The sequence below is a fragment of the Akebia trifoliata genome, chromosome 11, assembly GCF_017979445.1.
Source record: "Akebia trifoliata isolate Shusen 1 chromosome 11, ASM1797944v1, whole genome shotgun sequence".
NCBI lineage: Eukaryota > Viridiplantae > Streptophyta > Magnoliopsida > Ranunculales > Lardizabalaceae > Akebia > Akebia trifoliata.
This window is the reverse complement of record NC_141385.1, coordinates 4,465,254-4,529,701: the sequence shown is the minus strand read 5'-3', so window position 1 is coordinate 4,529,701 and position 64,448 is coordinate 4,465,254. Positions and strand designations below refer to the sequence as shown.

At 33.9% G+C, this 64,448-nt stretch overlaps 4 protein-coding genes across 14 annotated transcripts; 1 reads left to right on the top strand and 3 right to left on the bottom strand.

The window, feature by feature from the left end:
- Positions 1–21,363: 21,363 nt before the first annotated feature.
- Positions 21,364–24,149, bottom strand: LOC147390474 (basic leucine zipper 34-like). Its single transcript, XM_086417142.1, has 4 exons — positions 23,154–24,149; positions 22,901–22,991; positions 22,669–22,795; positions 21,364–21,891 (listed from the first exon to the last, which is right to left on the bottom strand). The coding sequence occupies exons 1-4, from the start codon at positions 23,624–23,626 to the stop codon at positions 21,761–21,763; spliced, it is 822 nt and encodes a 273-aa protein (XP_086273268.1). The 5' UTR covers positions 23,627–24,149; the 3' UTR covers positions 21,364–21,760.
- A 3,214-nt stretch (positions 24,150–27,363) lies between these two features.
- LOC147390473 (GDSL-like Lipase/Acylhydrolase superfamily protein) lies at positions 27,364–34,158 on the bottom strand. The gene is made up of 5 exons (XM_086460028.1): positions 33,925–34,158; positions 33,681–33,811; positions 31,745–31,978; positions 28,074–28,344; positions 27,364–27,598 (listed from the first exon to the last, which is right to left on the bottom strand). Exons 1-5 carry the CDS (start codon positions 34,115–34,117, stop codon positions 27,405–27,407), a joined length of 1,023 nt encoding a protein of 340 aa, XP_086316154.1. The 5' UTR covers positions 34,118–34,158; the 3' UTR covers positions 27,364–27,404.
- A 12,568-nt stretch (positions 34,159–46,726) lies between these two features.
- LOC147390472 (uncharacterized) lies at positions 46,727–51,836 on the top strand. 11 transcript variants are annotated; one of them, XM_086458473.1, is made up of 5 exons: positions 47,132–47,565; positions 47,856–47,891; positions 48,017–48,118; positions 51,271–51,367; positions 51,468–51,836. In XM_086458473.1, the coding sequence occupies exons 1-5, from the start codon at positions 47,549–47,551 to the stop codon at positions 51,624–51,626; spliced, it is 411 nt and encodes a 136-aa protein (XP_086314599.1). In that variant the 5' UTR covers positions 47,132–47,548; the 3' UTR covers positions 51,627–51,836. The 11 variants fall into 11 exon arrangements, 2 of the variants coding, with proteins under 2 accessions (XP_086314600.1, XP_086314599.1); XR_015182800.1 differs by lacking the exon at positions 51,271–51,367 and adding an exon at positions 51,035–51,125 and having other exon boundaries at positions 46,748–47,891; positions 51,368–51,836; XR_015182797.1 differs by adding an exon at positions 51,035–51,125 and having other exon boundaries at positions 46,748–47,891; positions 51,271–51,836.
- Positions 51,837–59,697: 7,861 nt separating this feature from the next.
- Positions 59,698–62,573, bottom strand: LOC147390471 (uncharacterized). The gene is made up of 2 exons (XM_086457260.1): positions 61,501–62,573; positions 59,698–61,406 (listed from the first exon to the last, which is right to left on the bottom strand). Exons 1-2 carry the CDS (start codon positions 62,552–62,554, stop codon positions 59,854–59,856), a joined length of 2,607 nt encoding a protein of 868 aa, XP_086313386.1. The 5' UTR covers positions 62,555–62,573; the 3' UTR covers positions 59,698–59,853.
- Positions 62,574–64,448: the final 1,875 nt, after the last annotated feature.

Genomic DNA, 64,448 nt, shown 5'->3' with positions numbered 1-64,448 from the left:
ATCAAAGATAAGACTGTTTTAATCCGATGGAGCCATGTTCCTAGTTTCTAAGGAACCGAACCTCTGTTAAGAGCGTTCACCAAAAGTATAGAATCAGGTTCAATTTGAACCGTTATCGCATTAAGGTTCCTCATTAGGCTTCTAATCCTAAGAATCCAATGGTCCGGCCACCATGGATAGCTCATTCCTCTCTGACTGTTGGTCACTATCATTGAATCCATTTCAATTTCCATCTTCTTACCCAGCAAATCAAAGCATTCTAAGGCACTGATCAAAGCTTTCTAATGCTGCTGCAATTACACTAATTTATATGAAGATTTCTAGCATAGTAAATATTCATCGGAAACAAATACCAAAGAGAAGAAGAACAATCAAAAGTATATTCAGATATTCTACATTCAATTTAATTAAAAATTCCATTACAAGCATAATATTTTCCTACAAATGTCTTATTTTCAATATAACAAAGTGACCTAGGTACCCCGATAACTAAGGGTGGAGCCGGGATTTTTGGTCAATAGGGGCTAAGTTGCAACGATGGTTAACTGAAAATCTTGATTTCTTTTTATACTAACATTAGATTTGTCACTACCCAAAAAAAAATGGGAAGGGAGATTGGATGCAAAGAAATTAAGAGCTCAAAACTATTCTTTTTGACAGTTAAAATACAACCATGCTAACATATGATAATTTATCATGCCAATAACACATGAAACTGCACACAAAAAAAAAATTTCCTCTCAAAAGTTTATTTTATTCGACATTAAAACCTCAAGAGTAAGAAAGGATTTTTAGAGAGTTGAAGATGATGGATTTCGACAAGAAATTCAAAAACATAATTTTTATATTTTTCGATTTCATGTTACCAAACTTCAAATTGAATAATACAAGGGGTGTCGCTAAATCAAACACCTATGATATCAGACTTGTAAATAAGGGTTAGTCGCTTTGTATCTTTTACAAATCTAATATAATTTTCGTTGTTTGCTTAGAAAAATAACCACCCACATACTTCCATTTTTTCTCCACCGTTGAAACCAACACAGAGACTCACGGTTTAGCCTTCCATTAACCCTGTTCACCTAATGGTTTTAGTCTCCCGTTAACGTCTCATACAGCCTCTCTGTTCTCCTCTCTATCACATTGTTTGCCTTCTTCTCCAATTTGCCCCAACAGCAACGGCTCTCTGCCTCCTTCTCCAACTCACCTCAACAGCAACATGTGTCTCTTTTCCTTTGTTTCACTCACAGCCAACACCAACAGCAGCCACATGGCAACTGCTCACAAATTTTCGATTTGTATCTGAACGAACAAACCAACTTTAATTTCATTCGAGAGGTAGGTTTAATTTCACTTTTTTTTTTTTTTTTACTTTCTCTCTTTGGTCTGAATGGCACATTTTTTTATTAGTAGGGTGAGGAAAATTTCTTTTTTTTTTTTTTGATAACTTCATGATCATCATGCTCAAGTTGACTTCATATGACTTATGACAATGATGGGAGAAATATAGTTTTTGTATTCCCTTTTGTTAATAGGCTTAGAAAAATATTTCTATTTTTTTGTGATAGATTCATGACCGCCATGCCTAAATTGATCTATGTTGAATTTATGATGATTTGAAAACCATTCCATGTGATAAGGCATTTTTTTCGACTTGATAAATATGCATGAATGATGATTGTTTAGAAAATCAAATGTTGAGCATACATGCCCATTTGGTTAATTTGAAAATCGGAGACACAAAATGTTTTTCGATGCATTCCTATTCCGCTAATTTCCAATTTGGTGATTTGTCATACATTTGTAGTTTTCTGATTTGAAAACTTCCGTTCATAAATTTTCTAATTTGGAAACTCTCATTCGTAAAGTTTTGTTTTGGAAAATTTGTATTTGAAACTTTCTAATATGGGAATTTCATAATCTTCTATTTTGGGAAAACACATACTCATAAATTTATAATTTAGAATTTTCATATTTTCGTAACTTCCCAATTTAGAAGTTTTGCATTTCCTTATTTGGAAATTTCGTGTTCATGGAAATTAGTGATTTTCCAATCTGAAAATTTTCTATTTTTGAAATTTTTTATCTCTGAAAATTCATGATCTGCAAATTCCTAATATGGAGCTCACCCTCTACTTGTAATTTACTATTTTGGAAGATGTATTTTTATAAATTCCTAATTTGGGAATTCATCATATTTAAAAATAAAAAAAAATTAATTTAGAAAATTTTTAATTTCTAATTTAGAAACTTCACAAGTTCCCATTTTAGGAATTTCACATTCCTAATTTTCTAATTTGGAAAATTTTCACAAATTCCCATTGTTATTAATTTAGAAAATATTTGTACATGTGGATTGTTAACTGACTCTAGATCATGGACTAATTTGGAATTTTTCACAAAATTTTCCTTTTTTATACAAAATTCGAGAAAATCATGTAATGATTGGAGAATCTTAGTCTTAAGATTCGTTTAACAAATCTGATATAGATTGATGATGATTGGACCCTAGTTTGACTTTAGTCTTTTTTGTTAACCATATGATAGTTTTGAATCGTAGTAGAGACTGATTATCTTAATCAGGCAGGTTCGGTATCTAACAGCTAACCCCTTACCCATTTCTCTTATTAATGGACAGATCCAAATTTATTTGGAGTTATTTTTGGTTCCTAGACCTAAATTAGGTGGCCTCTCCCATTTCTCAAAATTTCTCAATTTAATGATCGGACTTCTTTAAACTATTTAGTGAAAAATGGTCAAGGTAATTTCACATGATCTTTGAGAGAGAGTGAGAGAACAGCTTAAACTTGACGTTCTCTTCGTCTAGGTGATCATTTTTGAAAATGCTTGACATAAGGTCAGGAATTTATTTAGATGATTGTAGGGTTGTACCCTGATTTCAAACTGTGCCATATTCATGACTGGTAAGATGATGCAAGTCTCTATATGCCCTAATAAAGTGGTATATTTAACTGATGTTCAAAGAGCGATTGGGCGGTGTTTGCTCGCCATATTACACCTTCGAGTCTCTATATGCCTCTCCACATAAAGTGCTCTATTTAACTGTTGTACGCGTGCAAGTAGATGGTATGTGTGGCCTGTCAAAGCAAAAAAAAAAAAAAAATGAAATGTTCAAATCTCATAAATAAACGTTTTCCAAAGTTCAATATAACATAAGAGCCCGGTGGCATGTTAATCAATTTCTACTACAAATCATCTAAGTTTTTGGGATCACCATCACATCTGAAATGGAATTCGACAATGTCGGTGAATCAAAGCTCGTAGAAAAAATAACTCTACAATAACAATTAATTTTTTCACATATAAATTAAAGATAAATAAATAATAGTATAGGAATTTTCATATATTTAAATTCATGCAATGGTGGCCGAATTTCACATCGGCTCAACTATGACCATCATCACCAATTTTCACAACAGCTAAGACGAACTCTTTATCCCACTCGGGGACCTTCCTCGAAGGCTTTGGGGTTTTGCACCCCAAGGCCCTACACTCTACAAGAGCGACACTGTGATCATGTGATGCAATTTTTTAAAACTATTTACATATAACGTTTCCTTATATTTTCTTCAAAATTATCGTATTTAATATTTTAAGTTAGAAGAAGCCCTTAAAATATATTACTTTTCATCTAGAACATTTGGTTAGCAAGAAATCAAGTAGTCTTTTAAGGAAGTTGTAAGTCTACTAAAATTGTTATCTCTAAGATTCTAACTTCCTTTATGTAAATTTCAAGCTTTCATTCTCAAGAGCAAAAACATTCATCATGTTTGTTGGATTATCTAATGCTCCAAGCCCACAAAAATAATATTGTCTATTTTGGGCCAAAGCCCACATGGTTTTAAAACATTTGTCAGAGTTACGTAGGGAATTGGGCCTTACCAATGATATTGTTCTTTTTAGCAGTTACACTTGTCATACAAGCAACCTTTTCTCAAGGTTTCGTTTCTCATTGGCGGGCTCCATCCCCCACATAAAACGCATCATATCATATAGGGTCTAATTTTCCCTTATAACCTAAGATTTGAAAATTTTCCCTTAAAACGCATCATATATACCATATAGGGTCAAATATGGGACTAATCACACTTCTCCCAGCCATTCAACCCCACAACGTGACTACTCCACTTTGACCCATTAGTCCCGCACCTTTTTCCTCATCCAACCAGTGCCACACCAGCGAGGTCGTGACACATTCAATGTATTATGCCTTAATGGGTCTTGTCTCCCATCACAAGACTTGCCATGCCTACCTTTAAGAATGCCTTCAACCCACCTTGATTCCACAATGTCTTAAGCATTGTCAATCTTAGATGAAACCTTCTACGACCTCTGTCTCTGATGCCACTTGTCATTGGGACTTCTAGCTTCAGCACGCTTTTCACCCAACTTAGACAAAATAACGCAAAAACCCATTGATGTGTAAGAACCATAGATTTTTTCACTTGGGATACACAGCTGCAGAACCCCGTAAACATGTGCGGTTGTGTATCCCAAGGGAAATAATTTGTAGTTCTTGCACAAGCCATGTTAGTGAGTTTTTGAGTTGACCTCTCTGACTAAGTTAGAAAATCAACACTCTAAAAAGAGTGTTGAAGTTCTAAGAAAGTCCTCACTTGGTTATTACTCATATAACATGGCACAAACACGGAACCATAAAAGATGTGTAGTTGTGTATCTCGAGGAAAAGATATATGGTTCTATGTCAGCGCCACATCAACCGAGCATTGACCGAATGAAGATTTTCTAGTTAGAAAATCATTACTCATCTATAAAATATTACCCTAAATATTCCCAACAGAGCAAAACAACCCATGCACCTAAAAAACAGTTCACCGCAATCAGGTTATTATTACATTATTATGATGACTCGATGAACTCATGCGTTATGGACAAGTACAAAACTGTGTACAACTAATGATCCTCTCAAAATGCACAAACCCTCATAGGTTAAAGGGTTTTGTTAATATGTGCACCAAGGGCAGATGTTAAGGGGTATTAAATACACCTCGGGCCTTTTTGGAAGGAAATTCAATTTCCAAGGTGTATTTAATGCACTTAAACGAGTGTCCTTAGGGCCCATGTTAACAAAACTCTAGTTTTAATTATGCACATAGTCAAGGAGAGAGAGTAATACACCTTGGAAATTGAATTTCCTTCCAATAATGCACATGCTAGAGCACTTTTGGAAGGTTTGAATTTTTGGAAGGAAATTCAATTTCTAAGGTGTATTCAATGCACCTAAAGCTGTGCCCTTAAGGTACATGTTAACAAAACCCTAAGCTATATTGCAATCACCAATCCATCTGTGTCCGACTGAGAGAGAAAGAGAGAGAGAGACAGAGGGAGGGGTGTTGAATTTCTTAAGATTGTAGCGGGTTTGGGTCTCCCTTACCAGATAACCTAGAGAGAGAGAGAGAGAGAGAGATGGAGGAAGGGATAAATAGCTTTAGTTTGTAAGAGTGAAATTGGATCGATGATTTACCTGGAAGCAATATCGGATGTGATTTGTGAGGGATGCTGTTGGGATGATTAGGATTTTAATCAGTGGACACCTTCGTTCAAAATCCCAAAACTATTGCAAGAGACCTACGTGAGAAAGCGTCCTACATATGTGACATCTTCGAGATGGTGTTGATCTCTCATTGTCGATGCTTCGTATGCCTACTGAAAGTGGAGTCAGTGACAAGTTGGTTGGTGAGTTTTTGTTGATCCAACCAAGTTGAAAGCTGAAACGGTAACCAATTTGGATTTTGTCAGTTTAATTTTATGCAATTTACATGCCTCACCTCCGCAAGGACAGCACACGTAACTATATAGAATTCTCGTATGTACATAAAGGTTGGAATGCATCCACATACAAATTTAGGGAGCTGAGCATACTTGTTTATATGAGAACTTTGTTACAAATTATTTTTATTTATTTACTTATTTTCATAGTAATGATTATGTTTTTACAAGGTTGTCCTGGCAGATTTATCGACTTGAACCAACTCAAAATTTCTAAAGTTATTAATAATGAGTTATTCCATTGAAAGTAATTTTTCTTTTCATCTATTTCTACTACTCACAGGTTCTACCATCTTTAGTGAATAAACAAGTTGTACCTTTGTTAATGGAACGGACGAAAATGTGGTCAAATTACAAGATTATGTCAAAGTGGCTTATGGGATTCATTTTGTATCTTGACCGATACTTCATCACTATCATGCATCTTCCTTACTGATGTTGTTGTTTCTTGCTTTTGTGACTTGGTAACTATTTCCACATATTTATATTTTCTTTTTCATATCTTGGCAAACTATTACATTTTAATATTCAACCATTCCAATTTAAATAAAAATCCTATTTTGAAATTCAGGTCTTTTATGAAGAGCTGTATTGCAAATTCCAAAATGTTGTAACTTCCATGGTATGTTGACATCATGTATTAATTTCATAGATCATTTCCTCTCATTCAACATAGTTTAACACTGTTTGCCCACAGATCGATCAAGAGCACGGTGGAAAACAGATCGATAGGGACCTACTAAAGAGTGTCGTGCATTTGATGTGGCCCAAAGAATTGAGTTCTTTGACAAACCTTGGACTCCTTGAATGCAACAAAGAGATATTATTCTATTGTATTTGTATATAATATGATTTCTCCTAAGAGTGAAATAAACAGAAATATACCACGTTAACGATTCTTCTGTTGTAGTAGTGTCCTAGTGGATCTTTTATTTACGCACTCCCTTACAATTTTTCTGATGGTCACATCTTACGCATGACAATTTCTGATTGTAAACTAGGGAATTCCCCAGTTGTATGTCTCTCTTTACTTTAATATAAATTTGTTAGTATTGTCTTAAAAGTTAAAAAATAAAAAATGAAAAAAAGAGTTACAAAGGGGATAGACCTCAAGATACAAATCTGAAAAAAGGCAGCTCAAGACCATCTCCCACCAAACAATTCGTTTACAACAGAAGGTAATGGATAGAGCTACCCATAAAATTATTCACTTTTCTGGAAAACCAAGAATCAAACTATCATTTCTTGGTATCTGTTGCGGTGGAATATTGCAGTCTCTAAATTCCGTTTCTTTATTAGATATTAAAGAAGGTAGGATCTCTCCAAATCTAGTGGCCAGATTTTAAGAAATTATTGTCCTTGAGTCACTTCCTTTTATTGATGCTAACCACAGGTTTATCCTTCAAACATTTATCAAGCAAAACTTTGTCCCATAAATTTTTCTCATGTTGCGAACTACAAAATATTTTCAATATTCTCCGTTTCATGACCATCATGCAACCTTCTTCTCCAAAATGGTCTTTATGCCCTTGGATCTATATTTTTATGGCAATGGCGAAAAAGAGCCATTTTTTCTAACACTTAAAATAGGGCTATTTGTGACAGTAACTCATGTTTTTGGACAAAAATGTCACCACCTATAATTGCTCTAAGGAACCCTTAATAGTTAATCTTCTAAATTGTAAATACCTCCCCCGCCCCAACATTTTATAACATCAATAGAAAGAGAGATCCACTCTCTCTACAAGAACCTCCCAAAAAGCCATTGGCGTACACCAAAGAAGCTCTAGACTTAAGGAACTATAGTGAATCTTGTAAATCTACGCACTCTCATGTTCGGTCCACGATCTATTGAAGATTTTCACCAACAGTTATCAATGTCTCCTCTATTTCTTTCAATTTTTTGTTAAATCCTTCATGTTTCTTTATAATCTTGATACATTTCTCTTCCATAATTATGTTAATGGAAAATGGTAGGGGAAAAAATTCATTTTACAAAAACTTTGCAGTTTTCTTCATCAAATTTACCTAGTGTTGAACCTCAACGCTGAAAAATCATATTATAGCATCAAGGCTCAATGGTACCTATTATAGAGGTTTGGTGCTATGGACATTTTTCACTTATAGAAATTTCTGTTAGATAATCTTGTCGAGGTTCGACAACGGGTACCATTGAGCCTCGACGTTATAATGCATTATAGCGTCAAAGTTAGACATTGTGTAAATTTTAGCAACAAAATCGTAAAAATTTCGTAAAATCAATTTTTTCCTACTATTTTCCATTTGTATAATTATAGAAGAGAAATTTAACAACTTTATAAGAATATATAAATGATTTAAAAAAAAATGAAAAAAATAAAGGAGAGATTGATAACTATTGGTAAAAATCTTCAATAGATCGTGCGTCGAAAATGAGAGTGCGTAAATTTATAAGATTCACAGAAGTTTTTAAATCTAGTGCTTCTTTGGTGAACTTACAATTTAGAAGATTATTTATTAGCTTTTTTTAGAGAAATTATAAGCGATGTCATTTCTGTCCAAACGCTAGAATTACTCTAGCAAATAACCCTATTTTTAGTATTAAAAAAAGTGGCACTTTTTTGCCATTGTCATAAATCTATGGAATTTGTATACTAATAGACCTTATTTTATTTACTATAATGATAATCATCTCCAATTTATTTGTGAAACTAACTTGATAAACATTGGTAGCAATTACATCTACTTTGGTCTTCTTGATATCACGTGTGCACGAGACGATCTTCCCACCACGCAAATATCAGGCTCTGATACCATTTGTCACGCCCCAGCCCACAACAATACCAATATTGTCCCTGAATTAACCATCCCATGGGCCTAGGATTTTGTTCTTGGGCTTTTACCCCCAAAAAGCTTCAGCCTTATAAATACTTTAAACACCACACTCTTAGGCGATGTGGAACTAAACCCCTCACCCTGTGTTGTGTTACCTCCAGGAACATGTTACTAAATATAATAACTTCAACATTAACACCATGCAATCTTCAGCCTAAAGCAGACAATATCATATTTTTGTGGGTTTGAGGCATTAGATAATTTAACATACTTGAATGTTTTTGCTCCTAACATTACCTTAAGAATAAATGCTTGAAATTTATATAAAAGAAGTTAGAACCTTAGAGATAAAAAATTTTAGTAGACCTACGTCTTCCTTAAAAGATTACTTGATTCCTTGCTAACCAAATGTTCTAGATGATAAGTAATATATTTTAAGGGTTTTCTTGTAACATAAAATATTAAATACTTGAATTTTGAACAAAATATAACGAAAAGAGATATGTATGTAATTTTTAAAAATTGCATCTTGTGATCACAGTGTCGTGATCGATTGTAAAGCTTGCAATAAAGATGCAGAGATAGAGATTTGAACTAAGACTTTGGGCAAGTCGAATTCGTTCCACAGGGATAGTTTGGATTCAAAAATTCAATCGAATAAAAGTCCAAAACAGAATTGGAAAACAGATTTTTCTTAAAAACAAAACAGATTTGTTGCACAAATGAAATGGAAATTAACTTGCAATTTGAAATAAAAACAGAAAGTAGAGATTGAAGATATAAGAAAGGAGGTTTAGAGAAATCAAATCAGCTTTTACAAACTATCCATAATGCAGATCAATTCCAAGAATAACTCAATCCATGTAACAAGTCATTGCTCATGGATCGGAAGGTGGAGCGGTTTAATTATCATAGGTAACCAAGAGACATTAATGAAAATTCAAATTTTATTGAGATTGCCTAACTTATATTCAGATTCTTCACAGAGCATAGTCGTTCTTGAACTTATCTAAGTAATAGCTATCAAAGTTTGAATCAGAAATATAAGTAGATCATCTAATCAAAGTAGAATTTCTAGAATAGTAAACATGGAAGCAAAATAAGGAATTAAAACTACATTAGAGGGATAAACTTGCTTCAACATCCTTGATCTCTCTAAAGAGGATCTAGCCGATCATCGCAAGGATCATATTGCAACAATAATAAAAGTAAGAAGATGATAGATGGAGAAGAGAATGTAGAATAGTGTTGCAACTTAATTCCTTCCTTGATGATTTTCCAAAAGAGTTACAATTAAGCTAATGGATTACTCTTGATGTTCTCACTCCTCTCAAAAGCTCACCAAAAGGAAAAATTACATAGAATTAAAAGAATAAACTAAAGAAAATTATAGAAGAAAAGAGCCTAAGAGGGACCCAAGAGGGGACCCCTTCTTTGAAATCAACCCTCAAATTTATAATGTTCGTATTCGGGTAATCGGGGTGATTTGGCGGATAATTCGATTCGAATGGCCCAATCAGTTACAACCACCGAAGCTTCTGTAAAAATCTCGAGGATAAATTCCTCGAAATGACCGCGGCGCGGTCTTGGCTAGCCGCGGCGCGGTGACGTGGCGCCCAAAATCCTCGAGATTTTGCCGGATGCTTCCTTTTTGCTCGTATGTTGTAACAGTAATTGTTATTTCTTTTGTTGATTTCCGAATGTGCCCTTTTCACCTGAAATTAGTAATAAACTATTGTTAGCCACATTAATTTGGGATTTAATAAAATTTATTATTATTTTAAGGGAACTAGTATTTATACGATGGTAATCTCGGTGAAATTACGGTCCCAAAATGATATTATTGGGATCTTATCATGTCGCCCTTGTAGGGCGTAGGCCCTTGGGTGCAAAACCCCGAAGTCCTCGAGGTAGGTCCCCGAGTGGGACGAAGTCTTCAATCGAGCTGTTTTGAAAATCGGTGATGATGGTCATAGTTGAGCCGATGTGAAATTCGGTGACCATTGCATGCATTTAAATATATGAAAACACCTATGCTATTACTTATTTATCTTTAATTTATATGTGAAAAAACAAAATGTTCAGATCTCGTAAATAAACGTTGTCAAAGTTCAACGTAACATAAGAGTCCTCATGGCATAAAATAGTACCTTCTGCACCTTTTTCCTCATCCAATTAGTGACACATCGGCGAGGCCGCGACACATTCAATATAGTATGCCTTAATGTGTCTTGTCTCCCATCACAAGACTTGTTGTGCCTACCTTTAGGAATGTGACAACCCACCTTGGTTGCACAATGCCTTGTGCATTGTCGATCTCAGATGACATCTTCTACAAATTTTGTCTCTGATACCACTTGTCACTAGGACTTCTAGCTTTTCAGCACGTTTTACGCCTGTGTGGGACTCAATCTATCACCCTCTCAAATGATTGAGTAAACCTTCCCACAAAATGAATTAGGAGATTCTCAGAGTCACTAAAACACTAAAGAGCTCAAAGGAACACAAGAGCATACTTGATAGTTTTTTAATGAAATTGAATTGAATACAAGTTTTTAGATACTTACAAATATACAAAATTCCCCTACTTATAGGCTTGAGGGGAAACATTGTACAAACTCTAGAACATTTAATACAACTCCATACCATTAACAAAACCTAAACATCTTCAAAATATTCTATATGCATTCCAACAATTGCATTAGCATTATAGAAATAAGAACTTTTTAGATTTGGAAGCATTGGCCTACCATTCATAACTGATTTCTTGATCAAAGCAAGTTCCATCCTCTCTCTCCAATCAAATTGAGTCTTCAATTCGGCAGTGGATATCAATTTCTATGCAGACTCTTGTCATAAGAAAAGAGAGATCTACGAGCAATGAAATCATCCATGTGGAGAGGACACCCAATCATGTTCAAACAATTTGAAGACCAAAATTGTAATGGGAGTTGTGTCAATCCAATTCAGATAGGAATAGATTCACCATTTCTCATATTGGCTTCACATCAATGGACCATCTTTGAAGAATCAATGGTTTATCCTAACTGTTATAGGTTTCTTTTATTTTTTTATTTTTTATTTTTACTTGTAAACAGGGGTTGATGGGTCCCCTCCCTTTATTTAAATCTTAATCACGAAAATAGTTACAAGAGAGATCATCGAGTACAATGTTCATAAGTTCTTGAGAATTGAATAGGAAAAATCCATTTTCCAAGGACCTGATATCCAGTTCCATGTGCCCTTTTAACTTCCACGTCCTCATCATTTCATTCTTCAAACCGTGGAATTATGCCTCTTTCCTAACAGATTTCCTACCAATGAGTTCTTCCATCTTTTCGTTGCACATTCCACAAGATTGCCATGGACTTTTATCAATGGTTTATCTCATCTCTGGAACTACAGAAAGATCCATGGGGATTGATCCCCTTTGAAAAGATTTTTCCAAATCAGACTAGGTTTCCCGGCAATAGATTCCACCATGGCTGATTTCTAGAGCTCTTTGGGAATCAAATAACACCACGCAGATCATTGTAGATATTTCTTTGTTGGCAAAGTGAAATTTATCAAAGCATATTTCTGGTATTCTTCCTTCCCAAACGTTTTCTCTAGATAGGATTCAATCTATTGTGATTTGCCTATTGTAATTGTTAAAGCCCATAGGCTTAACTCATCCTTGAAAACTGGCTTGCAAGGAGAGGATTGCCCCCGCTTTATACATTGCCCATCCCAATAATACCCAGGTTATGTGGGACTATTCTAACAGTAATCTCTTCATCCTCGATTTGTGTCCAAAATCCACCATGCATTTGTAACACGTTATGAATTGTTAGGAGTATAAATCCAAATTATAGACAACTTTTTCTTTTTATGGAAATGTTGGGGGATAGGGGATCGATCCTGTCCATTAAATAAAAGTGGGGATACAGCAGTGTGTAATTACATGATAAATGGTCTATAAAATTGAAGATAAATTTAAGGATTTGTTGAAGCCTAGAAGTGTATTTCCATGACAATTCTATTTGTTTCTTATTTCCTATGATCCTCTCAATTTAATAATATAATTAATTTGGGCATCAAATATATACTAGTTAAAATTTGTCATAGTGTACTTAATCACCTTAAGAAAACTCCAATGAATTCTAATGAATCAAATACCAAAATCAATGCTATCGATTGATCCAATCGGACGACTCACCTGAAACTACAATGCACACAGTACTATCACATACTACCTTAGTTTCCAAATTAAGCAAAACGGCTAACACTTTAATTATACGGTCTAAATACAATTAATCTTCTTAAAAACCAACTGCTCACAGTCAGGTAATTATGGCTATGAATCACAAAAGAGAATACAATAAATGACCCAAGAAAAACTCACAAACCTACTTGGATAAAATAGTAATCCTCCATCCTACCTGAAGGAAATTATATAGCTTAGGCCTTGGTGTCTGCCTCTGTGAGAGAGAGAGAGAGAGAAATGGAGGGAGCAAGCAAAAATCAGGTTTATGAAGAGTACGAAAGCGTAGATTGTGCTGCATGTATTTGTCCTGATAAAGCCCATCGCAGAATCAATAAAAAAAGGGGATGGTGGAAACAAAGGTGACGACAAACCAAAGCCAGTCAAACTGAAAAAGAATGTCCCTCTAAAAGTCATTCCAGTTATTTTGGCACTCGAGGCTGTTCCCCTGATCAACAAGTCTTCTGCTGGGAAAGACATGGGTGCTGGATTGAAGAAACCAAAGGAAGAAAGTTCGGACAGCAAAGAAGTGATCAACGAGTCTTCTGCTGAGAAAGACGTAGGTTCTGGATTGAAGAAACAAAAGGAAGAAAGTTCGGACGGCAAAGAAATGATCGATGAGTCTTCTGCTGGGAAAGACGTGGGTTCTGGATCGAAGAAACTAAAGGAAGGAAGTTCGAACGGTGGAGAAGTGATCCACTAAAACATCGACAAGGGTCCGAGTTTCTTTCTAGGAAATTATGACAGTATTGCTGATCTATGTCGTCAATAATGTTTTAGCTCTAATTTGAAGTTTTTTGTTTGTTTGTTTTTCCCCTTTTAAAAAATAAAATAATGGTAGTAATATAGTAGAGAAATAAGTCCCTTGTTTTAAATCATGCTGGTTGTGGTGAATGGTGAAGGTGTCTTTGGGTGAATCAGGGTGATGCCTTTGGCATACTATGCAGCACACCCTAATAGCTAGAATAGAACTTAATCAAACAAGTTCTATTATTATGTGTGACTGTGATTGCTTGTGAGTTGGACCACAAATATATCATGGTATCAGAGCGGACCTTTCTCTCCTCCACATCACCCAGCTCATATCTTCATGTGCTTTGGCCTAGTCTAACCCACACATGTGGGGGCATGTGAGTTTAGTCCCACACTGAACACTTATTGTAAGCTCTTGGGCCTCTCCACTTATTGCTAATTGGTTTTGTGTTAGACCTCAAATTTTTCATTATTTTTTTAGGTAAATGGTTGTTAACATAGTATCAAAGTGCTAGGTTCATATAGGTCAAGGGTTCGAGTCTCCTTGAAAGAATTTTTCACCCTTATGTATGAAGGGGAGTGTTGAATATCATGTTACCCGCCTTCGCTCTTAGGTGTCACATGCTCAAATATCGTGCCTCAGTTTGAGCCATGACCATCTCATATTCATAGTTGCGCCTTTCCCCATCAAATCGGTCTTTTGTGCTAAATGGTTGTTAACAGTGGGGTTGTTACCACAAATTTGTGAGCACAAGCTATTTGATGAAAAGCCTGTAAACAATTTAATCTTTAAAGAGACTATTGATCGTAAATCTGGGACAACATTGCAAGGATGGGGATTTACGAAGCCTAAAATCAAACATAATGTTGGAACTTGATCCTTTTAAAGCACTAGACATGAAATCTTTTGGAAGATCAAAGGTAGAATTGGAAATATGATGTGATATCATTGTGTTAGGAGTGATGTTTCTGACTTGTTCGATCAAATCCTCATTAGATGTCATCTAGTGGAAATCGCACCAGACACGGGTTAAAAGAAGCCACGAGCATGACAGGATTGATGGCAAGATTGAAACCGGCCATGGCTCTGATACCATGAAAGATTTCCTATTAAACATGTCAACCAATGAGTTTGAATAAAGTGGATAACCCAGATCTTTAGATCTCAGGTTTCAACTCTTATTATTAAATAAAAACTTTGTACATGTATTTATGTAACCACCCTAACTACAATATCAAATTGATTCAGTACGACTAAATACACCTTAATGCATTGCATCATAACTAATTCCAAGATCTTATCCTAACTACACTAAGATAATGATTTGTTGCTTCTTGAAGCATCTTAATATAGTATAACATAATCAAATACTCTAACTATAAGGTTTCCTTGGAGTTGTCAAAACTCCGAGAGAGTTTTTAAAATAAAAGTGCAACTTAGATATGCTAGGTAAATCTCTTTTTTAAGTTTAGTGGGACTTGCGGGTCTTCAATTTCAAAAACATAGGATGTATCTCTAATATTTATCAAATGTAGGGGTTTATCACAAAAAAAATTCAAAAAGTTTAGTGGGGGCTATAGCCCCCAATGGTCCTTACTTGGCTACACCCTTGTCGATATCTATTGAAATCCATCCTTATTCAAGAGGAATCACAGTACCAAGTTCTTCTTAATTTCCAAGGTTAGAACAAAATCTTTCAAATGCACAATCCTTCGATAGGGCTTAAAACGGGTCAAGTTTGGCCCGGATATGAGTATATCCATATCCATTTTTGAATTTTTTTTTTTTCAGATCCTGCTAGCTAAAACCATAAACAAACCATTTTGCTTTCACTAAACCTATATCCAGATCTGACCCAACCGAAATAATTGATTATGATCAAATGATTTCAAACCATTCAAGATTATTTCAAGGGAAATTTCTAAAATTACATCAAAATATGACTTGAACTCAAGATCTCTTTTTTTGGGTGGAAGGCCTTGGCCATTATAACCACCACTTGGTAGTTGAAGAAAAATACCTTGAAAAATATAAAAATATACAAAGTAATATATCTTTCGGATATAGGGATGAATTTGTATCCAACCCGAATCCAACTTGGGTTAAGGGACATAAATCCATATCTGACCCATTTTTCAATTCAGATATACTTGAAGGAACTAAACCCACTAAATTCGGATTCAGATCACTCGGATTTTGGCTAAAATCTGACCCATTTTAAACCCTATCCTTCTAAAAGAGAATCTCGAACATTAAGAGTATATTTGAGTACCGATGAAAAAGGGTTGGGATTTCTAATTTTCATGGAAAATCGCATTTTCCATATGTTTCCTTTGTTTGTTCCATAGCAAATGGTTTCCACTCTCAACTGAAAGTCAAACCAAAAAGTCGGTCCTCTCATTTTCCCTTTTTTTTTTTTTTTTTTTTTTAACCTAAGCCTCCCATTTTCCATTCTACAAAAGTAAAGACTTCTTGACACTAAGGGGTGATTCCCAGTACAAATTTGTTACTTTTTTATGAATAAGCATTGAGGTATATTGGCCCTCACACTTTCTTAGAACTTCTTTCCAAATTACATATTTTAACTCTTCCAATAATAAATTGAAGAATCACATAAATGTTATCATCTTCTACCCATCCAACCACATTAGAGCAACTCAATGCAGTACCCTTCCCTCTACCAATCTGTTCCTAGCTGCCATTATGTGTAGTGGAGGCTGAAAATTATGTCTCCAATGCAAGACTCATTTCTCAAAAAAAATTGAGTCTGGGCAGTTTCGATACCAAAAATCAGTACTCCTCTCAACATACCCATTATTTGGAGGGAAAATAATTCTAACCGTTACCTAGGGTAGGTTGTCGAACGTTGGTGTAGGAAGAGTATGTTTCCGACTGCTGGCATTAATTTCTCTTTAAATTAAAATCCTAGAAACAAAATCTTCATTTTGATAGAAGCTCCATTGAGCTCCAACGTATAACCTATTGGATTCCATGGATTCGGATTCTCAGATTTCTCTCTCTCTCTCTCTCTCTCAGTCATTACGTGAAAACTGAAAAATTCGACAGAAAAAATTGACAAGCCAAGGCCTAAGAATTTTATAAACTAAATTTTAATAGTCTAGGACCGTCGAAATTCTTGATGTTCCCAAATTTGACAGCTTAAAGCTGTCGAATTTCTCCTACCCTTCATTAATTTAATAGTTTCAACCCGTCGAAAAAAAAATTTTGACAATGAAAAATTCGATGCCAATTCGACCCCTTAGTCCGTTGAATTTTATGAAATTTGACAACCTAGGGCCATCAAATTTGGACTTTTTTCACATTCTCTCTCTCTCTCTCTTATAGAAGCATATAGCCCAAGCTAATTGTCATGTGGTTTGCTTCATTTTATGGCTGGGTGGCGTGGATTTGTGTGTTTTAATTAATCTTAGTCGTCGTTTTTCTTTCTTACTTTGAAAGTAGCTGCTTCAGCATAATTTACTCGAAAATTCGATATTCATTTTTATTTCTCATCAAACAAATATTAAGTTATCAATGCAAATCCTAAAGAATAATTACGACAAGGGATCTACTTTTGATCAGGAATTGTTTATTCACCTAAGTCAGTGTAAAAAGGACCTTAAGTTAGTCCAATCGTTGGCCTAATCAGAAAAGATCTGTCCAACACCCTGTCCTTTAACAATATGTAAGTAAATCTAGAAAAATTATTTTAATATGGTACCAATTTCCAGTGGAAGTTATCTTAAAAAAATATTTCAGGGAAAATATAAAAATACTGAGTTATTTGGAAAATTTTAGAGAAATTTGAGGTTGAACTTGGTCTGAACTGTACATGACAGTAGCAGATCTTTTCACAACAGTTCTCTTTGAAAATCTTTAAAAAAATATATATTAAACTGAAGTATACTCCAGCACATGAAGAAGAAGTATATATACTTGTATCAACTGTTTGCCATGATCACACCAATAAGCATTGTTTTTGTCTTAATGATTGAACTTCAGGGTTGTGCAGTAATCTTAGAGTTTGGGTTATTTGCAAGAGAAATTGTGTTTTTCTGATAAAGGTTTTTTTTTTCTCTTTTTGAGAGGAGGGTTGATTTTGGTAGATGTTATGTGATTGTTGATGGGTCTTTGTTTATTAATACTTTAATGTCTTATTCCTATGATTCTACCTTCTAATGCTCAAATTCATGATGGAAGGTTTTCCTTTTTCATTCTCCGCTTTAATTAGAATGAATGGTACTTGATGTTGAAAAACATGTCTAGTTCAAAAGGAAAACTTGTATAACAATTAAACATTGTCTATTGTCATAAATCTATTATTAGTAGTATTTATTTATTCTTGTCTTTATATTTTCTTAATTATTTGTAGGAAGCCATTAATAGAATGATTGCAAATGACCCTTCTAGTAAATATAATGTTCTAGACCATGACCCCATGGATGTGGTATGTGCATTATTTTGATCCGGATATTTTGTAATTATGATATAATGTCGTGTAGTAGGTATTGATATTAATAAATATGATATAATTTCATTAGCAGGAATTGATATTATACACTTTTTGTACATTTTTGTAGTCCTGATAGTCAGGATATTGTCTAAGGAATAGGTATAGGTGTTTCCAAGACTGTCGTGCATGCTTCAATTCTTTACAAGCAAACCTTAGCATATGAGACGATAATCCTTCATAATAGAGTAGATAAGTTGGCAGAAGAGGTAGGAAAGATGAATGAGACTTTACAACAACCTAATTTTTCTACTAGGACACCAATGCGATCTTCTACCAATATTGGCAATTATTCACAAGTAAGACATTGGCATTTTAACATTGGATCATAAATCTTTGTGTTTTGACAATAATATTGTAGTTTTTAAAAGAAAATTAGATAATAGAAAATAACTTCTTCAAACTCGACTCTTCCTAAGCTAGAGTTTGTTAATGAGAAACTACAAATTGACTTGATTAAGATTGTTTGACATCCCACAAATTTTTTCATGATTGGGTGCTTTTAGACCTAAGGAATTCCAATCAATATCATATACACTTTTTCAGCAATCTAGTTTTATATGGATTTTCAAATATGGGCATGCACTCATCCTTCACTTAGGCTTCTTCAGAACTGTAGATAAGACTAGCACCGAACCTTTAATTAGCGGTTCCACTAATTATAAGTGAAGTGAAGTGAAGTTGCAGAAGCTACTTTTTAAGAAACAATTTTAAACATTGGAATGTGGTGCTTTAAATAGTGTCATTTGATTTCTTTGAGTTCTTGGCACAAAGGATAATTAATTCTTTGAGCTTTATTATTTTAGTAATAAACCTAGACTTCAACTAAAACTATTTGGATTAAAACCAAATGTAATTTGTTTTGGGTTTACTTATTTTGTTAGATTTCGATTTTTTATCTAATGCAATTTTTCATTTTCCTCACAGGTGAAAAATATTAAAAACAATAAACAACAGTTGTCGTTAAAAAATTCACAAAAAAAAAAAAAAAGACAAATAATGATCGTCATTTATAAGCTGTTGATTAAATTTAAATTTGACATAAAAAATGACAGTCTCAACCCGTCGTTTCTTGCGATAAAGAAAAACCGTTGTTTTTAACAACACTTTGTTGACAAATGATAACTGTCATTCAGAAAAAATGACATCGTTTTTATAATTGCCCTTATGACGACTATGTCCATCGTTTTATGTAAAATATGACGTAGTGTAGAAGTCTATAACCCAAGCTTAGGAAACATAGGCTTTTTTTTTTTTTAAGTAAACTGTGTTTTGATAAAAGTGTATAGGGAGGGAGGGAGGGAGGGAGGGAGGGAGGGAGGGGGGGCAGAGAGATGAATGGTAGTCCTTTTCTTGGTGCATTTAATGGGAGATCTATAATGTGGCAAGATCTGAGTTATGGGAGTGGGGTTTTGACCATCCTCTCTAACTGTATACAATCTAGCTCACCTACAATACCAAAAAAGATTAATTTTTTCTTCATGTTCAAACAAGCCCTTTTTTCTTTTTTTTTCGAAGCCACGTCCAATCAAGCCTAGCATATGTTTGTGGACCCTCCAAGGTCCAATTTACCCTCGACTCAACCAGTTGCATGTAGAACTTTCAGAGAGGGCAGGGTTTTGTGACCGTGGAAAAAATTGTGATACCCACGATAAGCAAAAGAAAAAAAATTAAAAATGAAAAATAAAGGCTAGCATATGTTTATTTCCTCAAAATCCATCACAGATCTCAATTATGATTGTCCCCATACCATCAAGTTTAGAAAGTTATATTGTTTTCTATTAGATCAATTTCACCATAAGTTGATCAATAAATGATGAACCATTCCCTATTGAGACACATGATAGATGAAACAATAACTAAGAACCCACCCATGTCCCTCAATAATCCTATAATTGATCATGTTGTCTCTACACTATTTGGACTCTCCTCTTCCTTGCTTGTCGAGTCAAAAGATTCTTCCTTCTCATCCTTTACACGTATGATGGTCCCTCTCCATGTGTCCATTTAAAAGATAGCAGTAACACTTTATTAGATTATTTACTTTTTTACACACATTAATTTTACTTTGAAACCCTATCTATATATTTTCATCTTGGCTCCAATTGAACGAAGATAGAGAGAACTATTTACATCACAAGGATTGAGCTCATAATTTAGGAATAATACACCTTTGGCAACTTGGGCCCATAGAAAAGAGGCCCAATACAGTTCCAACACATGGAGGCTGGCCTATGCTAACTCCACCTCATCTGAGTTCATATGTTCCTCTTGGCAAATCTCATTATATCGGCTCCTAACCAAGTCATTTTCTATGTTGCACGCAGCCCAATGTATTTAATCTCTAATAAAAATGTGCCAAGTAGATATTGTATTTTACTATACAAATGGGTGACCTTTCTGGATCGTGACTCATACAATAAACTGAAGAAGCATGATAACAATTGTTCTAAAAAATTCGTGAGAATCAAGACTGGACAAATTTGAGACTCAAACTAGAAGATTTGAAGTAGGCCTGGACAAACAACATATCAAACCACATGTGTAATTTCAATTGAATCGGTTGATCGTTACATGAGTCATGATAGGATTTTTATAGAGAAACCCAAAATATAGTAAGGATACTTAGCTAGGAAGAATTAAATATTTATTATTTAGAAAAACTTAAATATTACCAGATCATGAGATACAATCTTCCCATTTAATGGAATAAATCAAAAGTGACTCGGTATATCTCATCTACATTTATCCAATACTGTTCTATAATCTAATACAATGAAGAGTTGGAATAAAGACATCTATTGCCATTGTCATTATTACTCCTTGATAGAGACCATGGTTCTAAATCTCGTCTAACTCCGAAACAACTCGTCCAATACGTCTTAGTATCGTCCACCAACGAGATGTATAGACAAGTCAAATATATCAGAGGAGATTTAAAATCACAATTCATTTTTCTTATTATTGAATGAGACGACTCAAACGTATCAAAAAATTCGTTTGAAACAACAACTCGGTCCCGTTCATGAACGAGACGAGATGTCAAAACGAGTTTTAAAACCATGCCAAAGACCTTCACCAAGATCCTATTACTTCAGCTTAATTTCTTTTCCTCTAGTTTGGTTTTTGAAAAGAATTTTATAAACATCTCCGTGTACAAATTTTGGAGTTTTTGCTATTAGTTCAGTTTGATTTCTCTCCCTCCATTTCTCCTTTTTCTACTTTTGAGAAGAAACAAAGATATGTATCATTATTACTTCCCAAGCAAAAAAAGAAAAACACACATAAGGTACAACAACAAGACATAAAACACACTCCCATGCCTCCACTGACAACTCAACCTTTCATACATCCCAAGACAACCCCACAAACCACATCTTTTGCTCCTCAAAATAATTTAAACATCATAAATAAACAAATAAAAAGAGAAAATTAGAAGAAAAAAAAAAAAAACATGCTGACCCTAGACTAGGAGTTAAAGAATTTTCCCACCACCCAATCATCACTGATATCAAATGCCACGTGTACTTTCCTTATCCTCCAGCCTGGTAGGGCCAACTGCACATGTAAAGATGGGTGGGGGGAGGATGGATATCACTTTATGTACAAGTTAGTATACTTCATAATATCAGTAGAGAATCTGCTCCTTGTCCGTACAGCCTTGGGTATTAGTGGATGTGTTGCCCATCTTATTGAGATTTTGTTGGTGATAAACTTGCCTTAATCTCTCTACTTCCTTCTTCAATGCTTCTTGGTGAGCTGCATGTATGCAAAACATGATGCCTTAATTAGGTTATAACCCTTAATAAACATATTGGCTTATGCAAGAAAAGCCCTCCTCCCCGTTTTTTCATTTTTTTTCTAAACATTTTTCCTACTTTAAACCACATTACTTTTAAAAACATTTTTCTCAAGGATATGTACAAATTTCTTATCCAACTTGGAATTTACCAAATAAGATTAATATTTAACTCCTCGAGTCATACGTTATATTTATTGATCTTTGATAGAAAACAAAAACTTAAATATAATTGAATCATTCTAAATTTCAAAATATTCATAAAATTTAATGTATGTTAATTTGAATGGTCCAAGTTGACTAGAGTCAAATTGAGTCGAACTTAGATTTAAAAGGTTTTATGAAGAGTCGTGATGATCTGACTTACCCACGTGACATACTCAATCAACATCCCTGACGTGACATGTTCAGGAACCATAGACCTGCACTCCTTGGATACACAATTCCCTCAGGATACACTTTTTATGGAATAGTGTAGTTGTGTATCCCGAGGCTTACAGATCTACAATCCCTAAACATGTCACGTCAAAGGTGTAAATTGAGTATGCCACGTGGGTAAGTCAGATTATCACGATTCTTTTATCAATTAAGGAAGTTGTTGCAAGAATATATTAACAAATCAATCTAAAAACTATCACAACAGATATAGGTTTTCAAGATTTTACAATTCTAGATACAAAGTAAATGAACCCAGTAAGAATTATCGATCATATTCGGTAGAATACATATGCACATACCATCTTTGAAAATCTTATCTTGAGCAAGCGCAGCAATTCTCTGCTTAAGAGCACTGTTGTCAAAGTTAAGAGCCAAACGTTGATGATCTAAAAATGCAACTCTTGGTGACAATGCCGATACTTCAGACTTTATTTTATGTTAATAAGAAGTCAAACAAGTACATATAAGACTCGAAACAACAATAATTTGCGAAATCACTAAAGAAAATATAATTTTCAATCAATTTTATACCTGTAATGTGGTTACACTCCGTTCGAGCTCAGATATATATTGTAGCTTCCTTACTCTGGACCTCTGAGCGGATTGTCGGTTTGCCAAGATCCTATTTCAAAATGGAACAATAATTAAGTACTAATAATGCGTAATTCAATCTCAATTTCGATGAACTATTACCTCTTGACAAGCTTCGGATCCTAATACAAGATCAAATGATAATTAAGTACTAACAAAGCACAATTCAATCTAAATTTCGATGAATTTTTACCTCTTTACCCTCTTGGGATCGATAATTGGGTCGCCACCAGCTGTACAAGGTGGAGGGAGGTCGGCCTTACATGAGCTCTGTACCTCCCCTGATTCATTTTTCAGCTGATGATCCGACAGTGTTGTCTTTTCTTCATTAATGCTATTGTGATCCGACGGTGTAGAGGGATCATCCGAGAACATAGACATGAGTTGCTCGTCATCCATCCGATCAAATCGGTTGTTACTACGTCTTAATTGGGCCAAAGAGCTCTGACCTTCTTGGACCATAGGAGCTTCAAGGAAGGTGATTGAATCGCTGGCTGATCTTCGATGTGCATTGCGCTTCGCCGAGGAGAAATCAAGGAATTCATCAACCCATGAAGCTTGTTGGGTGATATTTGGTGTCAAATTCCCCATTGAAGGTATCCTCTGGTGAGGAAAATTAGACCAATTTGGATTCATGTTTGGGATTTTGGGAGGTAATTGGCCCATTCTATCTATCCAAATAACAGAATATGAAGTGATATAAAGAGAATTAGATAAACCAAACAACAAGGTCAAAAAAAAAACTTATTCTCTCAAACCCATAAATTTTATAAGGATTTTGGGAGTTAATTTAGCCATTCTATTTGTTAAAATAACAAAATGTGAAGATATACATACAAAGAGAATTAAATAAACCTAACAAATCTTATACTCTCAAACTCAGAAGATCTTAATTTCAGGATCAAGGGAGGTATAATTGAGTTTCTATCTATCCAAATAAGACAATGTGAAATACAAAGAGAGATGGATAGAAAGAGAATTAAATAAACCAAACAACCAAACAACAACTCTAACAATCTTATACTCTCAAACACAAGAAATGTTTAAAAGTAATGAGAGCCCCAACATCTCTCTCTCTCTCTCTCTCGCACACAGAGTGAGAGAGAGGCCCAGATGTTTTTGGAGAGAGGGTCACATGAGAAAATGGTACAGCTAGCAACAGCTGGAGGTGGGTTGGGTCTCAACGGTTTCACTGGAAAGTCGCAGTAGTTTAATAACTGGCGGAATCAGTGGCCACGTGCCGACCTGACCGTCTTCTGGAGGGAGCTTATAATAATCTAATAAGTAACTTACTTGAATATTTTTCTATATAATTCAACTATATACTAAATTTATATCTGAATGATTTTAAACCGTTTGATCGATAAAACGGTCACCACTAGATCTTTTGATTGATTTTTTAACTTTTAAGAAAGCCCATTTTTTAAGGGATTTTATCAAATGGGATTTTGAACGTACATAGTCAAACTACATTTTTCTTAAGATGAATCTTGTTTCATTTATGAGTCGTGTTGGGGTGACACAAGATTTACTGTGATTCTCACAAATCTGACATGAACATGCATATATAATTGTAGATGATTTTTACTCATATCGCGAGGAAATACATCTATGATTATGTGCACATCTCACATCAAACTTGTGAGAGTCGCAGTAAATAGCCTATGTCATTCCAACATTTTCCTTCATTTATTCATGACTAATGTTGAATGCATGCGCTAAATCATATACGGTTTGTACGCAGTTGATGTGGCAATGGTACAGAACTGTAGATCTTTTTCCTTGTATATCCCGAAGAAAAAAATCTATGAATTTGTGCTCTTGTCATGTCAACCGTGTACAAACCACGTCTCATTTGCACATGCATTCTGTTTAATATAAGGGAAAATATTAAGATATTTGAATTAGTGGAAGAGAGTTTTATAACAATTATCATGGTCCTTGATTTCTTTTATATGTAGAAATAAAGATACTTCAATTGAGATGGTAAGAGTGGGCATCACGACACTTGTGATACCAAAATATGTAACTTTAGACAATATTGAATAGAAAAACGTAATTAGTTCGAATGGGCCCAAATTTTTATAACAAAACTTTGATGATGATTATCACACAAGAGTTGATCTCCATATTGATTTGTACATGTCATGTAGACCATTCGATTAATCCATAGTGTATATATAATCTCTTTTGATTGTATTAGAGATACATGGAAGATAACCCTTTATATAATGGGAGGTGTAGGTTCGTGGGATTTGTGGGATGAGCTGTGAAAGAAAGAGGGTTAGATCGAATCATGTCCACCCATGTGAACTCTTTGCATGCCCCCACCATTCTTTGCTTTGTCCCCAAATCATAGCCACATGGGGGTATAGCAGACTATGTAGCTTTCTTTCCTTCCTTTATTGCTTGGTACCTTCAATCATCTCAAATTAAAGAAGACTTTGTGTTATTTATTAATGGATGATTTAGGGGACACTAAGAATGATTAGAGAAAAGGAGCAAAACGTCGTATAAAAAAGTTCAATTAAAAACTTCTTTTAATAGTATTTGTTACCTAACATATGAAGTTAGTTTATGACGTGTAACATCAACATGGAGAAAATAGATCCTGTGCACATGGGTGAATCTCCATTGTGTATTTCTGCACAAGGGAAAAATCTTGAGAGCTGCTATTGGCACCCTAACTTTTGCTTATTACATCCCAATTAAAAATAAAAAACATAGTTGTTTAGAATAGGGTGAAGTTACACACTCATTTTAATTCTCAAAACATGAATTCTTCTTTTTTCTAACCTACGAACTCATGAGTTCGTCACTTTTAATATCTACGAATTTGAGGATATACCAGTGAATTCATTGATTATAAAAGTGATGAATTCACTTGAAATACATGCTTTCAGAATTAAAATGTATATTATACTAAAACAAAAATTAGGACATAAGTGGTGCACATTTTGGGAAAATTCCTTAAAGAATAAGTAAGGGTGAATATCTAATTTCTTAAATTATTTATAACACCCCAATTAAATATTATTGTCCCTCAAATTTTACTTATTGCACACCATTATGTTTACCACACCAATTAGTGATATAGACATCCATTAGACCCAAGCCTAGGTCTCTTCTCCACCGCTTCATGGTTGACCAAAAACCCCTTCAGCTTCTCTCCAAAAATGGTTCAGCATTCAAGAGTTACCTTAAGAATTTTTACCCTTTTATTCAAGCTTGAGATCTTATCCTGTTCAACCTTCAAACTTCAAGAACCAATAGGGATTTTGAAGAAAATATTGATTTTTCAATTTTAGAAAAGATGGACTACTTTTGGGTTTTTGAAGAAGTAAAAGATCTATTCATCTCCATCTCTATCTGCATCTGATTTATTTCTTTGAGAGGAAGAACAAGAGGGAAGAAGATGTTATTGAGTTTAATCCTACATGGGACGTTCATTGTTTTGTCTCTCTCCTTATAAGCTCATAGCCTCTCCACTTATTGTCAATTAATTGGTTTTGAGTTGGACCCCCAAACTAATCATGGTATACTAGGGCGTGTTGAGTTTAGTCCCACATCAGACACTCATTGCTTGGTCTCTCGCCTTATAAGCTCTTGGGCTTCTCCATTCATTACCAAATGGTTTTGAATAAACTTATCATATGTTTCTAGTTGCAATGAAGATGACGATATGAATGGAGTGTTGTGACGAAAATATACAAAACATTAACCATACCCCCATCCAAATGAGTTAAGCTAACTAAAGGGACTTTTCCCAAAATGTGCACAACTAATGTTCAAATTCCGATTTCGGTACACTGTACATTTTAATCCCCAAAACATGCATTTGAGTGAACTCATCACTTTTATAATCAATGAATTCGTTAGTATATCTACAAATAATTCGTAGCTTATAAAAATGATGAATACAAGTTTTGGGAATTAAAATGAACAGTGTTCTAAACTCAGAATTTTGTAATTTTCAGCACACAAAATGGAGGTTCACCCCCAACTTAAATGGTGTGTTATAAGTAAAGGTTGGGGTGCCAACAACAACTCTCTTATATATAAAGAGAATTTATGTTGCCACACCAAGTTTTATAATAATTCAAGACAATATTTGTTACAACACCAATTTTTTCTTAGAAGAGATTTTTCTGGCAGACCCTGTCTGTTGTATTTTTATTTTTAAAAAAAATTCCCTTATTTTATCAAGTATTTGTTTTGGTATCAAGGTTAAGGGAGATTTTATTTAGAGCCGTGCTGGAGTGACCTCAGCAGGGGACACTTTGATATGGTGGTGCGTGCATGTCCATAAATACATTTTTCTTGTATCTCGAAGAAAACACATCTATCTATGTGAGAATAAAAACACTTTAAATAATCAGATACATGGGATCATTCAATCAGGTGTAACATGGAAAACATGGAAATAGGAGAAGAAGGTATTCATCTATATCTTCACCAAGAGATCAATGGTGTCGTGGAGGTCAACGAAGATCGTGTAGTATGTCTTCTCGGTTGGGTGGACTGAATCCCAAAAAACATACTTGGATGCATCAGGACAAACCAACGACTTGTGATTGCATAAGTATCCTGCTTCAAGTAGCCCCGAACCACAGCATCCACTCCTCCCTTCATCAAAACCTGTGGTGACCAAAAAAAAATGTACTATTTGCTTGAACTCTTGTTTTAAAAGTACATTTGTATGTGTTTATCTCCTTATTAGACTAATGTACATAGAAGCTTGACAACCATCAAGAAATTCAACAAAATCATGTTTTATAATTGATTGACTTTTGGCTGGACTTGAACCCACGACCTCCAAGTTGCTTTGCAGTACGTCAGACCAACGGAGCTATGGGTCTAACACAAGGCATACCTGGGCTTGGACTGACTTTATAGGCACTATGCCACTATATGTTGGGTCTGAACTCTAAATACAAAATGGGTCGTGATTTGCCTTTTTTCCAAGCAAAAAGAGCCAAGATTGTTTAGCCAGGTTACAGACCGAAATCTTTTGGCTCAAACCCAACCCATTAACAGTAAGTATTCTCATATTACGAGCTTGACGCGTCTTATTATCCAATTCGGCAAAATGTAATTAGTTTATGAGACTCACCGAACTTGTTTGGGCTTTGGATTATATCCATCAGGGGTTGGTATATGTCAGCGTAAACAATTTGACCCTCATTTTTTGCTAAGCTCTTCTGCAAGGATCCCAACTCGTCCTTGAGATTTTGATTGAACTCTTGCGCCACCATTAAATAGGTATCTACACAGTCTCGTTGCAAAATACCATTCTGTGAATGTAAGGTGATGACAATCGGTAAGCAACCTATCGGTGGAAGCCCAACAATTCCAATTCTTCGAGCTCCAAGGTCCCACAAATCCTGTGATTGTATATGGGAATTTAGTTTGATGGGTGGAGAAAAAAAAATTTAGAACTAGTATTGCAATATTGGAAAGTATTCTTATAACGGGCTTGTTACCAACCCATGGGCCTGCAAATATAGCCAACAATACCAAATATTCAAGTCAATGGTTAGATATCATTAATGTCCAATGCTTCACTAAGAAGTTAGCATCCTCTAATATTTCATTTTTAATAATATATATAATTATTTTATTTTTTTGTTGAAAAAAATTAAGGGTATTTTGATATTTATATAAGGACATTTTGTAAATATGAAATTTTTTATTAATACTTCTGTAAAAGTTTTTATAGCATTTCAAAAGACTTTTTTCAATAAAAGACGAATATTTAATATCTAAATTTCCTTGAAATGCATATATTATCTTGTCTTTAATTACAATAACTAAATGTTTTTTGGTGTCTGTATGATAAATATTTTATAAAAAGTAATGATACTTTTAAGAATCTGCCATTGAGATTTTTGGATTTTATCAATACTTTTACAGTAATCAAAATATCTACTTTTAAACTAAAAATAAGATAATAAAATGCATTCCATGGGCAATTTTGAAAAGGAGTCATGATAATATGACACCCCCCTCTGAACACATACCCCCATCAGAGAATTGTGGATCATTTGCCTTGGGATACAGAAGAAAAAGATTTATGGTTATATGTATCCTAAGGCAATTGATCTACTATTCTATGATGGGGGCATACGGGGCGTGTGTCAAAGGGGGAGATGGGTGTTAGAAAATCATTACTCTTTAAAATGTCAAAGTTGGAAGAACAATGCCAATGTCGGCAAGAGATCTTGGAGAACCTTAAATTTGTTGACCAAGTCGTAGAGGGAGGATGCTCGCTAATTCCCAAATATGTCCCACATGTTTCTTTAGATTTTGAGTGTGCAATAGAATAACTGCAACCCTATATTCTTTGAAATTTTTTATCATTCAAGCCTCAATGGGTTACATAGGACATAAATATGCCACAATTTACATCGATATACAATTAAAATCTTTTGTTTTTTTTATGATGATAATGATTTTCATTTTGTACCTTTTTAGGCCTCAAAATGTGGAGTATAATTGAGTCCTAACATACATTAGAGTAACTTTTGAGGTACCCTGGGTTTGGTGAGAATTAGAGACACTCAGGATTCAAACTTATGACAAACTCTTTAACTTTGGTCCGAGTGTCCATTTGCCCATAAAATAGGTGCATTTTGGGTATTACAAGAAGCTCTATACAATATCAAGCTTGAAAAAAAATGAAAGAATGGAAATTTTAAATTATCTATGTGGATGTTTGATCATCGATCTTAGCAGTCTAAAGTTTTCCTTTTTTGAGTTGATGGTCAATAAATCTTTCCGAAATACTAAAAATACATATATAATAATGGTGAATTGAATACTCAGATCAAACATTAAAGTACAATTAGATTATCAAACTCCAATTCCAATAAGAGTTTAATGTTTGATTCGTGTCTGTCTTGCCATTGTTATATATGAATCTTAATATTTTAGAAAAATCTATCAATTTTCGAGTTCGAAACATATAAAAATTAAAATCATCGAGGTCGATACTTGAATCATCAACCTCGAAATTTTCAATTGTTTTTTCATATTTTTCGAGCTCAACACTAGAGAGATCCACTTGAAATATATTTTATGTAAGTTTATATTTCACCATTATTATATATGTATTTTGAGTCTTTTGAAAAGTTCTACCAAGAGTTTGAACTTGAAAATCAAAATTGTTGACATCGACAATTTAATTGTTGATAATTCAACTTCAATCTCAACGATTTTGATATTTTTATCTTTTCAAGATCAAAATTGGACAGATCTTCCCAAAGTTACAAAAATGTATATACTATATTGATGAAATAGATATTCAAATAAAAATGTTCGACTAAATCTTCACATTTTGAGTATATCATTCAACGTTTGTTATTTATTGTCCCAAATTGATAAAATATATCAAAAATTATATCTATATGTTTGAAATTATAAATACATCATTCTCCATTCCTTGTACACCATCAAAATCGTTGAAATGGGTCCTTATCCCAATTGAAGTGAAACATTTATATATGTTAAATGTTTGGATTGAGAGAAGTAGAGTGAAGAGAAACTTATTAAGAGAAGAGAAGGAAAGAGTAGTGAAGAAAAACTCACTTTCTCTCCATCATGTTTAGATTGACAAAAGGGAATTTGGGATAATTTTAAAATTTTAAAATATCTTTAAAAAAAGATCTAGGGTAATGTTGAAAGTATAAAATATTTTAAAGGGATTTTTCTTTCATTTCTATCTTTTCTCCACTTATACAAAGAAAGAAAATTCACCTTTTTTTTTCTCTCCTCTCCTCTTTTAATTCTTTTCTCTTCTCTCCCCACATAACAATCCAAACAAGAGAAATACAGAGAAACTCATTTATTTTCTCTTCTCTTCTCTCCTCTCATCTCTATTTCTCTCAATCCGAACATAACCTGAAAGATTAGAGAAAATGGTACTGTGGGTATTTTAAAAGTACGGAGAATTTAGAAAGAAGTCCCTTTGCAGGGTGCATTAAGTAATTTTATCTTTAAAATATTTATAATTTGATGTAATTAAACCTTGGGGACGAGAAAAGAATGGTTCTCTCTGGGCTCTGACCTCTGTGCACCATATTCAATTTCATTAAAGAGGGTGTCGTAAAAAAGAGTTGATGCGAAGTTGATGCGACAGGATCAACTCTCTTTTAGTAATAGGTATAATGATTAACTACCACAACATATATACAATAAAAGCTACATCTCTTGAGTCAGTATCATGCACATGGTGCCACGTATGAAAAAAATTCACTGTGTCTGGTCAGTTAATCCAAACCACTTATGGACTGACATCAAGATGTGTGTTTGGCACATTGTACATATTTATAGGTGGGTTGTCAACGGGTCTGGTCCGGTTTAGGTCAGGGTTGATTTGGGACCAATTCGAATGGAATCGGAACCAACCCAATAGGGGTGTGGATTGAACCAAAATAAATTTGATATACAAAATCTAAATAAACTTTATATATTCATACAAACTATATAATATAATCCATATAATTTCCAATTTTTCATCAAGTTGGATTCCTATCAGACCAGGACATGGTAGATCTAGAATAAATCCGATATCTTATTAGATTAGAGTCTTATTGGAATCTAAATCCTTAATCTATCCAAAGTTATCGGAACAGATTAGGGGCCTGATTGGACCCATTGACAGCCCTATTTACAAGTGTAGACATGGTAATGACTTGTCCCAGCTAGTATCCTAGAGTGCAATATTAAACTTATTACCAAACACAGCCTAGCTAGTTAAATATCTCATGCAAGTAAGAACCAAACCTGCAGGGACTCGAGGGTATTTTGGATCACGAATTGTTGATAATCTAGGAGGTTATATCTCTTCCGTTGGATTGGAGGACCAAAGTAATTGACCACGAAGTCGTTTGTTCCAGAACTAATCACAAATGCTGCTTTACTAATGTGATCTTCCATTCTCTCCTTCCCCATTACCAGTTCTAATTTTTTCTTGTACTCTTTGAAGTATTCGATCTGTGTCTCCATTGAAATCGCCCCCTAAATGATTAAATCAAGTAGAAAAAAATTTAGTAAACGACATGTCCACCTAGTCTCAAATCACCTCTATGCTTTATTATATTAAACTTGTTAAATATTCAAAAATAATTTTTAATATTTTAAATAATAATACTTTTTTTTTTTTTGAGTAATGATACAATGGCATGCTAGAACTTACATAATGATGACGCGGTTGGTGTGGCATGTGCATAGAACCATGGATCTTTTTCCTTGCATATCTTGAAGAAAAAGATCTATGATTCTGTGCACATGCCAAATCTATCACATCAATTTATCGTGATTTTTTTATTTTTCAAAAAAGAAACATTAAATATGACCATTAAACTTTTAATGTACCAATGAATTTTGGAACAACTCGGTTGAATTATTGATGATGTGATCAAATGAGCTTTAGGGCTAAATCACATGGAAATCCAATCTAGTATATCATATGTGAAGGTGTCAGTTAGCTTAGTTTGTAAATTCTATGGGAGATGATATATAATAGATCCGCACCAAAAAAGTGTTTTACCCCATTTATTTAGAGAGATTCTATTGCCAAACTGCTAACAGCACCTCAATTCATATGCATATCACCAGAACTAATGCACATCTTAGGTGTTGCTAGTAAAAGTTGGCATCGCAATATAAGCTCTCTTTATCTTTTTAATTTTATAAACATATTAAATAGAAAAACTTTTTATTTGTTTCATTTTGACACAAATATTAAATACAACATTTCAATAAAATATTTAATCCAATCACCAAGAAAATTCAAGTGCTTGTGTTCATGCTATGGTTGTTGTTGCTTGTCAAGCTGCATATTTAAACATCATTGCACCTTGTTTTTGTTTATCTTATAATATGAATCATATTTCATCATTATAAATAACTAGAGTTCGCATGTGTTTACGACACAAGCAACTTCTCCGGAGTTAAGAGGTAAAAGTTAAAAAATAAAATAAAATTGAAATGTTATTATTAAAAAAATTGAGATTAAGAAATAAATGATGAAAAATAATAAGAGGAATTAAAAGGATAAAAGAGAAAATATAATAAATTTAAAAAAAGTAAAGAGTAAAGATAATAAAGTAGACCCCACAAAAATTATAGATCGATGAGATATTTATCATCTTACAAAATTATAGCATCCCAATCCTATTTAAAAAAAAAAAAGTGAATGAGAAATGATAAAGCCCCAATAAACATTGAGGAAGTGAAGGAGATAAGTGTCATCAACGTCAATTATGCAATACTTTTCCCTTTTTATAATTCGTGAGGGAATTCTTTTACTTTCCTAGGAAAATTCAATTAATTCTAACAGATTTGATGTGATACATAATTTTAGTAATTGGGATGCAATAATTAAAAAATTAGATTCACTATAGTGAAATGTTATATGTTGAGTTGATATCAGCCAATGAGGTGATTCATGAAAAATACAAAATCCCAACCATTAAAACAACAAAAAAAAAATTAAAAAAAAAAATAAATAATAATAATAAAAATAAAAGATATGATATGTATCCCTAGGATAAATTAAACAGTTGAATACGTTTTAATTGACATGATTTTCTGTGTTTTCATATGAGTCAACTATCCCATGCCTTATTTATTATTATTGATTTTAGACTACTAAATGATAAGGGATATTCAATCTCTAAGAGATGGATGGATAGCTCAAATCAAGAGAGAGAGAGACACTCATTTGTGCCGTAAGTGGGTCAGATCCCGAACCAGAGGAGGCGAAACTGACACCAGTCAGGAGATCTTCAAAGCTAAGCGTATCGTCCAAGTACGGCGGCACGTACTCTTTCACACCCATGTACGAAGCTGCACTCCACAGTCCACACATCACAAATCAACCAAAACCAATCATAAAATCCGTGTTCGAACCGTTCCGGTTCATTTTACATGCAAATTAATGATAGAGAGATCACGCTTACCAATAAAGTCCGTTACAAGCTTTCCATTCGTAAACCGTCCGGTCGGCACATGGTCTGGTAGATCCTTCCCATATGGAGGAAAATTGGCCTTAACAATGGCTTCAGGTATGTTGTTATTGTTACCCGGGTCGACGGTTGAGTCGCCAAAAATCAAAATAGCCGAAACCGAACGACTTGGACTGGTTTGGCTCATTATCGTTTGAGCTTTAACTCTAGGGGAAGGGAGAGACACTACAACCATGAGGAGGAGAAGTAAGGTGAGGGTGTTTGGGCAGAAAGAACCCATAATGGCTATAATTAAGAGGAAAAGAGGAATGCAAGTTGGATGAATTGGAAGACTTCTATGACTCTTATAGGATTTTGAGCTGTCCATGTAGTGGGGCCATGTATTAAAGGGCTACATTTTGATGGAAGTAAGTTAGGCCATTCTTTGGATTCAGATATCTAAGTGTCTACCTTACTTTACTGGTTGGTTCCATTGGTTGGTGAGCCAACTCTTCTCACTTATATAAAACTAACTAAAGAGTAGGGCTCTCAATGGATCGGATTGAACATGAAATCTGATCCACTATGAATCGGTCACTTAGGATTTCGGTTTTGTTAAAGATTTTATTTGATAACTTATCATATCATTCTATATCAACCATGACCCATTGAGATAATACATACAAAACATAAATAAATTATGGTGACTTACCATTTCGTGAGTTGAATTTGAAGAATTTACGATTTCGGCTCATTGTTCATTTTAATTATCAAAATGTGAATAGTAACAAATTTGGATGTTTTGAAGTAACAATTTTGCAGGTTTGAAGTAACTAATTCGTTACCATTCACATTTTAATAGTAAAAATGAAAATCCTAAATTCATCAAAACTTGATCACTTTTTAGTAAATATCCCAATAAATTACATTATAAAAGTTGAAAACTCAAATTCGTGGTATGCAATTTTTTTTCTAACTCAAACTATTCTTTTCCTAAATTGAAAATAAACAAAGGAGAAAACTAAAGAAGACAACCAAAAAATTCCACGCGACCCAACTTGAAGGAAGGTAGGATTTTTGTTTCTAACTATATAATTAAGGCCTTATAATTTTATCATTTACTAATTCAATTTATAATATAAAAAATTATTATTTTTAAATCTTATTAGGCATTTATGATATAGAGTCCTGATAATATGACTCGCCAGGTGGCACACTCGATCGACTCCCTGATGTGAATAAGTTTGGGAATCGTAGATCTGTACATGACTCTCTCAGGATACATTTTTTTATGGGAAGATGCAATCATGTATCCCTAGGCGTACAGATTTAAGACTCATGAACTAATCACGTTAGAAAGGCGATTGAGTATGTCACTTGGCGAGTTATATATATATATATTATCACGGTTCTATAATTTAAGATTTGACTTGCTTGTATCCATCAATTCAAACTTGAATCGATAGGATCCGACCCAAAATCCAGTTATTTAAAAAGTGCGTGCCATTATTCATCTGGTTGAGTGATTATGGAACAAGTACCCTTGACCAATGACAAAACAAATGGATCCTGTCCCTCCATATTTTCTTTTATGATACTGACTGAAGAACGTGCAAAAAAAGAATCTCTTTATCTCAAAATGTCGATAGTAATGCGTAGTGATATATGGTACACATGTCGCTCAATGCTCTAATGCATTTTCCTTTTTTAAACTAGCTTCAAACGGATGATTTATTATTTATAAACCGTAAAAACACTTTCTTTACTAATTTTGTAAAATTTTATTTTAAATCTCACTAAGGGTCGTTTTGCCCAGATGATTTATATACGGTAAAAACACATTAGCATACCAACACCACAGCCCTAAAGATTTCAAAAAATCAACTCATTGTTGGGCTTAATCTAAGGTTTTGAAAGCGGATCACTACCGATCCCTCAAATTTAAAATAGAAATTCAATGGTGAAAATAACTTTATATTAAAAAAAGTTTCGCCAAAGTTCATAGAATTTTTTTTCCTCTACAATCCTATGGTTAGGGCTGGCAATGGATTGGATCAGTATCGGATCAATAATAAATCGACACCGATCTGAATTTTTTAATCCATAATCTAGATCGGATCATTGAAAATTTTAACCAAATCCGAACCGATTAAAATTGAAGCTTTCATGACAGAAGAAATCGAAGCTTTCATGGCAGAAGAAATCGAAGGCGAATAACTCACAAATATACTATGGAGTTTCAACTTTTATGGAGTCTTGTTGGCAATCAACTTTTTCACACCAGAAATCGAAGTAATTGCATATAAAAATACTGCAAATAGATTGAAAAGGGGCATCCTTGAATATTTGAGACACTCACAAATAATGTGTTGTGTGTGTGTGTGTGTGTGTGAGAGAGAGAGAGAGAGAGAGAGAGAGATCGACATAGACAAGTCGAGTAAGAGTGCGCGTGAGAAAGAGAAAGAGAATGCCATGCCTCGTGGTCTTGTTGGGGACGATGGAAAAATCCAAACCCTAAAATCAAAAGAGATAGGGATAAAACGGTAGTTTATATATGATATTTTATAATAAAAAAAATGAGAATTTATATCAGATCGGGTTTTTATTGGTTCGGACTAGGGATCTGAAAATTTATTTTTGCATCCAAATCCGATCGAAAAAATTTAAACTTAAATCCGAATCCTATTTTTTTGGATTAGATTTTGAATAAAAGTCAGATCATTGCCAACCCTACTTATGGCATCAGTTCATGCTTTTGGATGCCACAAGGTGAGCTCAAGGACCTTTACTAAGATTTGAAATCTTAGAAGCTAGTAAGATTAGTCTCTCTAAAATGTTGATTTTTAAGTTGTTTTAAATCCATGTTAATATTTTTCCTAAAATGTTGATTTCCAAAGAGTTCTAAATACGTTAAAGTAAGTTTATTGTGCACTTAGAAAGGAAAGATAACTTCAACCTTCTGCCTTTGAAAAGAAAAGAAAAAATCACATTACATTATAAGAAACTTTAAAGTGCATAAAATAAAGATGGGAAGAAGGTAAAACCGTAAAAGGGGGCTTGAGGATATAACAAATACAAAAAAATAGAAAATAAAGTGTTTATTGTACCTTGATCTTCTTTTCTCCTTTTTTCTAATCTTCTTCTCGTTCTTGACTCTTAGAATGGTTGGAAAAATAAATAAACATAATTTTTGGAGCTTGGGAGCTTCTAAAAGGAGATTTTGACTGAATTTTGGTACTTCAAACGTGGTCCCATTTACCTTGAAATAGACTTCTATTTGTACACTTTTTAGAAGACAATTGGAGATAAAAGAGTGCAATTTTCCTCAAGTGCACAATATTTCAAAGAATACCTCCATGAATGACCCTTCCATAACCTTGGCATTGATGGTCATTTTTATGTTTTTGAGTTTCGCCTATCAAGATCATCAAAAGGAAAAAAGAATAAAAGTACATGAAGTTCTACAGAATTCTCTTTGAGGGGCGGGGTGTCAAGGTCCCTTGCCTTGTTCAAATTACATTGAACTCGGGGAGAAAAGACATTGCCGCTTAATCTTTTGGAGAATATTTGAAATGCCATGATGTCTTAACATAGATGATATACCCTTGATTCCAGTCTTCTCTCATAAAAAAATGAAAAATAACCTAAAAGCCCTTTATTTTAAATTAGCCTTTGATGATGAAGATGATAATGAGGTGGATGATGACCATGTTGATGCCATTATCATGGATTTTTAGGCCCAGTCAATTTTCATTCGTCTATTAGTAATACCAAGGTCAAGGGTATGCCATTATTTTCAAAACATTTGCTATCGCAAATATTCGTCAAAACATTAAGTTTTTACAGACAAGGGTTAGCCAAAAGGGAGAGAGAGAGAGAGATTGATCTCATGTTACAAACCAGTTACTAAAAGTCTTTTTTTATTAATATCACCTCACACTCTAAAATGGCCAACACAAACCAACGATATTGATGATTCAAATTGTCAAAATTGATTAATTAAATTGTTTAAATCAACTTTTGAATCCTGGATCTCAACAATTTGAATCATCATTCTCAATGATATATGTTCAAATTTTGAGATTGATGATTTTTACAATGTGTAGAGAACCATAGATTTTTTCCTTAGACACTATGTTCAACATGATGCAGATGTAGCAGTGTGCAGAAAATCATAGATTTGTTTCCTTGTATCTCAAGGGAAACATTATATGGTTCTCTTGACATTACCACATCAGCTCAGTGTTGAACGCAATGTTCAAGAAAGTCAATTTAGAACGACTCTAATTTTAATAATGTTTAGATAGCTGTAGAAATTTTAAAGAATATTATTCAAAAAATATTTCCATCGAATTCTAGGATAATAGAGTCCCATTTGCTCCTAGATCCCACTTAGGTGACATATAATGTCAATAATTTTATTTTGATTCATGGTCATTGCACGGAATTTAATTTAATTTATATTCTTATATCAAACTTGGGGACATTTAGATTCCAACCTACAACTGGTTGGATTACTGTAATAACAAAATCCCTTAATTTTAGCGTTGCAAACTAGACGTTTGGGATAAAGTAATGATGATGATGATTCTTTAGCCTTTTTGTAAATTAAGCCTCTAAAATTGTATTATGAAAGAATCGTGTTGGAGTGACCTTAAGATTGTACGTCATATATCACTTTCTTGTAATGCTTAAAATGGGTCGGGTTCGGGTCAGATATGAGTATATCCAACTTGTATTTTAAATCGACTTGGCTAAGTCGATGAGCTGAGTTGATTCCATAAAAAAGATGGGCTGGTTCTAAAAAATTTCTCATTGATCTTACAACTTTGTGGAGACGTGTTTTTAGTAAATATTGGCCTGACTAGATAAGTAAAAACTATAGTCTCAATTGATGCTCTTACATATTGAATCACTAAAACAATACCCATAAAAAGATTAAATTTGAATATTTGTTCTTCCATGGGAGAACTAGAAACTTTCCTCCTCTGAGAACTCTAACAACTTCTCCAAGTAGGCTGTCCCCAAATCTTGCAACTCCACAAACGTACAACCGTCTGATTCATATTAATTGGTCGTCTTTCATCTTCAAAGCCCCACCAAAACCTGCAATCGACCTTAATCCCTCTTTATTCAACTCTCCCAAATTCGAATTCGGCGCAAATCTTTCACTCGAAGTGGCAGGGAAGTTGAGTACAGCTTTAGTGCCTCGAATTCTAAATGCTGCCTTGTCATATGCCAATGCAGCCTCTTCAGCCGTCTCAAATGTACCAAGCCATAAACGTACCCCACGTCGTTGCGATGAGTCACGGATCTCGGCTGCATATTTACCCCAAGGACGGTATCTAACACCTATATAATGCTTCTTTCGAATTTGTCGTGTTGGCTCTGGACCTTTTCGATGTCGAATTGGATCTCTCAAGGAAGAAAATGAGTTGTTGATGCTCATGGCTTCTTGTAGGACATCATATAGGACCATGTCCTGTGAGTCATTCTCATTGAGAGGTAGTTCATTAGTTTCATGGAGTTCCCTCAAGGTCGATGAGCCTTGCAACGAAGGAAACATGGTCACTATGAGCTTTGCATAAGGTGGTTTGGTGGTCGTATTTATGAGAATTGTAGTAGAGAATAGAGGGAGCAGTTTTGGGTGCACGTAAGAAACGAAGGTGAGAGGAAACATGGCTGAAGACTGAAGACCAAAATTTTCAATTATCCGTTGACTGCTCCACCACTTTGACCTAAGTTTTCTATAATATTTCAAAAATACCCTTCATTCTATAGAGTGTGTTCACGTAATTATACTTGGTAAGAGTCGTGTTGGGGTGACCCCAACACAAACAGGAACACGGTGACACAATGACATGGTAGCGTGCGCATAATCATATATGTTTTTTCACGAATAATAAAGCATTTATGGTTATGTACCCGCCACCATGTCATTTGTGTCACTGTAGTGTTGGTGTTGATAAAATGTTGATGTGCTTGTTAATCAATTAATTAGGATCTGGTCGTTCGAATCATCTTAATATAGTTTGTGAATTAGTAGAATTTTATATGTGAATCATCCTTCACATTGACTCTTTCAAGATTCAATATGACTTACTTAATATTTTCTATATATCAATCAAGTTAACAAAATTCATCTGAGTCAACTACATTTTTCTAATTTCTGTTAAAATGATTATTTGTTTAATGACTTAAATGTTTATCTTTTTAATAAAATATGATCTTGTTATTAAGTATCTTCTAATCCAATATATTTTTATAAAAACAATGTAAATATATTTATATATATAATTTTAAATGGAGTTAAATGATTTATCTCATCCTACAAGAAATGACTCGGGCAAGTCAACTCGGTATTCGTTGAGAACCAGACAAGATCGAACACTTGAGTTTTAAAACTATGTTCATAACACGTGTGATACTTGAGAAAGTTCAGCAAGGGAAAATTTTGAAGAAAAAATAATTGAGAAAAAATAATAATATATTGTTACTTAACATAATATTAAACACAATTACAAAAAAATTTATTAAAAAAATATAAAAATAAAATTTTAAAGCTTTGTCAAATGTCAATAAGTCTGGGATTAAATCCCTGATTGAAAGAAGGGTAATTATAAAAGCACCCCATAAATTAATAAGGACTACTCACATCATAGCCGAATTATTTTGTCTTATATGTGTTCGTTTTTAAAATATGGGGAGAACTTTGTCACTACCAAAACAATGACCATTAAGGGCATTATTGTAGTTTATTATGAATCTAATGGGCATTCAGTTAATCGTTCACTTTGGTGATAGATTCAGGGAACCAAGTTGTTGGGTGACCTGGGCAGAGTGACCTCATGGATGAGATCTTCCATTTTTTTTTTCTTGCGGACGACGCCAATCCAACGTTCTTTGTCTGGATTCGTTGGAGGCCCCATTCCCATTCTATCTTCAGCGGCAGATTATTCAACGATTTTTTTTTTTTCTCTCATTTAGGTTGGACTTAATAAAATTAAATCATTAAATATAAGGAAGAGAGTTTCGACCAGTTGACCGCACGAATTTATAAAGGGAACGGCCACCAAGTTCATTTTTGAACTAAAAACGTAATTTATTTATATTTTTATTATTTATAAACCGATTTTTAATGAGATCAATGTATGTGTCAGTGTCTGTGCTTAGAAATTAGAACTTGGGTATGTGATATTGTTAAGAGTGCTGATTTAATAACTCAACCTGACAGCACTAACGTGGCAGGTGGAAGAATCGTGGATTTTTTTTTCTCGAGATATATAATTACACATGTTTTATGAGAATGTGTAATTGTATATCCCGAGAAAAAATCTACGATACTTGCAGGGTACATGTCATTTGAGTCACCCTGTCAGGTTGAATCGCAAAAGCATAACATTATTGTTAATCCAATAAACTTTACCAACTAACTTAGTTGGCACGGACAAATAAATAACATAAAAGAGGATAGGTATAATTCTCATCCAAATATGCTTAATTTTAATTATATAAATTTATTTTTAAGAATAATGATTTTCTAATTAGAAAGTCTTCACTTGATTAGTTGTGTATCCTGAGAAAAAAGATCTATGGTTCTAAGACCATGCCACATCAGCCGAGCGAAGACTTTTTAGTTAGAAAATCAGTACTCTCTCACAAAAATTGAACATAAGGACTAGAATTAAGCTAGTTGGCATATGCGTATGATTCATAATTGTTATTGATTAATCATAATTATGTAAATATATCAAATTTTAAAATGTAGAGCTACCGTATTATATGAAAACCCTAAGTTTGATTCACAATATTTCCTCCTAGGTTGGAGATTTCTTTGTTATAAAAGATATGGGATATATAAATGGTTATCCCATGATTAGAGATCAGATAAAATCTCTATTTTGGATATTAAAAAAATTTCTTGCATTTTTAGGCTGAAATTACAGGTTTTTATGCTCTTATATCATAATTCATAACCGTACTATATCCAAACAACATTCTCGGGTCTAGAAATCATTATCAATAGTCTGATCTTGAGAATCTAATAACCGAAACCAAACGCCCATCATTGTTTTTGTTTCAAAATTTCCTCTTTCCTCTAGAATAGCTTCCCATTGTGGCAAGCGTTACTTCAAACCCTGCATGTTGACATTGTCTGTGTTTACTGCGAGGATTCATGGGGTGTATCTTGTTTTCATAAATATAATTTTAGTATTTTTAGAAATAAGTTTAGATGCTTTAGTAACATGGATGTTAAGTTATATTATTATGTATAAACATATAAACTTAATTTAAAACTTACAAATCTGTCAAATAACACAAAGTTGGTCATGACCATAACAATCACTGCTCCCTTATGTATCTTATCCTAATTACTGAGGTCGACATAAGGAATCATGTTTCCATCATGCCCAATTTAGAGAATAAATTTTTTTGTGTTGGAGAAATATGGGATTTATCTCAAAAGATGGTGGAAGTGGTATTGTAAATGTCTTTAGTCCCACATCAAATAGAAATAAAGAAATAATGTAACTCTTATATGGAACCTCTCACATTGTGCAATGAATGTAGGTGAGATATATGTAAGTCCATAATTTGGTCCCCATACTCCATAAATCAATTAACCAGGCGCATATTCGCGGTCAAGGCATGCAGAGGGATGCAATCGAAATAGTCACAACCAAAGGGAGTTTTCTATAGACATGGGTGTGTTTTCGAATAGCCACTTCAAATGGACATTTTCACCAATCATGGTAGTCTTGGTTCTAACTCTGTAAATTCTCATCTATTCCCTAGTTTGCTTCATCAAATTTTTCGAGTTTTTTTTGCTTCGTGTCCTTTGTTTTTCTTGAGATTTTTTGTGTCCTTCAAAATACAATCACAATACAAGTTTTTTGTACGTGTACACTTGGAGTGTTTTCTTGTACACATGTGAAGAGAGACTGTCAGCACATTATGGGGACGGAATTTGTCTTAAGGCTACAATATCAAATACAAGCCTCGCTTTGTTCTAATCTAGAATTACATCCGATCGGTATTTATAAGTTACTTATTTTTGGGTATTTTATTTCACCTTCTTTTTTATCTATATTTTATAATCTTACAACACAAGAATTTTAACTGTTTGAATGTCCCAACAATTTAGGATAGGAAATTAAATTGTAAGTTTTGTGAATTAATACCTGTATCGAATCTCCAAAAATGTTTCAAGAGTATCAAACTTGATATTTGCATAATAAAATACTAAAACAATGCTACTTAATTTCATGCATGATTGCCCATCCGCAAATCATAAGATTTCATCAGTTGCATAGTTGTCTTTTGTGAGCAACGATCACATTCCTTTGTCCCATAATTTTCTGTTGTCATTTCCATTCATCTGGCTGTATTGATCTACAAACATTGAAAAGAGAAGGAGAAAATGTGATTAAAGCTTTGAATCTAAAAAAATTAACAAATTTATGCACATAACAACCCCTATCTACATGTAAGGAGTTTTTGTTTTACTAATGGAGTAAAACATTTTCCATCTCCTAATATGAATTCTAATGCTTCTAAATGGAGGAAAAGGATTCGTTCCGAAGGCCCGGATTTTTAACATGTGGCACAATCTTGTAGGCCCACTGAAAATCAATGATTAACACTCCATTTCTGCTCGATTGGTTGATTCTAGCTAATTGGATTTGAGAATTTTTCATAATATGCTTGGAACCCACCTACAAGCCTATTTATAGAGCTTATCAATAAAAATAATTTTGTAACCCATTCAATAGAAATCACTAATAAAGTTTGTTGTGAGATGTCTAGTATTCTTATTGGGGTTGGACTTCAAGAGGCAAGGTAGTATCACAAGAGATCTTTCCCGATGCGGAGTGGGTTTGGGGGCAGCACCTTTGAAACAATTTTTTTGTTGTATATATTGTATTTTCGAGTAAGATTTCTTTATGTTTTTGCCCTATGGGATTCCTTGTGGTTGTGGACAAGGAGTATGTAATCTTTATTGTTGATAGTGGATTTTTCACCTTCTCCTCTCTGGAGGTAGGTAATTTGTTGAATCACGTGAATTTTGTAGTTTGTTTTGTTTTTATCTTTACTCTTGTTACACTTCGCACAACAAAGTCAGTTCTTGTTGCGTAAGACCACCAAATTGTGGGCCAACATTCATCAGTCCGTGGGTCCCAAAGGTGAAAAATACTGCAATTTCAGATAATTTTCTGGGGTGTGGACCATCTAACAGGGGTTGAATAATCTTACCTTGATTGGTGCTCCACGAACGTCTGGCCCACCCATGGAAGCTTGGTCCACCCTTTGTAAATCTGCAAAGATAAGATCAGCTCAATTAGTGATTTCTAGCCATTGATTGGTCATTGTTAATTTTTTATAAATGGTTTTATGTCCATATCGGTGGGTAGGGCCACAAAAGTAGCCCTCTCAGCATGAAGAAGAGTTTGTTTTATGGTAGGAGAAAAAGCTTTTTTTTTTATTCTTTTTCTTTTTGTTTGTTTAATCTCCTACTAAGAATTCTAATCATTGCTATTATAATGAGAGAAGGTAGAGTAGAAAGTGGTTGGACAACAAAATTTAGATTCTAAAACTGCACCCCCCCCCCCTACCTAAACATTTAAACTTAATATAATCGGAGTCATTTTGGTCATAAACCAAGAAAACTACAATTGCATGTCCCAACACCACCTTGGTTAGTTTTCGAAATTACAAAAATATTTATGTAATCTTCAAAATCACCCTTTAATTAATTTTTAAATTACAAATATGCCCTTTAGATAAATGTGCGTTTGCACATGCCACCTTCTAGTTCTTATTAATAGAGGAACCTTATTCACAGGTCACCAAAATTTTCCCATGTTGCACATTCTTCTTCTTCTAGTCCCACCTATCATCAATATTCATCTCTCTATGCATGAACCTATACCATGGTTTTAAAAATCGTTTTGATGTCTCGTCTTGTCCATGAAAGAGACCGAGTCATCTTCGACAAGTTTTCTGATACATTTGAGACGTCTCATTCAACAATGAGAAAAATGAATGTGGGTTTTAAATCTTGTCTAATACATTGACTTGTCCGCCCGTCTCGTTGTTGGGTGATACCAAGACGACTCAGAAGATATGTCTCAGTCTGGACAAGTTTTGAAACCATGACCTATACCCAAAAAAAAAAAAAAAACTTGATTGGTTGATTCAAGCTGTTGGATTGTGAAAATTTTCATGGCTGGCTTGCAACCAACCCACACGCCTATTTAGAAGGCCCATCCAAAAAAATCCTAGCCCATTAAGTAGGAAAAAATCTCTAATCAAGTTAATTTTTAGTGTGTTGGTCCACCAAATTGTGAGCTGACATTCATTGTCACATGGACCAAAAGCAAAAAAATTGCTACTCATATATATTGTTTTGTGTGGACCATCTAGCCCAAGGACTGAATAATCATACCTTGATTGGCGAAGTTTGGCTGCTTGCTCCCATGAATATTTGGTCCACCAATGCTTGGCACACCCATGAATGATTGGTCCATCCTTGGTAAATCTGCATAAATAAAAGATCAGCTCCATTAGTGATTTATAGCCATTAGATAAGATTCTTTTATTTTTATAATGGGCTTTAGATCCATATGGGTAGATGGGAGGGTGGGCTTTAGGTCCAAATGTGAAAATGGTTACATATCTAAAATAGCCTGACATAACACTCGAAGTCGTAATCGAGTGTGGAAAAAACCAAAAACTGTTATTTTTCTTGAGATACGAGTGATATTCATCAGACAGTGGACCCAAGAAAAAAAAGATGATCCTCATTCAGCTCATTTGTGTGTGTGTGTGTGTGCGCGCGCACCATCAAGCCCAAGGATTGAATAATCATACCTAGATTGGAGTCATTGGGGTGATGGCTCCCACGAATGTTTTGTCCACCAATGCTTGGCCCAACCATGTTTACTCCACCCTTGGCAAACCTGCATAGAGAAGAGATCTGCTCAATTACTGATTTGTAACCATTAGATTTATTTTTATTTTTATTTTTATAAATTATAATGTCATCATCATCAGATAATTGAAAAATCTTACCTAGATCGACATCATTCAGGTGCTCTAAATTTTTTGGAACCAAGGTATTCGAGCCTGGAAAAAACTTTGAAGCGGGCAACCCGTTTCAAAATTTTCACATGGCTTGCCTAAGGAGGTAATCCAAATATTGATAATAAAAAAGTAGGGTTGTGAAATAAATACAAAAAAAACAATGTGTCATGATGCAAAGAGGGTTCTACCGAAATTTTGAAGCAGGTTGCCCACTTCAAAGTCAGACTATTCAAGCCTCTTAAAGCATCTGATTAATCCTCAGGGCATGTGTAGTCCCCTCCCTCACATGCATCCAGGGATTCGAACTCAAGATCTCCATGGGGTCATGGCCATCTGACCAACCCATAGTTGGTGGACTTAGCTTTTTTTCTTAATTAGAGAAAATCTCTTATATTCCCAGACTTTTAGATTCCTATGTATTGGTAAAGTTTCTCATTTGAGAATCCCTAGGGACTATCCTCTCATCTCAGTTGTTCTTTTGATGAAAAGCCTTAGACAAAGTTAGTATTTTTCCCTAAATTCTCGAAGCCCAAGTATGAAAAAAATACCAAATTCACTCAAAAAGGGCATTGCGAAGGAAGGAAGGAGTGGATCAAAACAAAAGCAAAAACAAAAACAAAACATGAAATACATGAATTTACCTCCAAAATAGAAATGCTGATAAAGAACACTATTGATGACATTTTGAGAATCTCTCCAATGTCTTTCCTTCCCATGGTCTTCTACTTGAGAATTATAATTCCCATGATTTTGTAATTGATGATTATAATTTTGTGGAGTTGGTTCTAATATAGACATCCCATTGAAATTATTAATCTCCAACCCAATTCCTTGTCTTCCCCTCTCATGCTCTTGTACATGAGAATCACAATTTCCTTGAGAAACATAATTTAAGGGTATTGATTCTGATACCAAGTTCACATTCATATTGTTACTCTCAGTAATTGGGGTTCTAATTCCACCAATTCCATTATCACCATTCCAGCCTAGCAATCATTTGGTGCGATTAAGGCATCATTAGCTTCTTGTTGATTTGTCACTTTATTACACTAGGTGAAAATCTCAAATTTGTATCAAAAAATTTGTTGGGCCTGGCCCGTCGAATTTAAAATCCAAAACTCCGTGGCCTTTCAATCACGTTTTCATTTCACTGTAGATCTCATCTCTCTCTCATGGATCGATCGACTTCTCACAGTCTCTCTCTCTCGGTCGATCGATCGATCGACCTCGCTCTTTCTCTTTCTCTCTCTCTCGATCGATCTCTCCATCGATCGATTGACCTCTCCATCGATCTCTCACAGTCTCTTTCTCAATCGATCTGTCTCCTTCGATAGATCTCATCTCCCACTCTATTTGATCGATCGATCGATCTTGATCGAGAACTTTTCGAACGCTAGTTATCAGATTTGTTTCCAAAACTTGTTTCAAACCCTAGGTATCAATAGATTTGGCTCTGAAAATCAAAGCATTTTTTATCGATAAAGACGTGAATGAGGGGTATCTGAAGATCGACTACAAAAGACAAACGATATGCAGAGTCGTAGAGATCGACTAAATGATTTCATTATTCTTGTATGTTCAACTGATCATTAAACTCTATTTTTGTTTCGTTTCTATGGTATTGAATTTCAAATCTAATCATTAAGGTATGATCGAAATTTCTATTTTACTATTTGATTTGAGTATTCTAGGGTTTGTATCGTAGAGATCGGACCGGGTTTCATTAAATTTTAGTAGAAAAATGGTTGAAATTCAGGTTTTGTAGGATTTTCTTATTTCAGATTTTTCTTAGTTTTCTTATTTTGGTGGAAATCTTGTTTGATAAATTTTAATTTTAAAGAGAAATCTCTTTGAATTTCCAGAAATTTGAAGAGAGCTGCTTCTCATTACTTGTTCAGGTCTCTCTCTCTCTCTCTCTCTCTATCAATTTTGCAAGTTTTTTTAGTGGTCTACTGTTGCAGGCAGACTATTTTACCTTATTTGTGTTTCCTATAGTGACAGAGATTTGCCCATCTGATTTCAGGGAGAATGTGGACCTTCTTGGACTGACCCGAGTTGGGAGTTGTAGAGTTCAAATTTTCAAGGTTGAGATAGATCTCGTTGCTCATATAACACTGTTTACAAGGTTCTGTTTCTCAATTTTTATGATCTTATAAAGTTTTTTATTGGTTCTAGAATCAATTTTGTTTCGATTTAAGTTGTAGTTTGGGGCTTCCACATAGTTCAATGTTGATGAGATTTAGGTCTAATATTGTTGAATTTGCTTTTGTTTAAAATTTTCTTATGCCATATTTTTGTTTTGTTGTAGGTTGTGGTTCCATATAGTTCAATGTTGTTGGGATTTTATTGTTTGGTTTAATCTTGTCTTATTACTGATTTATGAAATTTGTATTTACTTTGGGGGTTCCTTTGTTTGCTTGGTTAATATATTGTTAAGACTATATGATCAGTTTAGAGCTTACCTTGTTAGATGAATCTATGTGTGGTGGCATAGTAAAAACAATTTGCACTTTAGGAGTGAGAGGGGTCTAGTGATTCCATCGACATTTATGGTTAAACATGATTTTAATGATAAACTAATAGTCTAACACTTATTTACCTTTCTCTTTTGAAATTTGATAAGTTAACATTTCCCTTTGTTTCATCCATAATGATTTGGAAAGAAATTACTGAAAGAACTAACCCTTAAACTCTTTCATTCACATATATTCTTTAGTATGTGAATCCCCTTTGGCATTGACAAGGTCAAAAGCTTTAGAGAGCCACAAGAAGAAACTAGAATAGTTTCAAATTTACTAACAGTCATGTCAGAAGTTGAAGGAATGGACCCATTCGACGACTTTTGTGGTCACCCTCACTTAACCAAGTTGGATCTGAACTACGATTCAGATCAATTCTTATGAAAATCTCGATGAGTAAAGGTAGAGAAAGCCAAAAAGCAAAGGCAAACTTGCCCATACTTTATCTCACGTTCTCCCACCACCTTTTCCTTTGACCTCAACTGTGGGGGGCTCATTAGATTATTTTAGGTCTTCTTTAGTGCAAGGACAGGTTAACCTTATTTATTCACATGCTCCAAATCTCTGTGTGTGTGCGTGCCACCATTCCAAACCCTTTGGTTGCATCCATTTTGCTATACAACATCAGGCTTGGATACTTCCTTGATGTCTTCAGCTTATGACTGAAAACCCATGCAATACTTCCATGGATTTTTGTGTGTGTTGGGGGGGGGGGGGTCATTAGTTTTTTGTTTTTGCTTGTCTAGTTTTACCATTAAAGTATTCAATTTGTTCCTTATACTACTTTATTAAGCAAATAAGTATATTGGTTCCTCAAAATAATGCTCTATTTCAGTTCAAGATTTCGTTAGATTGTTGGCTGTTGAGGGTTGTGCACATCCTACCTGTCATTATTATAAAGATAATTGATGGATTCACAAAAGGAGTAGGGTTCCACTCATTACAAAAAACTATTACAAGATGTTCTATTTTTCGGTAACTAGTATTATAATACGTGTTGTAAGCTTGGAACCCTCCTTTCTGTTGTGTCCTGTTTTATTTATATCTAAATCAAAACCAACCCAATCAGTCATTGTAGCCACCAATCATCTTCAAAGCCTTAATTCTATCTAAAGCAAGTCTTCTTGTAGATAGAGATGATTTTGAGAAGTTGTTATTCTGTGAATATAGGTAGTTTTCAGGTTTGTCTTTCTACTCCAAATCCATGATGGTTAATCCTGGATCAGAATGCCATTATGATTGAAACTATGTTCATAATCACAAGAAAGTCTTGATTTGAGGATGTTGTGAATGATGGTCATTGTATTTAGTAAGAAAAATTCTAGAGCTTTCAGGGTATATTTTAATATGTGGAAATTTTATTTATTGTAGGGGTTCTCTTATATATTGGGTTAGTCTTTTTTTCTTTTGTCTGTTATTTCTTTAATTGTTCAATGCAATTGTTGAGGTTCAATGGAGCATTCTGAAAACAAGTTTTAAAATATTTTATCAAGGCAATGTATCCATCAAGAAGACAAAACTTGAGATTATCTTGACTGAGACATTGTGAAACATTCAATGCTGCGGGTTCAATCTCAGACAGATCTTAATGTCTGGGCATTTTAAGGTTTGAAACTCAACCACATGAGGCAAAGTTCTAACTTTGAAAAACCCTTAGAACTAAGGCCCATACAAATTGAGTCTCTTCATCTATGGTTGGATAGGGAGTAAAACTAGTAGCTTTGCATAAATAAATGGAAACCCACTCCAGCCATTTGGCTCAGTCTGCATTTTAAATGGTGAGACCAATTTGTTATAAAACTTTCTCTGCTGTATTCACTAAAGGTGATGTTGGGTCTTCAAGGTTAGTTATGATTGTAATGAATTAGTGAGCTTTCTTAGGAAGTCTGTTTGGATTCTTAAGAGACATCAAAGCCAAGGCATCCCAATTGGTTTGAAAGGGGTGACTTTACCAGCACTACCTGAGGTGGCAAAATGGAAGACCTCGTGTCTGCCACATCAGCTGCTATGTGTAATTAAAATCCCACTCAAAGCTTAGAAGGGAAAGTTCCTTATAATTTTGTTTGGAGTAATATGTCTTACTTTTACTTTTATGAAGAAGTTAGGAAGGCTATTGTTTCAGGTGTATTACATTGAATTTTTGTTTATTATTTTGCTTTGAGGTTTTTCTTTTTGTTGAGATTTGCCTAGGCTCTTAATGTGATAAATAATTTCTTTTTCTCCAACCATGCCTGAGCTAGTGCGTTCTGCTAAATTAGTTGTAGAGAATGGACAAACTCAAGGCCGTAATGAGTCCTACGTTAAGCAGTTGGCCATGGTTGAACCATCCACAAATAATGATACACATATTTCCATATTTTTATTACGTAGGTTATGACTTTAGCATTGATTACTCTTTTATGAATCTTTGGGCTAAATTGAAAATTTATTGGCCATATACATCTAGATTTACTATGTTCTGTTTTACAATCCCCTTAAAAATTGACAACTATATGATTTTGTTCTCCATTCTCCTCCTTCAGAGTTTACTTGAATCTTTAGTAACAAAATTTAGAAGATCTTCTCAAGGCCATCATTTTCTACTTGAAATCTAGTCGGTGAATTCATGCTTTGGTAAGTCTGATTCTGCGGCGAACAACATTTTACATGCAAGTCAGGAAACATTTGGAGTACCATACCCTACTTCTGATCACTCATTCAGTATATCCTTCTTGCTTCTTCAGAAATCAAAACTAATATTCTTTTTCTTGATGATTAGAGAGAGTTCATTATTTGGTGGGTTTTTCCGGTGCACAACAGGATTGACCTATCGATTTGGTAAAAACAGGGTTGTTAATACACCTCTTTGCGAACAGGTATTGTACGACCTCATTAACTTTAGTTGTTGAAAGAAGTGCACTTTTACAGTAATTCTAGTCATGCTTTGAAGTCAAAATTAAAGAATTGGAGTTGCAGCGAAAAAAGAAAGAAAAGGAAAGAAGGAAAAAAGAAGCAGATGTGGCAGCAAGAAAAAGGCAACGGGAAGAAGACGAATGGATGTTTGTGAAGATTTTGAGACTTTCAAAGAGTCTCATGATATTGAAAAGGTGCGAGTCTAGAACAGTGGCAATGTAAGGCAAATCCAAACCTTGAGAAAAATAAGAAAACGATAGAGCGGAGAGAGCCAGAAGAGATCAAAGGCATCACGACCATTTGCTTCTGATTGTGATTTATTTCTAAACAATTATATGACTCAATTTCATTTGTAAGTGCCCAATTACTTCAATCAGAGCTTGTTTAGTAATGGAATTTCAATATATAATATGAATTTTGAGTTTAGTTTAATTTAGAACTTGTTTTATGATTTTTGTTTTGTTTTATATATTTTTCTGATTTTTTTATATTACTATTCCGTTTATTGTTATTGGTGAATTAGAGGACCGCTCTATTGTTAAACCTCCATATTTGACGGTCATACTCTATGGATTTTTTATTTTTATTTTTTTAAAGCTCATTTTTCAATAATTTGATAGTTTAGGGCCGTCAAAAAAAAATTTCCACAAGAAAATATTTGACGGGATGGTCCGTCAAATTTCTCAAAATTTGACGGGCTGTGACTGTCAAATATGGGCTTTTTTAAGCTTCTCGACCAAATTCATATATTCCCCATAACAACCTAGAACCGGATTAATTTTTCGTAACTCTGCTTCCCATATAAGTAATTTACAGTATCGCAATGCTCTTCATAAGTTTCGAATTCCTCCAACATTTTGGTAATGTTGCTTACACCAAACAACTTGTGCACAGCTAGAAAATCTTCCTTTTTCTTGGGGGTAAAGAAGGGTGCAAGTATGCACGGTGAACATTTCTTCATTTGATTTTTGCCTGCTGCACATGCTTGGTGGTTTACCGCCGCGATATTCATAAGTATCTTAACCTGAATTCACATATTACAATAATACCTCATAAGAAATATGGCACATTCCACACATCATCATCAAGATAGTTACATCTAACCGTTTAAATTTAGAAGTTTGTTCACAGTTCATTTTCAAACACTTGATTAGAGTATAAAAATAAGATTTTTTGTTTTTTCAAATCTAATCTAAATCATGAATAAAAGATGACTGAGTTGTTGTTTTTATTAAATGCGATGTTTAATGGTTCTACTCTCTAATTTTTTGCTAATTAAACTGAGAAAATTTGCTCAATGCGCCCCATCCGCTTGACATGTGGCGCAAAAGACAAAATCAACAAAGAGAATTTCTCTCCCACCTAATCATCCTCTACCCAAAAATTTCAATTTTGAGATTTTAAATTTTGAAAAGGGTGGTCAGACACCATGGATCGTTGTCAGCACAAGAGCCTTCTAGGTTTCATGAAAAAAATCAGATTCAAAAGAAAAATAAAAAAAAATATTATTATTTTTAGCTTGATCAAAGTTTTTAAAAGTGGATGGTCAAATTTAAAAATTAAAATTTAACATTGAAATTTTTTTTTATTTATTTGTAAAGTTCATAGAATTTTCCATAACGTGACATGACGAAGAAATTTTCTTTTTTCATTGTGGATGAGGAAGAGAAATTTTCTCTCTTCTTTATTTTGCCTTTTTTTAACCAAGTCGTACTGGAGTAACCTCAAGATTGACCTTATTTCACACTTTCCAGGCATGGAATGGAGGTGCGCTCATTACCCTAGATGCTTTTTACTCGTATCTCAATGAAAAATCTATGATTCATACACACCTCCATGTCATGAAAGTGTGAAACGAGCAGTCAATCTTTAAGGTCAAACGACTGTGGAACTAAAAGAAATATGCATGTTCTAATACTACGACATAGATAAATTTAAAAAGCACGCACAAGTAAATTTAATTCAATAATATAAACATCATTCAACTAACAAACACAAATACCAGATACCAAACAATTAAAAAAATCAGAACAACAACAAGAAACAAAAAACAAACAGTCCAAAAGATTATTAAAAAAAAAAAACCCAAAACAATTAAAACAGCAAACATGTTAGAAAAAAGAAAAAAAATTAATTAAAAAAGTTTGAAAACAAGAACAAAGAAAGAAATTCATAAAACAACCAAGAATGAAAACTTAAAAAAGAATAAAAGAAATCGAATGAAAAAACAAGAAAAACATAGAGTAGTGCTAAACTATGCACATTCCACAAAAATTGAGTGTATTTTTTTTTAATCACTTTAGTATTATTCGAAAACAAAAAAGAAACCAAAAGAAAACGATTTAAAAAACAATTAAACAAAAATTTTGAAAAACGAAAAAAGAAGGGATAAAAAAAATTAGAGGAGAAGAAAAAGAAGGAAAGTTAGTACCTATTACACTTCCTACGAGAGAAACTTGCATGTGTGCCTTCACCTTCACCTTCAATGCCAAAGAGAGAAGAAAGATTAATAAGAAACTAAAGGAAAAGAAGAAGAATTGGAGAAGTAGAAGGAAGATAGAAAATAGAAGATAGAAGAAGATGAGATAAACAAGGAAACCTAAGAAAAAAAAACCGAGAACGGAAAAAAGCAAATATAAACAAGCCGTAATTTCAACATGCACTCCCCATATTTTGGTTAATATTATAGATACCCCTGTGTTTTGAAACTTATGACATGCCTCCCTTGACCTCTCTTCTCTTTCTTGACTAATGAAATATGCCCATATGCCCTCATCTTTGACGTGGCATGTACTAAAAGAGTCTGTAAGCAAAAAAATCACTCTTATGTAATCCAATATTATTTAGCTAGAGAACTTTTATTGTCACATCAACTTGTACTAATGTCACACCAATTTCTACGATGATCATTAAAGAATTGCACACATTTGGTGTGACATAAATAGAAGTTGGTGTGGCAATAGTAGCTCTTGTTTATCTAAACTTTTTGAAACTTTTTTTCTATAAATATTAAACTATATATAATTTATTGTAAGAATTCTGTGAGTCGTTGAATGTGATGACCATGAGATCTTTTTAGTCAAATCATTAGTCAATTAGTGTCCTTTATTAGATTTTATACTTATATTGCTTTTGAGTTAGAATTTGCAAAAACTTCTACTTTTACTGTTTTAAGAGTTTGGATAATATTCTACATGTGTAAAACCCCGAATTTTCGATTCGTATCTCAAGAAAAAAAATAAATAATGGAATTTTGAAAAAATCTTAAAAGTGAGACTTAGGGGTAAAATTTTAAAATGTTTCTGATCATTTTTAATAGAATCTGACCTCACCATTAGATTCAAAATGATCAAAAAATATACTTTAGCCTGTAAGCACGCTTAAATGCGAGTCCAAACATAAAAGTTGTAAAATCCTTGATTATCGAGTCGGACCAAGCAAAAATAGTGATTTTTTGTTAAAGCAAAAATTATTAAGATTCGATTACACCATTGGGTTCGTAACAAAAAATTATTGAACATGAAATATTTACTTGTCATTTTTGGAGTCCAAAAAGTCAAATTATCATTAAAAACAAAAACGACGTTAATTTTAGAGTCACATTGGGTCAAAAATGCAAATTTTTATTAGAGATAGGATTTGTAGAAATTGAATACACCATTAGATCCGGAATAAAAAATTAGAAGAAATAGAGTATTCATTCATCACTTTTGGAGTCCGGATGGCCAAGTTATCATCGATCGAAACAATAGGCAAAATATCGATTTCGTGCCAAGATTTATATAAATAATTTTTTTTTTAATTTTTTCACTATTCACCTTCATTTTAAAAGACCCAAAATCAGTCACAAATTTTAAAAAAAAATTATTTTTTTTTAAATTTTCAACCTCAGATCTGTGACGAACGAGCCGTCATTGACGACCGACATAGAAGAGAAAAAGGTCTGCAGCTTCGACATCTACAAAACCCACCCAAGATCTCTTCGTTTCATCTTCTCTTTCGTCCCGTATCGTCAAAAATCAACCGTATGTGATGGTGGGGTATCGTAATTTCGACCTCAGATTTTATCTATTTCAGAGTAAAACCGTCATCCATCGTAGAAGGGAGAAAGGACGAGAAACTACCAGGTTAAACTCAAAAATTAGTCGTCTCGAAGTCTGATCCATCTCCATTTCCGTGTCGATCACCTCGATTTCTACGCACGTATTTCAATTCCGTCGCCTAGAGATTGTAAGGAACTCTCAATTTCTATTAGTAACTGTAGATTGTGAAAATTGCATTTAGGATTTTATTAAAAATTTGTGGTGTGTTTCCAAAAATTTAAAATTTAATTGGTTATTTCAAATTCACACCAGAACTTGCATATTTGATATGTTTAATTGTATTTTATAATAAATTATACATGGGTAGGATATTTCACCGGGTTTTATATTAGTCAGTTGGGTTATGGGCATTGCTCGGACCCCATGTTGATAAAAGTTTTGTAATTTTTCAACTTAATTGAAAAAAAAAATTAAATTTTGAGGTTTGAAAAAATGATTTAATATTCAATGAACTCAAATTGAGTTGATGAATATTATGAAGTGGATATTTTATTTGAAAATTTGAAAACGATAAAAAATAAAAAAAATGGTATGAAACGGTAAAATGTCAGAGTCACACCTGAGGGGTGATGTCTGCATTTTATATTGTTGTATTGTGTGTAAGTTGGTGAATGAATATCCAGGGATAATATTACTAGTTGCATGTTTATTTACTTTCTGTTAGCCCGATGCGCTGTTTACTTTTCCATTTTGTTATTTATTTTAGGCCGGATAACCACACTTGCATGGTAGGAAATTGGATATCCATTCTCAATCTTGTAATATTAATTTCTATTTTATTTTCAAATGAAAATAATATATATATGTAACTATTTTGTGAGTTGTTAAAGAGTCTATGAATACCTGAAGGGATAGTGCGTCATATCATCCGGAGTGGTGTACTATCCTGGGATGTACGGTAGGGACTACCAAGTTCATATGTAGTATGAGACGCGTATGAGAGTAGAGTCACAACTGGAATCTAGGTCATTCTTCTCTATCTTTACCAGTAATCTTGTAATATAAATGTGGTCGTATACGAATGGTTTGTTTATTTAGGAATCACATGCACGCCTGATAGACATAGACGAAGATGATTAGTCAGTGATCACTAACAATATATAGTAGTCGAACGTTCTGACATATCGAAAAGAGACCCATTACTTACGGTCAATTCAAACGATCAGCCTGAACCGGATAAATGGTCAACCAATCGTGGTAAGTGCAGTGACTGGCCACAAAATCAGGAACTAAAAGTCAAAGAAGAATTGTAACATCATGTCCCGATTGGGAGCGATCCAGTCGTGAATCCCAACTCTCTAATTTTAATACTCCACCATAGTATATTATGTATCTATTGTCTTACTTCGATATATAAAATGAAATACATGTTTAATGTTTCTATTTGGTCGATTAGATTTGGATATAAAGAAAATGTTATAGTGAGTACTGTTGATTGATGTAATGTCAGTTTTAAAATGTTTAGTTGCTCATCCCTGACTATATGTACCAGTTAATCGTAGTTTCTTTTATAAAATTTTGCATATGTTAAAATGATTTAGTATGTTTATTCGTTCATGTTAGGAGAGGTTATTGGTAGAAATTGTTTGCTTCCTTACTAGGTAACAATTGTTACTCACCATTTCCTTCTCCATTTTTTTTTAGTTTAAGATCCGAAGCTTGGCGATGCACGTGTAGAAAATGAGTGAGGATTATCTGGTGGGTCAGATAAACAATCAGAATTCGTCACCTGATGAGTATTGGGGCTACACCCATCTAGTGGTGTTAGTTTGTCTAGGTAGTATTATGGATTTTGTACTGAGCGTTGGGAATTTTGTTAGAGTGAGGAATTTATGTATAATCATGTATATAAATTTCTTCTTCCGCGCTCTAATCTATCGTACGTTATTAGATATATATAGGCTTCCGCTAGTATTATATTTTGTATGTATATGTGCAGGATTGTATGTCGTTTATCAGGTGCAGGTTGAACACCTTGGAATGCTAACATAAATAGAGGGGACCATGCCGAAATTTCAAGACGTCACCTTGTGCCTTGAGATCTGACATGGGACTTTGTGTTAGCGTTTGGCAGGGCGCCACAACATGAGTTAAATAATCTTACGTTACTCGCCTCTCTATTTTTTTTCCCACGTGGAAAATATTTTAGCTGTTGGGTTTGATAATGTGTTGTACGGTAATGGAAGATTCACGTGTTTAGCAAATCTTTGATCAACGATTTTGGTTATGGCATATGGTAAGTACCTAAACTTTGATTCTTAACAATATGGATAGGTTCTTGAGATATATACATGATTCTAAATCCTATTAAGAATTATAGATTAATGGTTATGTTGAAGATTTGTATGCTTAAAATCTAACAGGAAACCCTCTCCAAGGTTGAATTACTAGAGGGAAAGATTCAAGGGAGGAAGAAAGAGAGTGAATCACTATTAAAATTGAACAACGAACAGAGCACAAGCACTATACATGTCCTTGAGAGTCTTCTAGAGACCAAACTAATGGCTTGAGCATAGGCAAACAAAGGGCAAGCACCGTATATGTTTTGAAGGGTCATTGATATGGAGATGAATTCTCTAAATTATTGTAAAATTAAGGTTTGAGAACAGCAGTGGCAGCCTAAAAAAATCACTCTTCAAATGATCCAACAAGCCCACAAAACATCAAATATCCGGACTTTAGAAACCTTCTGGATATTTGATTGAATTTGCTTTCAAACTGTAAGGATTGCTTTTGCTGCTTTGAAAGATTAATGATACAGCTTTGCATTTCTAATGTCTGGATATTTGATGTTTTGTGGGCTTGTTGGATCATTTGAAGAGTGATTTTTTTAGGCTGCCACTGCTGTTCTCAAACCTTAATTTTACAATAATTTAGAGAATTTATATTTTACAAATTAATCTCACTTCCAAAATGTAGAGTTCAGCTGGCTCCCAAAATAAAGATCTCGAATTTTGATCAGATTCAAAGACTAGTCAAGTGGTCCACCTCATTCCATAAAAATTGTCAAATTAATTGGATCTTTATTGGAACCCGATTCCATGATACATAATTTGGACCTTAATCTAACTTTTTTCTCTGAAGATAAAATAATTTGGATCTGTACTTGAACTAGATGGCTGAGTTGAAGAAAGCCTATTAAAAATAAGGAACTTAAATTGCCACCAACTTTTACTAAGAGCACACCAAGATGTGTGCTAATTCTTTGCTGATTTCATATGAATGGGAGTTCTCTTAGCAAAAAAAATTGGCTTGGAAATAGAATCTCTCTAAAATTATCAATAAATTTATCTTCACGTCTTACGTTTATTATATGAAAGTATGTTTAATTTATTGTTGCACAAGTCATTAGTCACATAAATTTTAATTTTTTTAATTAGAAGAAATCAATTTGACGACTTAAAGAATGATCCTACCATGGTTTAATTAATTTGATAAGTTTTTGGTCCCAATTCAATCTTAAATCACTGAAAGCAATGACAGATTGTAAGATCTCATATTTTATTAAAATATTAATTAATTAATATTTTTAGTTAATCTCTAAGGATGATCTTAAATCTCGTCCGATAGGTATCGTCCACCAATGAGACAAATAGACAAGTCAAACGTATTGGACGAGATTTAAAATCTTGGTTCATTTGTCTCATTGTTGAACAAGATGTCTCAAACGTATCAAAAAACTTGTCCGAGACAATATGTCAAAACGAGTTTTAAAACCGTATCTCTAAGTGATCATACAACTTTCAATTATATTAAATTTTTGTTAGTTGGATTGCATTAGAATTGTAAAAAGATATCAGTGAGTCATAAATCTCAAACAAGACTCTATTGGACCAAAAGAACAATTGTTTAAGAATCCTTTTCCACGGAAATGTATCATTAATCTTTGTCTAGGGAAATGTATCATCACTATTAATGATACATACGGTGAACCACCAAAGCATGTTTCCCTGATAACATCTTCCGTGGTCCTTACTTAAAAACCCTATTTAGTTATATTGAGGCTAGTAATTTTATCAAACCCTTTTATTTGATTGTTAAAGTTGAATGAGTGATTTAATAGTCCTAATAAATAATAAATAATAAAAAATAAAAAGAAAATCTTTCAACAATCCATCATTTCCGTGGCATAGGAACAATGTCGCACCATGGCATATTGACAAATTAATTATATTTTTTGCATCATAAGATAAACACATTCAAAACTATATATATATAGACCAAATACAACACAAAACACAATACAAGTTCACAGTTGGTAATTCATTATAACATTAACATCAATATTATTGATTATACTTCATACTCTCTAAACAAATTTGTGAAATCCTTGGCTCATTTTGTTGTTAGAAGCACAGGTTGCCTAGTCGACGCCTTCGTGGATTTTGATTGAAAATTTTGATAACGTGGAATATTAATATTGCCCAAAAGAATCCCACTGGAAATCCGACCCATGTGCCTTCCCACAAAAACCATGGCTCATTCTCCAACTCCTCTGCCCCATAAGCTGGTGGACTCATTGTGTGACATGGGACCTGGATTTGTTTCCCACACAACCCCTTGTTGTTGGCGTAAGAATTGAGATCGTTCATCGTGTCCATTTGACCACCCTCTGGAATCTGACCCTCAAGTTCATTATTGCTTACATCCAGCTTTGTAAGCTGTTTGAGATTCTTGAATGTTTGTGGAATTACACCGTAAATCTCGTTATGTGATAAATCTAAACTCTCAAGATTTTCCAACCCTCCAAAGCTTGTAGGGATGCTCCCGGAAAGTTTGTTATATGAAATGTTGAGTGATTTAAGAAGCTTAAGATGACCCAAAGAAGATGGGATCTCACCAGACAACTGATTTCTTGATAAGTCTAGCATGTTATACATATCTAGGGTCTTGCTAGATAGACGTTGAACCATGCTCTTCCAATTTACGTCTATGCCACTTCCTGTCATAAAGGGCGGTGGGGTGGAACTGCCCCTAGAGAAACTTACATGATAAAAATGATCAAACACCTTTTTCATCCCAATGAGATTACCAAACATCTGTGGGATTTCTCCGGTGAGATTGTTTCCAGAAAGGTCAAGGATTTGAAGGTAAGTTAGATTGGATAGAAGTTGAGAGATTGACCCATGCAAGTAATTTTCCCTTAAGATTAGAACTTTTAAGTTTGAGATTTGAGAGAGGAAGTTTGGTACCTCACCTGAAATTTCATTGTTATGGAGATCGAGGTATTGGAGGTCTTTCATTTTAGTCAAATTCTCTGGTAGGTGGCCTGAGAATCTGTTTTGGCCAAACTTGATTGTACATAAATTTCTTCTACCGTCCATCGGAAGTTCACCAGAGAATTTGTTGGATGAGAGGTCTATGTACAACAAAGAAGGCAATTCAGGAATTTTATCACCTGAAAAGTTGTTATTGGAAACATCTAGATATTGTAAATCGTACATTCTTCCCATGGATATTGGCAATGAGCCAGATAAGTTATTCTGAGCCAACAAAAGAAATCGAAGATGAGTCGAGTCGCCAATGCTCTCTGGAAGTTGGCCGATAAAAGTGTTGTTTGAAAGATCAATGTAATATAGATTAAATTTGAAAATATGAGGTGAGAGAGAACCTGTGAGCTTATTGTTGTAGAGAATAATATCAAAAGGATTCAAATCAAGAAACCATTGAGGGAGTGTCCCTTCCAATTCATTATCACTTAGATCCAGTGAAAAAAGATCTTTCTGGTTTGATAGCCAATTGGGAAATTTTCCGACAATTCCACAGGATCCCAAGTGTAACATTCTCAACGAAAATTTAGGTTTGATCTTCGAGTAATTGCCACTCAAATTGAGTTTGTTTCCTCCAAGAAACAATTGCCAAAATCCCTTAAGTTCAAATAACTCCAACGGAATCCCTCCTGTAAAAAAAAAAAAAAAAGATAAATAAATTATTATTTGTTAAATCAACGATTAATGGATTTCCGAGTTAATAAAGAGTTACTGAAATTTTACCTGATAATTTGTTGTTGTTGAGGAGTAAAACAGAAAGGACAGACAAATTCCCAAAAGATGTAGGAATTCCACCGGTTAAGTTGTTGTCCATGAGGTCCAAGTAAGTAAGGTTGAACAAGTTGCCCATTTCAATTGGAATATCTGATGAAAGAAAATTGTTTCGAAGGCTCAAGTATTGAAGTTCCCTCAGATTCTGCCAAATTGATTTTGGGATTCCATCTGTTATTCTATTATCACTGAGATCCAACTCAAGAAGCTTCGATAAGTTGCCAATTGATGTTGGGATTCCACCTGTTATTCTATTACCATTGAGATACAACTGAAGAAGGTTTGACAAGTTTCCAATTGATTTTGGGATTCCACCAGAAAAGACATTATTCCTGACTTTCAAATAATGCAATTGATTGAGGTTTCCAATCTCGTTAGGGATCTTTCCAGATAGTTGATTATCGGACACATCCAATTCTCTCAAGTTTAAAAGATCTCCCACTTGACAACTTAGATTTCCACTTAGTGAATTCCCATGCAGATAAAGGAATTTTAGATTTCTAAGACCAAATATTTCAGAAGGAATGGAGCCGTAAAAAAAATTATTACACAAGTCGAGAAAAACCAACCTGGTCAGATTGAGAAATCCATTTGTCGGAATTTCACCATAAATTCCACTATCAGATATATCCAGATGGGTCAAGCTTCTTATATGGAAGAGTGGTGTCAGAGTTGCGGCATTCAAATTTACAGTAATGAAGGAGAGATCAAGGCCTTCAACTGGACTTGATGACAACCGAGTAGAACAGGTTACCCGCTCCCATTTACAACAATCAGTAGTAGTAGTAGTTGTTGTATTGGAAACCCAAGAGCCTAAGTTGGATGCGAGCAATAAGCTGTTGTTATGATTTGCAAGTAATATGGATTTGAATTGGAGGAGGACTTGTTTATGATCTTCAGGACAGCATTTACATAGACTACTTATGAAGAAGAAGAATAAAAAGATGCTCAAATAAGAAGAAGAAGAGCAATAATGATGGAGTTGTTGTGGTTTTGATTCGGCCATGGATTGATGGATTTCTTTCTTTCTTTTGATCTACTTTCGCAAGTGAGGCTTCAGCTTTAATAACAATTGAAGTCAAGTCTTGCCTTGGGGTTAATTTAAAAAAAATAACTTTTTGACTGAAAGTCGTTGCGTGGTTTCCTTGAAATAATTTCACTTATCTTTCCACATTCCAAGTTTTGTCATGACTTATGAAAAGAACTAAGAAAAACAAGATGGGTTCATATTCAGATTACAAGATGAATTCGAAATAATTTTTTTTTTTAAATTAATTATTAATTATTAATATTTATTTAAAATTTAAATTAATAGATACATACTACAATCACAATATCTCATCTTATATTTAAGTGTACACATTGAAAGTGTGTTCTAGATTGGTCGGCTTTGAAATGCACTAGGCAGAGTTTTGAGTCTATCCCAATCAAATTGGTTTACACCCAAACACAATATCATTTGAAAATAGAATCCAAATACTGTTTACAATTGGGGTTAAAATGAGTCGGATATTATCTGATACCTGAGTGGTCCAAAAACCGATTTTACTAGGTTTGGGTAGTTAGAGTGGATCCGAATCCAAAATCAGGTTGAATATGGTTTAAAGCCTCTTGACTTGAGTAGGATACAATTTAATCCCCTAAATCCAACCCGGATTCAAATATTTTGTTGCCTTTTTAGTTGGATTGAATATTTTAATTACCATTCACGCGTCACGCCGAAAGAGTCCCATTTAAATAATAGCATGGTTGTAGTCTGCCATTAAGATCCTTTAGGCCATTATTATATTCATTATTGATGTGATTGAGTGCTTCTCTTAAAGACTTAAGGTCTCCTTTGAAGACTAAAATGTTTTTAGCTCTTGCATCTTTAATTTGGATTTTAGATCTCGCCTCCTCTCTTGATTGGAATTTAGAAAATAAATCTCTGGTGCTTCTCGTTGCAAAACTCTCCTAGATTTACGGCATGTTTACTTGATTACCTCCGAATACTTCTAAAGTTTTAGACTTTGTTCTTGTTCTTTCTCTTCTCTTAAATCTATGAACATGGATTAGGTAGCTTTATGACCTTCTTTCTTCTACCTTATTAATATAATAATACCTTGCAAATAATTTAAGACTTTTCAAAAAATTTAGGATATTAGAGACAATTTGGCCATATTTTAAATAGTTCTGGAACTACTTTAAACTTTTGGCGTACCTCCTAATGTAATGTACAACTATTTTTGAACTTTCAATAGAGGAAAAAAAAAATGAACATTTCACAATAATAATTCGCTTTTGATGAAAAATGGTCAATTATCAGAATTTCAAGTTTGTAATCACCAGAGAAACAAAAATTCAGTCATTCTTTGAAAAAAAATATATATATAGGGAAAAAAGTTGCTAAAATCGGAATCAAACCAACTTGATCCATCCCCAAAGCATGTAATTTGGTTTTAGTAATTTAAAAAAAAAAATCGGATACAGTTTTCAATATAAGAATCCAAGTTGGATTTGGACTCAGATGCGGTTCCATATTTCGATATATATATATCCGACCCATTTTAGGTCCAATTTATAATAGATATCCCTTCAAGTTTAAATAACTCCTTCCATGAAAGCATTATATATTTACATTGTTGAATAGTGTTGGACGAAAAAAATTTAACCATTAAAAATTATATTTTTACACAACAAAACTACCCCTTACTTAGGATGTATGAGGTAAAATTTATTTGTAGATTTAAATAACAAGCATTGGTACACACACCAAAAAAAAAAAAAAAAAGAAGGAAAGTGCATACCATTAAAAATTAAAAATCATTTTACCTCATTATGGTTATTCTTTATTTAAATCTACAAATCATTTTACCTCATTATGATTATTCTTTATTTAAATCTACCAATCATTTTACCTC

What these genes read in the sequence shown, in the direction of transcription:
- LOC147390474 (XM_086417142.1), bottom strand. Translation starts at nt 23,626, where the DNA reads ATGGGCCAATTACCTCCCAAAATCCCAAACATGAATCCAAATTGGTCT. An exon ending in GATCCCAAGAGGGTAAAGAG is followed by an intron (nt 22,992 to 23,153) that starts GTAAAAATTCAT and finishes ATTTTGAAATAG; the next exon opens with GATCTTGGCAAACCGACAAT. An exon ending in GGAGTGTAACCACATTACAG is followed by an intron (nt 22,796 to 22,900) that starts GTATAAAATTGA and finishes CATAAAATAAAG; the next exon opens with TCTGAAGTATCGGCATTGTC.
- LOC147390473 (XM_086460028.1), bottom strand. Translation starts at nt 34,117, where the DNA reads ATGAGCCAAACCAGTCCAAGTCGTTCGGTTTCGGCTATTTTGATTTTT. An exon ending in GCTTGTAACGGACTTTATTG is followed by an intron (nt 33,812 to 33,924) that starts GTAAGCGTGATC and finishes TGTGGAGTGCAG; the next exon opens with CTTCGTACATGGGTGTGAAA. An exon ending in CACTTACGGCACAAATGAGT is followed by an intron (nt 31,979 to 33,680) that starts GTCTCTCTCTCT and finishes TTAATCATTTAG; the next exon opens with GGGGCGATTTCAATGGAGAC.
- LOC147390472 (XM_086458473.1), top strand. An exon ending in GCTTCTCATTACTTGTTCAG is followed by an intron (nt 47,892 to 48,016) that starts GTCTCTCTCTCT and finishes ATCTGATTTCAG; the next exon opens with GGAGAATGTGGACCTTCTTG. An exon ending in ATACACCTCTTTGCGAACAG is followed by an intron (nt 51,368 to 51,467) that starts GTATTGTACGAC and finishes TTGGAGTTGCAG; the next exon opens with CGAAAAAAGAAAGAAAAGGA.
- LOC147390471 (XM_086457260.1), bottom strand. Translation starts at nt 62,554, where the DNA reads ATGGCCGAATCAAAACCACAACAACTCCATCATTATTGCTCTTCTTCT. An exon ending in CAACAACAACAAATTATCAG is followed by an intron (nt 61,407 to 61,500) that starts GTAAAATTTCAG and finishes TTTTTTTTACAG; the next exon opens with GAGGGATTCCGTTGGAGTTA.